A 72089-nucleotide genomic window follows, 5' to 3' on the forward strand; every position below is an offset into this window, starting at 1 on the left:
ATTGCAAATAAATAGGGCTACTTTGTGTTGTTTTGGAGGTCCTTTACAGGGGAGCAAGGAAGACAATAGTTTAACATTGATTTGAGAATGATAAAGACAGACAGTAGATACTTATTTCTTAGACTTTCATATACAGCACAAACATAAGTATATTTCAGTAATTTAACAGAATGCACATAATCTTTGGGTTAGTTGATATTTACAACATTATGGTAAAACACTTTGAAATACATCAGGGCATTTGTACATTGCTATAATAGATGTCACGTCGCTATATATATGATGCGCAAGTATCACAGGTGGCTGAGTAGGTTAGATCGCTGACTTTGTGTGCTGACCGATAAGTTGCCTGACTGATAGTGTTGCTTTGAATCCAAGGTGAGATTCAACCTTAAACACGTATTAGAATATATTCTTTAATGAGAAAGTGTAATCGCAAACATAACATATGTTACAAGTATCACAAAATAGTTTAATTACAAAGCCAAAAGCAAAATTACTACATACTTGCAAACAAAAGCAACGCCAAAAGTGAATAAACACAGTCATCTAGCGTGTCTCCAGGTACAGCCGCTCACAAAAGCAAAATATCAGTAACAGGTGTTTTATGATAGCAGTATTCAAAACATAGATCGTCCTGACACATGATTCATGAAGTTTGCAAAAACAAATCTTGATTATGTAAGCCAAGCTCAATTTTTTTCAATTAGTATATGCTAAAGAACCTCATTTGGAGTTATTCTAGGCTTATTGTTAATGGAGCATTTCAAATGATGCGAGAAAAGCATATGTCAGATGTTCCAGTATAAACTTTGATGGAAATATATTCATTGATATAGGGTCACGATTGAGGTACTTTCAATTAATAAAAAACATATCATCACTGAGCAGTAATGACAATCGTGTAGCATTTCAAACCATTAAGGCATGTGCCCTTTACACAGCCTTACACATATTCTGACACTTTGCACGGTTAGTGCGATACTTGGATACATACTGACACGGCATCCACAGAAGAATTGTGCACACCATAATAACGAGACAGAGAAAATGAGAAACCGTTTGAGAGAATAAGTGACATGCATACAGAAATATACACAGAGAGTCATCTTCATGGAGACACACGGATACCTCTTCCTCTCTGTCTCCTACGAAATAGCAATTTGAATCTTGAATTTCATATCCGTTATATAATTTTAGAGTCTGATCATGGGTTATTATCCCAATGACCAACTGGAAGTGGTCTATAGTGGCCTTTCCTTTAAAATACAACATGCTCTCTCCGTAATGTAATAGAAGTATAAAGAAAATTAATCAGTCTCGTTCACCTAGCGATATAGACACATTATCTTCATCAAAATACTCCATGTCGTCACTTCCTATGGTTATTGAAATGTGGTTAGTCATGTGTCAATATGCTGCTTCCAGATAACTGGATTTGAGACTTTAGCTTGTGAGGATATTTCGAACTTAATTTTCCGGTTGTGAATGCAGACTGTATTAATTGTAATTAACACAACGGGAACCTATGATACAACAGTTCTTCAACCTGTTACGTACTTGTTGCACTCATAACACATATGTATCAATATACAAATAAACAAGGTGTACATTCAAAGCAACATTGATATGCGTTCATCATAAATTGCTGGCTCATAATGTGTGTGATTATTGTCCTCTCTTGCCTATGAATTCGCATTGTGCTGATCATTAATCATTGTTTTCTTTACAAAGTGAACTTATCATACATGCAAACTACTGTTTATGTTTCAATGTCAGTGTAACAGAAATTAATTTTCCTGGATAATATACGCCGTTAAGGGATTTGTCGAGCGAGTAGTTTTCAAATATGAACTTTTTCTATTTCATTTTGTGTTTTAACTCGCATACGTTACAACTAGTTTAATACAAAAATTAATTAAATTAGCATAAAGATCGTATGATGATATATCGTCGGAGAATTACTCCTAACAAGCATGTTTAACGAATTTCATACATTTTGTTATCACTTAATTTTTTAACTGACGCACTGCTAATGACGTCCATGTCGAGCTTTGATAATGACGTGCATGTCCAGCTTTGATGGAAACCAATCATGTTCCGAAATTGATATTTGCTTTGCCACAGCCATTTGTTTCCGCAAGCAAAATATGACTATACAAATATCTTAAAACGGTGTAGTAAAATTCATATTTTGCTTTTGGCTTTAAGTATTAGGGGTTTATACTAATACCAAAATCCTATCTCTGGTTCCCTGTGGGCAGAACGTATGCAAACACTGTTGGGGGAAACACACTTTGCCCTATGGAAAGGCATTCGGTCTGATGTGCTAAAAATCACCCTATCAATGTCAACTTTGAAAATCTGATTAAAGAAGCCAAATCGAGTCTACCACGCAGTGACACTACGGTAGACACTACCCTGTTTGCTTTAGGTATATCATTGAACAAGTTTCGTGCCATCCGTATGAAGTGAGTCGGGTAAGGCAACCGAGGACAAACACAGGGAGCACCTTGTGCCTACTACACTCAAAGAAGAAAGGTCTTTCTTGGTTTCTTGTCCCTCTCCAGTTTCAAGCTAAAGGTAGGCTTTTTGTTTGCATTAAATTGACTTACTTTGTTGTCGATATATAAGACATTGTTCTTCGGTTCGTTTTCGCTCCCCAGCATGGGGGCATGTTGTTATCCTTGTGCTTTAATACTTCCCTACTACTTTATACCATATAACAACATCGTAAGCTTTTCCTTCGGACATGTCTGAAAAATATATTCACCTTACTCTAAAATTGCATATATCATCAAAGGGTTTGAGAGATGGAGTCGATAAACAAATATTGCAAACACCGTGTTGTCATTGCGGTTTGGGGCATAATCTGGGAACCTATATATGAAGAGATAAATTCAATTTGGAAATTTAAGCAGGCAGATATCTGATGACTATATGTGAGATACTTGCTGGAATTGAAAATGATCATGCGTATGAGTACAATGTACATTGCTACTTGGGTATGTAGATTTGATAAAGGAAATAGATTAACTTTAAACAACAAAAGGTTTATATATCGTTTTGAGATATTTTGTTTGAAATGGGTCTCTCTCCAAATATATATCAACTATATCGACTAGCTTGTACACATCTGTAAAATGCATTGACTCAATTACAAATAACTAACCTAGCAGTTCCCTAAAAGACAGGGAGACTAACTCTCTGAAAGGTTTCAAACGATAAATTCTTGGAAGGAAATATTAGCATTCCTGTTTGCAATTTCCTTCAGAAACTAACAATGGAAGTGATAAAACAATCACCTGCAATTATCACAATTGCACTTTTCAAAACAACAAAGTGGGTATAAACAAAGAAATTGCAGTTGAAAAAAAATGTCTACCAAACATGATAGAACTAAGTTGATGTGGATTAACATTAATAATAGTCTAACTTATCATTTTATCTCCACATTTGTCTTCACGTTGGTCTTTTGGAGTGTGTCCACTGGAAGAGTAATCACTGCCAACTGCCAAATGTCCAGCCCGGTGGTCGGCAAGGACCTGTCATATTACCACTGCTATTATCACCTAACACACTGCGATCCCCGTTTGTGAAGTAATTGTGTCTAGTTATCTGGGTGGGGAAAGCTTTTGACGAATTCCAATACAAGTGACATGATTCTCCATACACACCGACTAAACAGCTAAGTCCCTGCCTCCAAAACGCCTGTGCTTTATCCGTGCGCTTCAAGCATGCCATCCATTGTTGCAGAGAGCCAATCGCGAGAGGGCTGGCTTGTCAACGCAGGAGTATGTAATCATACAGTTTGACTTGTCGCCACCAGACGAGGCAAGTGAGAGAAGCACCAAATGGTGCTTGTTCGTCTCGCGCTCCTACTGCTCTGTGATTGGCTGGCATAGAGCTCGGGTCAAAGTGGGATTTATCTGTTCTGCGACAACTTCAACACGGAGTAGACTACGCCAAGTGATAGCACAGGAGAGTGGATTAAGATGAATCGACCCTCGGGAACTTCCAGTAAGTGTTTGGTGTATATATGTAGATAACAAGTCTTTTCTTAACACGCGTTAAACAGACACTCGAGGAGGATCACTTCCGTCTTCGTAACATTGTGTAATTGTAGCGATTTGTTACTACCGATGGAAATGTTTATTTTCATCCGTGAGTTGCCAAAGCAATAACATTCTCAAAACATAAAACGGGGACTCTTAATGAAGATTTAAGGTATTTATTATAATATCATATACAAATATATTTTGTGTCATGAATCAAAGTACTATTGTTGGTAATGTTTTTGTTTAAAATCAATGTTCATATTCTTTACTCGTTTATGGTGTATATATCATACACGGTATGATATATTTATATATATTCATATGGAAAATGTGTTCCATACTTCTATTACTATTACTACTTTTAATAATATACTATAACATACTGCAGATATAAATTTTAGGAGCACTATAAATACATGTAGTTGACACTTGAATACAATATCATATGAAATTACGGCATGATTAAATTTACCAGCCCACCATAAAGAGTGTTAGCATGTTCAAGTTAATATCTAGGAGGATACTACATTGTGTTTATAAGTGATTAGGTTCTGAAGGCAACACATTATGTCTCAAGTTATATATTCCTGTCTTTGTTTACGATATTGACTGTTGAAGATTCCTAGGTCGATGACAAGTACATGACACAACCCTTATCTCAACCTTGTCAGCTTATTTATGCTACAGAACAAATCTCGTAGCTGTAGTCTTTAAAATGACTTCTGAATAATATATTGAAGCAATTATTGACTCGCGGTTATTTGGTAAATGCACGAAGAACAAATTTCCGTTGATGTATAGGACGAGTTGACTTGTAACCGGGTGTCGCTGGGTGGGACGTGGACTTGGAGACGCTGTACTGGTGAAAAGGCGTGATAAATTAAGGGACTATCCTACTTTGTGATACACGTACTATAGCAATCCTCAAGTGTTTTAATCACGATATCGTTGGGGTAAATTAAAGTGTGATAAACTCCACGTCACTAGCCTTCATGCAGACAGTGAGAATGAGATCTGGGAACACTGTTACAGTATGTATGTATCTTAAAATATCATGTACCTTGTACACCTGTCTAAAATTGAATTTTAGAAATGTTTGTGGAGGGTAGTTTGAATACAAGCATAAATTATGTCTCATACCAAACCAATGCCTTTGAACGGGTTATTTTTATGAAAATATATATATATATATAGTCGAACAGCTTTAGGAACATTTAGAGTTTCCAAACAAAGGCCTATACAGGACGCTTTTTATATATTAGGTTCTAAAATTATCACTTTGATCATGTTGTGTAACTGTTATCTATTTCATTCAAACTCCATTCAATACAACATATATTTAATTTCAGCTGTATATGTTTAACTATTGCACTCATTTGCAAAAAATACTTGTACTGACAGAGGCATCACCATGATTGATCCCGAGCCTCTACGTTCTTGACATAAAGTCTGGTAAACCAATGAGTGATTCAATTGATTTGTGTACATGCCTGAATCAATTTAAAAAGAATTCAGTATAATCATTACCAAAATGAAAAGGTAAAATAATCAACAGCAGGTAATAACATTAATAATAACATTAACATACTCCATGGATAGCAACAATAAGAAAACATGATAAAAATCAAAATACTACATATATTAATAACTGTTTTTGATATTCCATGAATACAAATGTGTTTCCAGAATATTGGAAACATATTCACTGCACAATAAACAGTTACAGTTCGATTATGACAGGATATCCTATATTGCATTTGTGAAAGAAATCAGTTTGGTTTGAAAACAAAAGGAAAACAGTCACACCATCTCATTTATAGTCACATCACTAAGTGTAGTATGTACTGTTGTCGGCATGTTGTCTGTTTCATTCGCTCTGTTCCAGCAGTTGCTGATATATATTTTTTTTAAAAAAGAAAAACATTTATCGCACTTGCGATTTACAATATAATTCCCAAAGAACAGGAAATACCATGCCCTCCAAGTTAATCGTGTTTAGCCTTGTATGTGATCCTTGTGAAACGGAGTGACCGACAATAAAGTCCTCTGGTTTAATCTGGACGGGCACTTGGGTCCAAATCCTTCACTGCAAGTGTTCCAAAGCTTTTGATACAAGTGCCAAATGATGTGGTATCATCTTCAGCGCCGTGGTCAGACGGTCTCTATCAGAAGCTGGCTTGATCTCCCTGTCAAATAGACCCTAACTTTACTTGTTCGAGTTCGCTCTCCTTATCCTTCCAATGTTTGAATGTTCTTTACGAGAAAAACATTGCTCATCCCTAATAGGCCTAGAATGCCAGAGGGAAAGCATCTTCCCTACACTTGTCGCGGTATGAGATGCGGATTCTGCAAACTGACTCGAGATATGACAAGGATAAACACATTCGAAGGCGCTGGGCACTGCGTCTTATACTTAAGCATACAGTTGACGTTGTAGCAGGTTCGCGGCAGAGGCTACAGGCGAACCTTAAACCCTGGACGGATTTTCTAGCATTAAACTAAGCATACCAAGCAAACATCAAGTCAGATTCGGACAGTGGATCAAATTGAAATTCATGGCAATTTTTTACAGCATAACCAGTTTGAATATGCAAAATGTCTTTCAGCAAACTGGGAAAATTATCTCCTTAGCTAAATGATCAAGATCAAATGAGATCATTTTAGTGCGTGTCGTTTTGTCGTACTTGAAATATTATGTCACTACAAACCATTTTTCAGTGAGCATGATTTTAACGATAAATTGATTTTGCTGCATTGTATTTCAGTCCATTTTGTTTTCTATAGCATACTATCCCTCGTGAAAATGTAATTTGTGTAAGTACTAAATTGCTAATTCAAATCTATTGAAAATCACTTCTTTCACAATAAATGCATTCTTCGTTATATCAACAATACAGCATAACTTACCTGTTATGATTATCGAACATAATCCCCCTTATGATTTATATCATGTAAACAAAAAATACAACATAAGGTATGCCAGACACATTATCATGTGAACTAATCAGTTACATTTTTTTTATGATGATCGAACATAATCTTCCTTATGATTTTATATCATGTAAACAAAAAATACAACATAAGGTATGTCAGACACATTATCATGTGAACTAATCAGTTACATTTTTTTCTCATAAATATTCAATTTATACCATGAAATGCTTAAACCATTGAAATATGCATGGTCTTAACTTTTTATACCTGTGTGTTATCGTATTGCATTATTTTTGGGTTGTGATTAATTTTTCGTCGAGTTACATTATGACTACATGGTGTGAGTCGTATAAGCAATGCCCGTATCACGTGCATGTATGGGAAATCAGGGTAGCTGCTAGATTACGAGATTATCCCTGCACTTGAGCCCGCTATTGATTGTTAAGTGTCACCGTGTTGCTGGGACTTACTTAATCATTTCAACATTCATCTAATCTCGTAATCAAGTCTCACCGCCTTAGGAATACACTCTCCCAATTGATTCCATTGCGAGTTAATTTCACGGGACTCCTCACTCGGCGAAACTTTTAATGACACAAGTTTATTGTATGAATGAAAGTTTATAAGGCAATGCTTTGACATACCGCGTTACTTCCTTACTACGGGGTAGCGTCACGTGTTCTTTAGATTAGCGCGGATTATCCGATAAAGGATGAGGTATTACCGAAGGATATTGCACATACACGCGTGTGGTATTGCTAGCTATATTGCCCGATACTATCTACGTGACGACTGGTTTCATAAAACTCTGTCAAAACCTCCTCATTAAAAAGTTAATAAAATATTTTTATGGAAAGCAGTATAAAGCGGATATTAGTAACATCGTCATGTATCGGGGCTACCATGAGGTGTCTTGTGTATGTGCAGTTAATGAGTCTCTGAATCATTCTGAAAGTATTCAACTGATATAAACCATCGCTTATAAAAAATGTTATCAGTGTAACAAAGTTTTCCTTTAAGGTTAGTAACAATGCTGAAATTCAAAGTTTCATTACAAATTAATGCAATAATATGATAATGTATGCTTCAAGAAACAATTATGAATCACCATGAACATATTTTGTTGGCACCTACACACTTCATTTAACTATCTATTGTAGAATGATGATAACTTTATGGATACACTATTTCTTTATTGTGTGAAACAATAGATTCTAATGTCTTTTTCAGGCATGTTGATGGTTGTGATTGATCTCTGTCTAATGTACTTTAAACACGGGGTAGAGGTTTCCTTTACCATTTCATTAAAAGTTCAAAGAAATACATTGATGAAGAAAAGATTCATTAATACCATGTAATTTTCATTTTCAAACAGTCATTTTAGAGGGACCATGTGCTATTTCAGTTATCCCAAAGCCATAATAATATCTCGCTAATGTTAGACATACCAGGACGGACAAGACAGACCACAAAATTCTATACTTTAGAAAGACCACAGAAAAATTAAAAAACAGCTGCACTTTTCCTCGCGTTTTGCATCTCCACGTTACAACAGCTACATTCATGTTGTTTTTTCAACATCACCTTCCGTTTTTAAATTATTGCACATGTACAATCCGTCAATAATAATTATTTTTGCTCAATCGGCTGAAAACTGATCTGTTTTGAACATTTTTCGATAGATATACAGAGCTGAAGCATGGATATATTTTTGTATTGGTTCAAAGCTCTACACGACATCTCTCTCTCTGGAACCAGATAATGAGTGCCTTCTAGCGCGTTATTGTGAGTGCACTGTTTATATTTGCTGTAATTTCTAAACTCTGGACGGTCGCTACTCTGTTCTAATCGTTTTCACTGTACAACTTTCCACTTTCGTTTACCAATATAACAAACTGTTCAATTATCCCCATAACAAGATGACGGAGCATGCAGGGACATAATGGCTATAATATTGACATTCCTAGCTAAATGAAACGAAGTCGGAACCCGTGTTTGCAGTATTCATTTGCCTGGCTAAAACTTTCATTATAATCTTCATCATACTCCCTTTATGACTAAGTCATTCTGCTTTTCCCATGTACTGTTGTAACAAAGGAATATGGCAGATACTGTTCTGGAAAGTCGGACATTAAATGATTCCTCTACAATAATCATTTGTGTGTTTAAGATATCAATGGATGCAGTACTATCTCATATCTGCCAATCTTCGGCATTTTTTTCCATCAGGGAAGACAAGTCGGAGAGATAATTGCTACCGTTGGGTGTGAATGAGCTCGGTGTGTTTGTCTGAATATTGATTTTTAATTGGAAGCCTGTTGACTTGGATGCGACAAGTTAACATTCGAATCTGCCTGATGGTTTGCAAAGAACGGGCTTCTTTGATTTAGTTGTTTGTACATTAGCGTACCATGCGGCGGGCACAATGCGCCTTTTATTACGAATCGGATGCTCACGACTCTCTCGGCGATTGTTCTAGACAGTCAATATGCAGACACTGTTGGGAAATCAAGCTTGTTGTTTCTGGGGTATCGATTTGGAACATTCATCTGGAGTCCACCGGCAAACACTGATGAAAAGTCGGGACAGGGGAACACATACGCATACCTGTGTTGTCTGATGGGAGGAAGATTTCTATCTGATCATTTGTCAACACCTGTAGGACTCCCGGAATCCTCTTAAGTTTATACCCTGCTTAGGTTCTCGCTTCGACAGTCCTGACTGCACAGCGGTATATCAGCTTCTCGTATCATTTCGACATAATTTGGAAAATCTGGTCGTTATTAGATAACTGGTCATTACGCTCCGATCATTATCTAACCACGAGGCTGGTGTAACAGTGGACACTTCATACTGACCACCTATTGTCTGGCCACAAGGCTGACTGTTTAGGGTTGAAATGCGACCACGAGAAGGTAACCCAACGTTTCACGCTTTGGTGGACACCTTACGCTTTCTTTGCTTGTCAACATAAGTGAGGGCTTCATTATTCTGTTATGTGACGCCATGGCTTCTATTGGAGATACGCGGTTTCGTAATCTTCACTTCACTTTCACTGAACTGTTCCAAATTGCTGGTCGCTTTTTGTTCCCCGTACTGAGCAAGCAGTGGGAAAACCCGCATCTCTCTCACTGACCGTGGGGAGATAGACAGTACATCTCACCCGGGGGCACTAATCATGGAACGCTACTCTCATACCCGTAATTACATATATGCTACCTGTAGAGACTTATCTGTGTCGCTATTGGAAAGCAACAGGCTGAAAAAACAGCTACCTTTCCAAGGCTACAAGACTCCAAGTATATATCAAGCCTAATTATATTCATGTTAAAATGACAACAGTTTAACTTACACTCGACCTTTTATGATATACCTCAAACTTCTATGATCACGAAAAATGCTATAACTGGAAATATCAGTTGGAAGTTTATTTGAATTATTATGATGACATGTGTTTTGTTTCAATTCAGGTCGTATTCTTGTGGACATACCTTGTAAGGTCTGTCAAGATCACTCGTCAGGAAAGCACTACGGAATCTATGCTTGTGATGGGTAAGGATGAATGAATATTCATACATTACACGTAAAAGTTACTTCTTTTCATTTATTTATTTATTTATTTATTTATTTATTTATTTATTTATTTATTTATTTATTTATTTATTTATTTAACAGAAAAAGACGGAGTGATGCATATCACTCATGGTTATATATCTGATATCGAAAGACAGTCGAATGAGATTCTCCATTTATCTTACTAATGATCAAATCATTAATTGTAGTACAAATAGTGTCCAAATGTTTCTCCTTTAAAGCATCTCAAAGTTGAAAGCGAATATTACATGACATCAAAAAGCGAGTCACAATACAGATTTATCTATTTATCCAATACACTGTCAGTCCAATAATCCTTCACTGCGGCCGAAATAATGACGGTGTATGTCAAATGGTTCCATATGTTGTACCTAGTTATGTTAGCAGTACACGGTGGAATATTGGATGTATTGGCTGGCTTCCACGTAAACTATCGTTGCAGTCAGGCCCCGTACCAGCTTGCACAGGTATCGGTGTTTAGTTGCATTAAATTAGCCCAGCCAGGCTAATATAGGTCTTCGATATTGTTCGCGAGCTGACATTGTCAGTTGATCACAGCTCTTAATTATTGTTCTAGGATGGCTCCTACATCTGATTATATTTTGAAATGCAAGGATAAATCATAGCTGTCTAAGGTTATTTTAATTCATTTTTCCTCTGAAACAGAATACCTAAAGCGTATCTAAAATCATTTTCAAATTTTGATTTATGGAAAGTAATTTTGTTCTCATTCACTAATTGGCTTTGTTGATATTGAAATTCTAGCCTTTTCCCCACTTATGATTATCTTTCAACGTATTTGCTTTCGACAAATATTGGCATAAATCATGACCTTTTTGTTTGTGTTAATGGTATTAGCTTTCAAGTTTAATCGTCGGTACAAAGTATCAGTGAAATAAACACAGATTACAGTGAAATAGTACAACAACGCCACCCGTCAAAATGGAGATTATGAACAATATCTGAGAGTAAAAAGCATCTGCTGCATAATTCAATATTCCGATTAATACATTATAAAGAAACATTGCCACCAGATGTAAAGTTTAACTGACAATGTAATTCCTTCTTGTGATAGTAGTAACATAAACGTTACTCTTTATTCTGCTTTTAATATATAATATTTTCTAATACATGTACTTCTTTGACATGTAAAATGCATGCAAGTTCGCATAAAGTTATACTAATTCTTTCAATCTTAATATGCCTGACACAGGAAAAAAACAACGAAATAATGCACACTTGTCGTCCACACACATTACAACTCAACAATTCTTCTCCAATGAAAAGTTGTCAATGTTAAATGCCGTTGGGCATCGTCAATAATTTCATGTTTAATTAATCAAATTGTAAGGTAATCAACATCCTTCGTGTTACATTACTTCATCAACATTTGATAAAAAAAGGCCCATATTTTCAACCATTACTTACAAAAGTTTCTAAATATATAATATTTTATCATGTTCTATGTAGACAAACCTCACTAATGCTTTTTAAATCTTCCTTTCCAGCTGTGCAGGGTTCTTTAAGGTGAGTTTCAAATGTCTTCGTTACTTAGACCGCCCTTTTAACATACATATTTGTCCGCCTTTGAGTCAAAGTTAAAAGGGACGCAACTTTTCTCCAGGCAAAGTAACCCGTATAGTTTCCGCTTGCATCCCACAAAGACAATCAATTCCCATCATCCTCCTCCCCTCCCCCACTTGTCACCCCATTCCGCCACCCCAGCCGTGATGACAGTCATATGAGGGGGGCATTTGTTGACGAGCACATCGCACGGTCCGCAAGCTGAAGTCGTCCCCCAGTGCTACGTGTTCTTTGACTCCAGCTTCAGCGTTGGCAACCTGTCTATCCGGATCAAGTATTAACCCCCGTGTTTACTAGAACAAAAGTCTTCCGATTAGAAAGTTTAACATTTTCTTACCCAAACCCACCCGTAGCGGCTCGGCACGCTAACATCAAAGGACAAGGTTTACGTCCTCGTAGCTACCGATGTTTCGAACAATATTTAGTTTATACGACAGTCCCCTATAGGGCTGGCACGGGATTTCCTGATATCCCCGGCTCGCAAAATTAAACCAAAAGGTAAAAACTTAACGCAAACCTTGTAAAAATTTGTCGATAAAGCGTAGAAGTGGAGGACTTGAATGTCAATAGCACAACTACGGTGGGGCACGTTGGATTGCGGAGGACGGGGGGACACTACATAGCATAGATTGCCAATACTGAGATAAAGTGAGAGCCGCAAAAGTCAGGTTTGCTTATGGCTTGTGATTCTGTTGAAGTTACAGAGACAAACCAACGGCAAAAACTCGCAACATTTCTGAAACAGCTCTCACAGCTCTTCTCAGGAAGATTACGATGATTTGCAAACTTGAGTATTTACCCAAAGCCCCTAAGATCAAAACTTGTCAAAGATTTGTTGATCAAAAGCTTTAGAAGTTGTGACTTTAGCGATTGCTTTGAAATGATTGATTTGACCACACGGCACGAGATCACGGCGTGACCCTGCGAGATCTCACTTCACAGGGCTGAGTTGCGTCATTGGAGAGTGGACAGCCTCAAATAAACTGCAAATTTCTGGATCTTGCGGTTTACCCTTTCCGACCTTAGTATTCAAACAAAACATGCATGTTCGAGTCTCGCGAGGTCCTCTACGTCTCGTACAGAACGTGATTTCCTACATCCGGGTAATGACAAATGAAACGTACGTGTATTTGCTAACCCCTTTCATTGACAAATATCAACTTTCCATTTTCCTGAGATCGGACAAAGACACATATACTTTTAAGTATGTTATTCACTTTAGATTACTTAGATTACTAAGTTAGATTACTATTACGGTACCTGTTGTCTTGACGTTAAGACGTTAATAATAGCTTTACATTCATTTTCGACATAATACATGTTGTTTATGGGCACTTTCTGCAAAAGCGTACGTGGCAATTTCGCAAATTATTTAAAATGATTAAATGTCCTCTTCCTAAATAAATTTAAACATGTGGAAAGCGAAAAGAGGCTTTTTATCGTAGATTTGTTACATGACCATGTCATCATGGTTACAGGTCTGTTTCCCAGTATGGTAAATAACCTGGTGGCGGTCAATACTGTTCTGCTGACGCTGTGCTATAAATAGCCATCCAATGAGAACTACACTGCTGAACAAAATAAACTACGTGCTCAGTTATATTTAAATGGGATTTGGGTGGTGACGTCACTTCCGAAGACTATCATTGCGAATGGGCCACTGGTATTTGTCATGGCCGAGGATGGACATGTACAAAGAAAGGTCCTAACAAAATGGAAAACAAATGGCGAATTATCCTGTTAGTAAATATTAACAATGATACACAGAGCCAAATTAAACGTTAAGCGCTTTGTCAACAAATGGGCAATTTCGTAGGTATTAATCGTTAGTAACACGAGTGAAGTCTTCTAAGACTTGGGGCGGAGTGTTTAAAGCGTTCACTCGTCATGCTAAAGACCCAGGTTCGATTCCCTACATGGTTAAAATTATGTGAAGCCCATTCCTTGTGTTCCCGCCATGACATTGCTGGAATATTGCAAAAAGCGGCGCAAAAGCATACCCAATCACCCTGTCAAGACTTCATTGGGACAGCTGGTGGGTGCATTAAATTGCATACAACAAGTTGCACTGAGTGAAATCATCTTTAGCCTATTAAAGTAATTGTGCATGAAGATCATTGTATGGGTCATTCCGAGGTAGGGCACACATAGTACAATTATGTTATTAGAACACATGATTGCGAATGCCGAGCGAACGCTTACCATCAGGTTAATATTTACCACAGTAACACATACAGATGTCCTCAGTCAGTGGGACGTTTAAATGTAACCGTTTCAGTTCTGTCTTACATCGAAGCGGGATGGCTTGTGTCCGTCTCACAGCGGGTGATCAATACCTTGACTGGCATTGTCTATCTGTTACGTAGGCGTCATAGTTTCCGTCGATAACACGAACACTTCTCCATACAAAAGTCTACAGCGACGACTGCTCATAATAGACAGAAACGTATATACCGTATACAAGCTGTTTGTTTGATCTCCTGTTGATATCATTGACGGAAAGTTCCTAATTTCACGACTGGTTGAGATAACGGAAAAACATATTTTTAATTCACTAGAGAAAATAAATACCTAAAGACGAAACCGCTTAAATTAGCCAAGTGTATCTGTGTTTTCGTAATTACTTTTTGTACAAATATTTATTTATTTTTGTGTATTTAATTTTTGTGACTCGCTGGCGTGAAACTAGTTTTTATGACATGGTAGATCATGTAAACCATGTTTACACACATGGCAGGTCCTGTAAACCAGCTCTTATTACATAGTAAATCCTGTAAACCACCTTCTATATCTTGGTAGATCCTGTAAACCTGGTTTTATTACATTGTAGATCATGTAAACCAGGTTTACATACATAGAAGGTCCTTTAAACAGGCTGTTATTACATGGTATATCATGTAAACCAGCATTTATTTCATGGTAGATCCTGTAAACCTGGTTTTATTACATGGTAGGTAAAATATTTATGATCGATGACTGTTTTCTGAAATGATTGTAACAAGACGTCTATTTGTACATGGAAATATCAGTTTTGTGGCGGCGGGACAGAATAACTTTAACTAGGTGTTGATTATGAGATACGTGTCAGAAGTTAAAAGCCAACATGAATTCGTTTTCAGCAATATTTTTGTAACAGGTGAGAATCGGGTAGTTTATAGTCGATATATTGTTAAGTACGGCGATAAACAACAAACATACCAGAACGTGCGACGAATGCCTGCCGCGTCACGTGACGTGGGTGTCATATATATTCGACTTTCTTGGTCTAAGTGACTACTGTGCAAACTCCTATGGTCTTTGGTGTGTCTAGCAAACTCTTTCAAAGTCTAGACTTCGTTACCACCCCTCTCATTATACAATATTTTGTCCTCATTCAACTTTGTCATATATGTCCGTCAAGGCCCGTTGTCGTATTCAATTTCAGTTAGGTTACATGGACTAAGATTAGACGTTTCGTATATGTTGTAGTAAGTGAGTACGCGAGTCTGGTTTTTCATTGTATTTGAAATGTCATGGCTGGGACAGGTAAAAAATAGCGTTACAAATTGTGACCATGTTAATGAATTGCCAGTATTTGATTTTTTTGTTCGAAAAACATCCAAACACGGTGTATTCTGTTATAACCCATAAAAATCGAACTGTGGATATTATATAAGGTGGCCCTTATATTCCAGACTTTCAACTACGGTTATATCGAACTCAAAACGAACACGAGGTCTATTACATTTCACTGCTACCATAGTCCGTCTGAAGTAAGTCCCCATGGTCTCTAGTATGGTGATCTATCATCAGCCCGTGTTTTATATGGTATTGTCTGATTCAGTTACTAGAATGTTTTACTTTTCCATACTAGTTTTATATCCATATCTCTAATACCCTAGTATTTTACTGTCCATCGTGACAGGTTTTATTCTTCAAAATGTTTTCATTTTTCTTATAAAAATTGTTTTCGTCACGATATGGCGGAGATATTGCCGATGTGGCGTTAAAATATTACCTCACTCACTCGCATCTGAAGTACCGTTACAAGCGTTGTTATTAACGCTGTTTACATTTGGAAATGCACAGTCATACTCGTTTGCTAAACAGCTGGGTTCGATTCTCAGTTTGGTTTAGGAGCTCATTCTTTCATCATTCGTCGTAATGGTGGGCATAAGCTTAGAGTTGGCTAAACACCATAAAGTAATTTATATAAGGTGGCCTAATGGTTAAGGCGCCCGTTTATCACGCTGAAGGTCCGAGATTTCGTATGCACATGTGTGCAATGTGAAACCTGTTTCTGTGATATTGGTGAAATATGGCTAAAACTAGCATTAAACCACTAAACTCACTCACTCCTTTCGTGTACAATTCGGCATCAAAACACGTTTACCAATCGTGTGTTTTGTTTTTCACACTGACAAAGTGAATTTGTGTTTTCCTCCAGCGTTCAATTCGTCGGAACCGCCAATACATTTGCAAATCGAGAGGACAAGGGAATTGTCCCGTGGATAAAACTCACCGCAATCAGTGTCGGGCGTGTCGTCTTAAGAAGTGCATTGAGGCCGGCATGAACAAAGATGGTAAGTAAACTTTGTGGCGTTGTCTTCTCCACAAGCTGTCACTTAAACACGAATAATGTGTTTTATTTCTTCAGAAAACTATCATTGGTTTTTACTGAGAGCGAGCATGTTGCAGATGAGTATGATGGTGGCTTGGAAAGGAGGGGGCGTGGTTTGTTTACTTTCTCTAGTGGAGTTCCCTCCCTATAAAGACCACTGATGAATGTGCCCCTCTTTTCTTCTTGCATATGACTCGGGGCTTCTACTTTCAAATGATGCTTTTTGCAGCTTTACACATTCTATGACCTTTTATTTGACATCAATCGTGGTTTTGTTCTGGAGTTTGTTTGATTTTCAGCTTATAATAACCCCCTTTTGCCTTTGGAAATATTTCAATAAATAGTCATTGTCTGGTTTGGACTCTGTATTTTTCGGCATTGAAGCAATCAATTTTCGTAATTGTGGTACGTTGACGCGTTCCGTCTTTTCATATCTCCCAACAGTCGTTAGTTCACACAGACAAATAGTTCAAATAGCCAAGAACAATCCAGCCAGTTGGTAACTGTTTGATTGTCTTAGTGTAGCATAAATAATATGACTGACCGAAATAATAACTTAAAACTAAAAAAATTGACCCCATTCACATTGTATCGAAAGGGGCCATTAGTGGTTCCCTCTCGACCAATCCGTATTGTTAATGTTTGGATTGGCTGAGAATGCCAAAAACGAAAAACAGCAACTAAATCAATACCTATTGACAATGGGGAATCATTTCTTTCCTTACAAATGTCACGTTTGTGATGATTTCTAATTATGGGAACATAACAATTGTCATGCTTGACAAATTTCGTTTTAACCTTACCTATAATTATAAGTGGCTATCAAGTACAGTACTACTACTGCTGCATTTATAACTATGGAAAAAAATAAGGTGATATTTCAGTTTCAAACATTTGCAACAGCTTGCAAAGCTTTTGGGAGTCAATGTATATTAGCAACAATCCCTCAGTTCCAGTTCCGTTACTGAACAATACGCATGAACAGCGGCGTCAGCTTAAGGTTCGGGTTTTAGAGGACGTCATTAATTTGCACGCGCGTGGGTTTTCTACAATCACCCTTTGTGTTTTCACCCTGTCACCTCTGGCCGAGCTTATATGAATATATTATGGTAAAAAGTGTTGTTTTTTTAAGTTTCCATATTTTAATGTTCCTTTGAGGACAGCGACATTGCATTGTTTAATACGTCCAAACAAGGGTTGATAAAAATAGCACTTTCTCCAAATAGAATAGAAATATACACAAATCAAAATTCTACCGAATTAAGTTCCTTGGTTACTTTTATTCTTTAACGTAACATTTTTTGTTACTTGAAAATAAATACATATGATTACATATTAATATATGTACAGACTGAAATTATCTGTGGTTATCTTCAATAAAAATATATGTTGTTTGGACCTACATAACAAAGTCGAGCATCCCTAAATATTTCCTTGTTGATATCACGATAAATGTTTTAAAATAATGTATCAAGATGTATGGATGTTTCGAGACTATGCTACGCTTGGTGAGGTGAGCCTGAATAATGGAAAGAAAACAGAAATCAAAGCTATATAATTTTAGGAAAGTTTTTTGAACTTACAATAGAACCCCTATTAAGAAACTCCACTGATGAAAGAGTACACAGTGACATGTTGATGATATTTTCAAAATAAAATAACCACAACCCCGATCCCCACCTCAATCAAAACACACACACACAGCATACTTCAGTTGCAAGGCAGAATATAATGCAGTCAAATTCTTCATTACAACGGTTTACAATTTTCCATCGCAATACGTATCACACCCTGCGTTAACATTTGTTTAAAACATCAAAATCAAACGTGAGCAATTAAAATCATAAATCAAGAAAATATGTCAAAAGATTTAATAATGAAAGCCTAATCGCTTTCAGCAATTCAAACACAGGCATTAAATCTAAATTAAACGTCAGTTAATATCTGCAGATTAACCATTTCGACACAAAACGAGAGGTCCCCACTCGAGACATCCACTCCCGTGAGATCGAGTTTCCCATGAGCACGGACGCTGTGGTTTGTCTAGCCGAAAAGCGGGGTGTTCCTCATAATTTAGTGATAATACGGCGATCAGCGAGTAACAACTTTTAATGAGCCACTCGAATTTGATGAGTCGATCGTCAACACTGAGACGCAAGGCGAGAAAACTCGCCATGAGCAGCCGCTGAGAGACACGCCTGTACGTGGACGAATAATTGACTCGGAAAGCACACGTACAAATAGAGTCGAGGCAACCAAACACGGAGGACTGGGCGAAACACTCCGATTGTAACCCGATGAGAAATGCGCTCAACGATTTGATTAGGCAATTACCGGCGTCATTGTATGACGCGGAACCTCTGAATAGCTGGTCACGTACCTAAGCTGTCCTTGTGTAATTATACTCAGGGGGCAGGGGCTCATAATCCGGGGGGTGGGGCCCTCATGGCCAAAAATCTGTCAGTTTTATGAAACATTTGTTTTGATCTTAGAAACATTTGTTACGTTCAACGAGGGTCGGACATAGTTGGGCATTGTAATGCGTTGTATTAACGCGTCTGAAATACCTGACATGTTCACAGACACTGCTGTCAATCCTGCCTAAGATAACACTGACTCTAGCGTATGTTTAGAGCTTTGTTAATTAAGTTCGCGAACATCTCCCAAAATGTCACCGTTTAAGGTGTTTGGAGCCAGGAACTATTTCTTTTCAAAAGAACCATTTCTGAAATTCCTGAAACTGATTAAATTCCGCTCATGGTGTTGGACTATCCTTTTCAGCATCTTTCTGGTTACTTCACAAATGATAACTTTACATTCCATCGTCTTACAGTGAAAATCTGTCTGTATTTCGTTGTTTTTTTTACGTCTTGGGCTCTCCTGCGTAGACTGATTGGCACAGCGAATTTCCCATGTTTGGACGCGACGACTGAAATTAATCAAGAGTTGCGCCGATCATATTCGCAAATTCATATTCTTTTCCATGTTACTTATTTAATTCCAAAGAGTTTCATGACAAGTTGTTATTGAATTCCAAGATAGGTGACACCTCAGTGTGTCTTTAATGTTTCATGACATCGTTCTTTGGCCTGAAATTTGTAAAGTAAATACTTTATTCACATTATAAAATATCAATTAAGCTCTGAAAATGACAAATATTTGTTTAACACCAAATATAGGCACGTCAAGTTTTAAACAATACATAATAGAAAGGATTTAACACGTTTAACACTTTGTGTGGAATTAAATAAATGAGCCATTCTGATCAAATATTCGTATGTACCAGCAAGGAAACAGATTCATTCTGAGAAAAAAACCCAGTTCAGCTGTGTTCTGATAGACCAGCAAAACCCGAGAAGAAAATCAATTTAAGAGAGACATTTTGTCAAGGACATTTTACAGCCTCAATAGAATAGGCTCAAGCCTTGCGATAGAAAGACAGCTAGGTAGGGTGAGGGTCCTGAGAGAAAGTATTGTGATTGCTTTGTCACTGTGGCTTCGTTCTCTCCCACCTGTCTAAATACGCGGCATAAACCCAATAGTCCAGAATATCTCTCAATTTCCAGGTTTGCAAGTAATGTACACATGACGTTCTCAGTTGGTCCTCTTCTTACTCCAAAGCTAAAATAGTCCTATCATCCGGCCAGACCAACACAGAGGACTTTTGTTCGGTAGTCTATTGAAAAGTTATACTTTGTGAAGGCGGGTATGCGATGGGTTTGACCTCCACGGATGTGTGTTTAACCAGCTCGTGAACACGTAGCGAGGTGGTCTTCTCACACAGAAAGACCCACAGAAGAACTTTTGATTTTCCTGAATACGATATATGCTATGATTTGTTTAAAGCCCACTCGCGTTAGCACCTCTTTGGGGATTTGTGGCCGATGAAAAGGACAAGGTGAGGCACTCTTCAGAAGCCACGAAGGCAAACATGGATTTCAACCACATATCTGCCAGACAACAAATCCGTGCCTGCGTTCAGAACCCTTCCCACCTGACTCAAAGACTTAGTAAAAGTCTTCTGCTTGACACCTGTAGGAGTCAATATTTTTTTGTCAGGTCGTGAGGTGCTGGCATATTTGCTGATGATGACAAGTGTCTTTGCCTTCATCCATTTAATTGCCTGTTGCACACCTACATCTGTGACACCGATAGAACCCACAGAAAGTCGAGTTTTCTCGATACACTGAACAAGAAGCCACCCCCGACTTGTCTAACCTTCCCCTCAAGCTCTACCCGTCTGTGATCAAATACGAAAGTTGTTTTGATAATGACACATTCAGACGCCTTGTGCGGCGAACCCTTCAAAATAATGTCATTCTCAGCATACCATCGTGCTCTTGATAAATATTAAGACGCTAAAGATATATTCAGATTTGAGAAAAGGACTTTCCTGAAGTCTAACGAGTATTTGACTTCTATTCACTTACGCACGGGGAAAGGTGTGTGCAGCATCCCTCTAGAAGAGCCTCATCCTACAGGGTTTGGTACTTAAGCAAGAGGGAGGTGAAACAGAACGACAACTTGACTATAATGTGTTTATTCAATCCTGTCTTATACGCTATTCGCGTTAAGTGGCATCACGCTAACAATACTCGTGGGATTGTGCAAGGGATTTCATGGAATTTGCAATGTCTTTGAAGTGTTCGAATATTTATAAACATTTAACTGATTGTCTGGTGGAATGCGGCACATATGGTATAGCCAATCGAACGACTAATTTGTACATAATGATAAGTCTATGAAATAATTATATTCTTTGCATATTTACGTTTCGAAAGGTGTTGAAATTCGTGTCGACATGTTCATTATCCTTTTACCTTCTTTACTCATGAATGCAGTCATGTCAAAGGTATCAGTAGAACACTATCTAGCAGAATACGAGACTGTGTTACTATTTCATCGCTATATTAGAAATCATGGATTTGCATAGCGTGAAGCAAATTTGATTGGGCTTTCACTGCCAAATCACTAAAGGCTTTAATCTCTGGTTAACTGGATGTCCGAGCTAACAACATTCCAGTCCCTTTGTTGTCTCACACAATCATGATGTCTATCAGTTAAAAAATACGTAGAATACACAATACAAAGTCACATTTTTACATGATCCGGGTTTGATTCCCTACTTCTGAACAATGCGTTGATCATGCTGTCAAATGTATATGACTGCTCACTCACTTTGTAATTTAGTTTCCTAATATATTTCGATTAGCATCACAGACATTACCTCGCATTATTCTGTTTTCTTTATATTGAGATATTTTTTTGCTCAGTATAAAGCTTTTATCGTGTTTTCATTTCGCATTTCCTTAGTTTTATATCTGTAAATGTTGTTTTCTTTCTCTACAGCCGTTCAGCACGAGCGAGGTCCTCGTAACTCTACCATCCGCCGCCAGGTTGCAATGTATTTGAAAGAAACCAATGAGTTGGGGACGGTACTAGCTGCTAATCCCTACCGCTCCCCGTTCCTTCCCGCCTACGTTGGCTACGAACACGTCAACGACGGTATCACTGTGTCAGCCGTCGACCCACCCCCCACCACTACCCCCGGGGTGATAATGCAACCTGTGCCAAAGGTGGGTACAGATGTATCTACCATCAAACCCAATCAGGTGCGACATTGTATACTGACTATTTTCCTTTTCTGTTAAACATGTTTTAAGACAATAAAGTCAAACGGGTGGAAACTGCAATTGATTAGGACTAATCGTAGTGTTATACAAATAAGTAAGCATTCATTAATTAATATTATCATTGCTATGCAACATAAAGTGAATATTATGAGATTACATACAAAGTTATTTTTTCGCTAATAGTAACAACATTTTGATGTAAAGATCAAAATTTGTAAAAAATCAAAATATTATATGTGACACTTCCATTGTACAAACTGATAAAACTTATTAAATCTTCCATAAGCCTCTTGGTCGCTGGTCTTGAAGGCAGTTTATGTCGTTTTATTTGTTCTGTGTGTACCATTAAAACAACTGAACGAATAGATTAGGTGACTTTGAAGATGATGATAAATCATGTCTCAAGATATCGTTTGTCAATGATCACCGACAGCCTACTTATCTTTCACACTTTTGACGTTTCCTTGACAAGAGTCAGTTCAAAGTTAAAAAAACAACAAATTGTTAATTTTGGCAAGTTTGTGAAGTATTTCTTTATATTTTTTTGCAAGGCCATATGTTCTATGGTTATATCTGCTCCGATCGTACACACAGAATCATCAGACATGAAAATGTCGTAAAGATAAGGAGATAATACTTAACTAATCCACCCGATATCTATTTCAGTATCCACACGAGATGATGCAGGCTTATTTCTCTAACCCGGAAGCTGTGTGCGAGGCGGCGGCGAGATTGTTGTTCATGGGGGTAAAGTGGGCCAAGTCGGTGCCAGCCTTCCTTAGTCTGCCCTTCAGGGACCAGGTGATTCTCCTGGAAGAGAGCTGGAGGGAACTGTTTGTACTAGGAGCTGCACAGTTCCAGATTCCTCTTGATGCAGGACCTCTTCTGTCCGCTGCAGGTTAGTCTGGTGGGACATCATTGACGGTGGACCTGTAGAGTGATGTGATATCTCTAACTTACGACTCGCCATATAGTCCGAACTATCCTTATTCATTTATTTATTTATTTATTTATTTATTTTTGGCACAACTGGATCAACTGTTTTTCTGTTTGGTGAAAATACTAGTTCTTTGAAAGCCGGCATTGGTTATATTATTTTCTTAAAACGAATTGTTTATGTAATTGTCTAAAGCATATCTATAATTTGCATGGTGAAGCCAATGTTAGGTGATAGTTTCGAATGTACATAAACCTGAACGTTGATTTTGAAACATATAAACAATGTTTTCAAATGAAGTTACTAACATTTTAAAAATGAGGTTTGATTAAATACGCTATTCTGTATATTTTCTCAACATTTGCTTGTAATTTGTAGGATAAGTCATTGTTCTGTGATGGTTTCCAAAGTACCTAGATCTGAAAAGCAAAGATATCTCTTCACACCAATATTACGTCTCTCATGTAAGAGCGACAGAACACCATGGACAAAGAAAGATTATCCAGATATGAAATTGTGTGACCAGTACACACTTGACGGACCAGTACACTATTTACAGAAACATTTCAACTCATATTACAGGTTTCACATCCGATCACACTCAACCAGACAAAGTCGTCAGCCTCATGACTGAAATCCGTGGCCTCCAAGACGTCATTGCCAAGTTCAAGGCTATACAAGTCGATCCAACAGAGTACGCATGTCTAAAAGGGATTGTCTTATTTAAATCAGGTAAGAAATCACGTGGTGTTCATGATGCATTCATTCAGCACCAGTGGCTAGCTTGCATGAGCGAGCGAGTGAGTCTAGAGTCGTTTGAGAAGCCAAGCTTCAAACCATTCTTAGGAAAATATGAATTCGATTTGAGAATTGTATGTTGAATTCACATTGTGGCAATGTGTCTGGAGTATTGATAAAACTACCATCTATTTCCTGACATGCTCCCTGATTGTTCTTTATCTTTAAGTATCATTTCTGTCCGTCATGGTAACTTGTCTGTTTGTTGCTAGACATCCAATCACTACAGACTCCACATCCTCATTAATGTCCTTTCACATTGCAGTATTTCCAAGCAATAACACCGAGATGAAGACCCTACGAGAGTTTCACACAGTAGCCACACTCCAGGATCAGGCACAGCTCACCCTTAACCATTACATACGAACAGCCTACCCAACACAGCCATTCCGTTTTGGCAAACTGTTATTGCTTCTCCCATCACTCAGGTCCGTTTCGCCTATTACAATTGAAGAGGTGTTCTTCAGGAAAACGATAGGACAAATTCCCATAGAACGACTCTTGGTCGACATGTTTAAATCAAGTGACTTTTGACTGCATGGTTGTGACTAGTATTAAAGGTGAAGGCTGGTTGATGCAAGTATCCATCCAGTCGAGCAGGTCAAGGTCGTGGCCTCGTGAACGCCTATGCTTCAGAAAATGCAGGAAACAAGACCACGAACCTGTCAAGTTCAATGTCAAGGACACGTCAGCACTCCCTAGACAATATCAACACAAAAGGTTGGGTGTTATCCATGCACCGATGAAAAGGTTGATGCGCAGACGAAACTGCATAAAAGGGAGATAACCCGTAGCCACCAAGATGCGACATGAACTACTTGAGCCGATGCTGTCCCAACAGTGCTGATCCAAGCAAACTTGGCACATCCGGACAGTTGCAAGGTATCTACATACCTACATACACATGCTGTGGGTGCCAGCATAGCGTTGAATATGCAATACCTTGTCTGGGTGCCGTTTTCTATCATCTGTGATTATTGTTGCAACAGACGTTATTAATTCTGATGCAACGTCGAAGCTACCTCTGTATTCCAATTAGTGTTGTAGTTGTTTCATGCAGAGAATTGTTAACCGTGAAAGATCTGATACACTTTGTAGATAAGCGTGAAGCAGGAATCTCCTATTTCAAATATTTCCTTTTTATAATATGTGTTGGATCTGATGTATTTTATCCTCAGCCCTCGCGGCTCTAAAGATATAGTCCATGCACCATTACACTCAGCAGCAGGTAATTCTGTCGTCTATAAAGCATGCTAGTCTTAACTTATAGTTCAATATAGTGTTACGAGTTCGTGTACACACATTTAACAGGCTTGTCACCCTTGTCGTTTGAATTTAGCGAACATTACCTCTCGGGTGATCGGTAGTTGCTCACTGTCGGATTGTGTTGCGCGAGTTTGTAAGGATTATCTTTCTTCGGCGGCGATCTCGACACCTCTGACACAATATCGCCAGGGAAAAGCTGTCGACACCTTTCACCGTTCGGTTTGGGAAGCGTCCGGTTTCATTGTCCCCTGAGTGGCTGTATGCTTTCCTGGCGTTGGACGGGTACCTGACCCCCTTGTGCGTGCCGGGAAAGGGGGGCCACGCTGGACTTGTAACACCGCTGTGAAACTCAATCTTTATCCTGAAACCAGAGACCCCCGTGACCATGACAAAAAGTCAATTTTTCCTTTGATATCCTTTTCCGACGGAACGAAGATCGTGTAGGAATCTTAATACTTACGCTGACTTGTGTAATGCAGCCTGTTCTAGAACAATTTGAACTCAAATCACAAAGAAAAGATTTCTCACAAAGCTAATACCAGGCCCTTATAGGGGGAATACAAATGAAAGGCATATATCGCATAGCCTGTAATGCCCGTTTGCTTGTTCACCTGGTGGGACACATTCTCGTGTGCAATTCTCTACGTTTACTCAACACAAGAGACATTGGCGACTGAACTGTTAACTCCTAATGCTCTGATTGTTCTCAAATACATGTTGACTGAGGCCAAGTGCATCATTTAGTGCTAGAAATAAACAAGCATTGGTCCATTTTCTCAAAACTATTAAATACATTTACACATGAAAAGTGATTAAGGGATCAACCATCATTTAATGCCGTGGGACTGGGATTTCTTTTCGATGGAGACTATTTGTCTGTCATTGTTTCCATACATACACTTTTCCTCTGAAAGAAACTGCGAAACTTTGGGTTTTTGTAAACTCGTCTTTATATTTTAACACCCAGGACGTCCAGTGAACGATTAAGAACATTTTTGTAAATCCCGAGATATTTAATCCCGAGTACTTTTACTGCAGGATGAGGAAAGTGGTATTTAAAAAAACTCGCCCCATAACTAATTTCCAAATAACATCAGTTCGTCAAACCCAGGATGTTTAGCTATGAACATTTATTCAATATCTTTATCTGCCCTACAGTCTATTATCGAATCTTTGAAGTAGTTGTTGATTTGTTGGTGCAAAGAAAAGTAAAAGTATATTAGTGCTGAGTTTTCTTTATTTTTATATTTGATTTGTGCTTCCATATCTTCAGTGTTTACCCTGTTTAGTACATTTATCTCTGTAAAACGGATTGTTATGTTTATTTATTAGCTTTATGATCACCATTACTAGGAATTCCATGTCCATTTGATAAATATAATGTCATTGGAAATTCTGTCTATATGTTTCTTGAATGAATAGCCAAATCAACTCTCGGTTTGTGTCATATTCAGCCTATTAATTAATTCCTAATCAAATTTGCATTTCCTTTTTTCATTAGGGAAGTCCTGTTTTGGAAAATCCAATTTTGCCTGTGGACTTACTACGGGACGGGACTTACATATTTTTCAATAAATTTACAATTCTTACAATTCCAGAAATGCGTTTTATGACACTAGGCTTAAAACAATATTTATCTTTGTAAGGTACTTAAACGTCGCCACATATTTGAGATTATATTTTATGGCTTCTATATAATGACAAGTGCAACGTTCAATTGGATCAAAATATTATAGAATTTTATTAAACTTTATTGAGATTGAGAGCAACTTTCATAAAATTGCTGAATAAAACAATGGCACTGTTTGCTCAGCCTTACCAACATTGCCGCTGTGACAGACCCTATGCTCTATTTCTTCTCTATCACACAATGTATGGAAATGTTTACTCCACTTCCTATTGAGTGCAATACATTTCTTCACGCACACGTCAGCATCTCTGACTCAGCACCATTGCAGATGTTTAACTATGATGTATGATGTAATAAATGATGAATATACCTTCAGTTATTATTTGTTATTTTGGGGTCTCTAGCTGAATATTCAAAAGGATGGGACGATGGGTGGCCTATTGGTGGAGGTGTTTGCTCGTCACGAAGTGCCGGTTTGATTCTATAAGTGGGTACGCGTGTGATTCTTACTGTCTCCACACTTCCTTCTGTTGGATCAGGTGCGCTGACTTCGTTAACACATGTCATCGGTTCCCAGTCGCGCAGACCGATACTCTTCCTGTTGATCACGGGATTGTCTGGACTTGATTATTTACAGACCTCCGCAACATAGCTGGAATATTGCTGAGTGTGGTGTAAAACTAAACTCATTCACGTCGTCTTACGACAGACGTATTATTAAAACCTTAATAGCGTAGCGCCGCCATATAGCTGGAATATTGCTTAGTACGGCGTAAAACTAAACTCACTCACTCACTTAATAGCGTAGTGTGGTGGATGTACGACGTAAAGTGACGTACAATACCAGTATGAGAGACTGTAAACCAAATTAGTGACTTACGCCGGACGTAGCACGGGGGAGTTACTCTAGACCAACAATGAGTGTCATACGTCGGACGTAGTATGAGAGATCTCCAACTTACGTCGCACAGGGAATTTATAACAAATGTAGTATGAGAGACTTTCTGCAATCGTAGCATGAGATACTGACGTGACATGAGTTGCTCGTCGTACTGCTGTAGTATGAGAGACATACAGCATACGTATTAAGTGGCATCAGTGAGGTAAAATTAGCGTATCATGATACGCACGCTTGGCGCAGCATGAGCTACGTACGAAAGACGTATCCTGAGTGTTCGCAACTGACATAGTATGAGTGACATAAAACAAACATAGGACGAGAGAGTTCCAACTAGCGTAGCATGGGGAACTTCTAATTTACGTATCATGTTACTTACGCAGGACGTAGCATGAGATTGTTACGTAAGACGTAGTCTGAGTGTTCGTGATTGACGTGGTATGAGAGATATAAAAGAGACGTAGCATGAATGAGTTAAACTGGCGTAGCATTGGGACGTTTAACATACGTAGCATAAGCGATCTACAACGGACGTAGAATGGGCTTGTTACGTACGACGTAACCTGAATGTTGGTGACGTACCACGAGCGAGTTACAAGTGGCTTAGCATGGGTAACTTCGTAAATACGTAGCATGAGCGACCCACAAGAGGTGTAGCATGTGCTCGTTACGTTAGACGTAGCGTGAGTGAGTTACAACTGGCGTAGCATGGGTAACTTCGTAAATACGTAGCATTAGCGACCCACAAGAGACGTAGCATGTGTTCGTTACGTTAGACGTAGTATGAGTGTTCGTGCCTGACGTAATACGAGAGCCTTCAAACAGACGTAGCATTGTGAGCTACAATGCACCTGGAACGAGAGAGTTATGCCACACGTTTATGAAGGACTTACAACTAGCGGAGTATGATGGACTGAAATGGTCACAACAGTGTGACCAACAAGTGTAGTAAGATCGCTTCATGTCTACCATGCATAAGAGACCTTTAACACCAGTTTTCGATAACCATAGCAAGAGGAACCTTTGGTATGAGGCTTACGATGCTCGTAAGGGGATATACTTCTCGTTGAGCAATAGCGTCGATATGACAAAAGGTGCGATAGCCACAGCGTGTGAAACAAGTGCATTTTAAAGAGTCCAATAGTTTATGTCTCACCAGAGTTTAAATTGTCATGATGGACGTAAATGTCAGTCACGGGGTGGTTTTAAGTGTTATTCAAGGCGAACTATTTCGACATGCACATTTCATTTCATTAACAAATTTATGATCTTACCTCACACATAAATGTCGCTGCCTGATTGGCTGAGGGCTCTTCTGTTATTTTCAATGTAACCCGTGTACAAGCGAAGTGCATTGCAATACACCCCGCTGTGAATAACCCTTTCGGTACTTCGTGGTAGTTACCTTTTCATCTCGAAAAACATTAATTCGATGCATGATGCACGGACGTTAGCGATGTTTTGCGAAAGGAAATCGATGGAAGGGAGATAACTCTGAATCTATTTTTCTTTTGTCGTCCGCAAAATCTAGCGATGGCTAGGAAAACATTTGACTCTCTTTCTATACAGAAATTTTGACAAAACGTTCAAATGTAGTCCTTGTGAATGTTAAGCAGGGAAATAACGTCGCGGCAACTTTACTAAGACAATACCTACGCAAACAGCAAGATGCAAGATTCGGATCGTTTGATTCACACATGCACATGTTGGCTGAAGTGTACTATCCGATACCCATGCTTCAAACAGTTCAAAATTAACATTTTAACAAAATTAACATTAACAAGATAAATACGTTGTTCACTGGTCCTTCGGGGACCATGAGCTGAGATAGCCTCGATGTTTGTTTATGTTCCCTGAGCTCGATACCTCAACCCATACAAATATACATATATGAATAACTGAATATGAGAGGCTTGTATCATTCGGTGTTTTCTCGAAATAGTTTCTTTCGTAAAATTAAAACTACAAAATTAACTTACAAGTAACACAGTAATTTCAGGTAAGCTCCTTTTACACTATTCAACACTGTAGTACATCTACTTATCATAACATTATTCAACACTGTAGTACATCTACTTATCATAACATTATTCAGCACTGTAGTACATCTACTTATCATAACATTATTCAGCACTGTAGTACATCTACTTATCATAACATTATTCAGCACTGTAGTACATCTACTTATCATAACATTATTCAGCACTGTAGTACATCTACTTATCATAACATTATTCAGCACTGTAGTACATCTACTTATCATAACACTATTCAACATTGTGGTACATCTACTTATCATAACATTATTCAGCACTGTAGTACATCTACTTATCATAACACTATTCAGCACTGTAGTACATCTACTTATCATAACATTATTCAACACTGTAGTACATCTACTTATCATAACACTATTCAACATTGTGGTACATCTACTTATCATAACATTATTCAACACTGTAGTACATCTACTTATCATAACATTATTCAACACTGTAGTACATCTACTTATCATAACATTATTCAACATTGTGGTACATCTACTTATCATAACACTATTCAGCACTGTAGTACATCTACTTATCATAACATTATTCAGCACTGTAGTACATCTACTTATCATAACATTATTCAGCACTGTAGTACATCTACTTATCATAACATTATTCAACATTGTGGTACATCTACTTATCATAACACTATTCAGCACTGTAGTACATCTACTTATCATAACATTATTCAACACTGTAGTACATCTACTTATCATAACATTATTCAGCACTGTAGTACATCTACTTATCATAACATTATTCAACATTGTGGTACATCTACTTATCATAACACTATTCAGCACTGTAGTACATCTACTTATCATAACATTATTCAGCACTGTAGTACATCTACTTATCATAACATTATTCAGCACTGTAGTACATCTACTTATCATAACATTATTCAACACTGTAGTACATCTTATCATAACATTATTCAGCACTGTAGTACATCTACTTATCATAACATTATTCAGCACTGTAGTACATCTACTTATCATAACATTATTCAGCACTGTAGTACATCTACTTATCATAACATTATTCAACACTGTAGTACATCTACTTATCATAACATTATTCAACACTGTAGTACATCTACTTATCATAACATTATTCAACACTGTAGTATACAATATTATACGTATAAGTAAACTATTCAGCACTGAAGTACGTCTACTTATCATAACATTATTCAACACTGTAGTGCATATACTTATAATTACACTATTCAACACGGTAGTACATATACTTATCATTACATTATTCAGAACTGTAGCACATATACTTATCATAGCATTTTTCAGCACTACAGTGCATAATATTATACTTATAACTGCACTATTCAGCACTGTAGTACATATACTTATCATAACATTATTCAGCACAGTAATACATTTACGTGTCATACATTACACATGACCTTCTTTCGAAGCTATGTTTCTTGACCCGCCATGAACTCAATGTTTTCGCGTCTGATTTCTCACCTATAATCCTGGATTAACTTGTGTGTATAACCTCTTGCAAGTCATGGCAATGCCAGGTAATTTGTCTCCTTATGAAACCGCTGTCGCTTATGATTATAATGTCGTGTTTGGTTTCATACTGACTCACCGATGCTGTCATGTTCGAACAAAAATGTTTGTACAAAAGTAATTTTCCGCGTCCAGGTATATTTGAAATCAAATATTGACACACGCTTAACCTGTCACTTGGGGTATCCATTGATGTATTGTTCAGTTTATGTTACACGTCAGTAGAATGACCTGCTTTCAAAATTCTCACCGTTGGTAAAATTAAGAAGGATTTGCTTTCTAGGGGTTGTACTACAGAAATCTATTGGCTTACTTGTAAGTATAGACAAGACACCCTTAAAATGAGTTGTCAATATCAAAATCGGAGTGATCTGGAAAATAACTTTCCTTATAAGACTTTGTGAATATCATAATTAACGTCAGAGTCAGAGGAATTAAAAGTAATATCGGGGTTGAAGGGGTTTTCGAGAGGTGATTTTACGGGAGTGCCTGTGTGCTTTCGTTTGTGCGTGTGCGTGCGTGCGTGCGTGCGTGCGTGCATGTGTGTGTGTGTGTGTATTTCTGTGCATGTGTGTACGCATTGTAAGACCCTTGGAAATCCTGATCAGGCGTAATCTTCCGCCGGTTCCTATGCTTGTCGTAAAAGGCGACCAACGGGATCGAGTCTGGGATAACATATGTCATCGTATACCAACTGCGTAAGTGGTGTCAACCGCTGAGCTTTCTGGCACAGACGCAGGTTACTACAGACCGCCGTCATGTAGCTGTAGAACGAGTGTGGATGGACGGTATTAAGTATTAAATGCCATTGAGCTAATCGCTGCTCATGCCATTAACCCGTTCATTTCATGTTGACAACAATTTTTCATCCATTTCAACTTTTCCGTCAGCTTGATACAGATACCAACATTGCAGATGTAGTCCATACATATTGCGAATTTATGGAATCTGTATATGGAAGAACCAGGGAGTAAATAATACTTCAAACTAATATTTCAGTTTTGTAGTACATGATCAAAGTTCTAAAACAACATGCTCGCACAATTATTCTTATATATAAAAAGCAAAGAAAGTATGTGAAATTATTAATATTTTATTTGCTGTATCAATATTTAAGCTTGCATTATTTTCTATATTTCTGAGTGTATTATGTCCTGTGTACATCTTACTGGATTCAAATGGCTATACCCATTCAAAAAACTGCATTTCGTGCAATGTCATTTTTTTCTTTCTCTTTTCCAAAATGTCTATACGAGGATGTCAGATCGTCCAATTCATATTTACACAGATGAGGGTTTCTTCTTCAATATAAACGCATTCCAAATTACAATTTCACGTTAGCGTTCGGCAAACATATGTTGTTTGAAATTAGTTGTGCTGCTTCTGTAATTTTAATACTGTTCCTTCGCTTGTACAACATTTATCCTGTCCTTCATTGTACAATTCACGATAAAGTCAAAGGTGCTTCTTCAGTGGGCGTGTCCTTCATATTCAGTGTAGAAAGGGTGCTTTAAAACCCACAAATGAAACATATAGCCCAGGGCCAGGAAATTCTTAACGACAGCAGATTAATTCTGCATTGTGGAGATACTACTAAGAAAGAAAGATTGAAAAGCCACCGAGGCAAAATCTTCATGACAAGCAATGTAGGACATCTAGTCATCATTCTGTATACACCTGGCCTCACACACTGGTCCAATGCTTCAACACTTTTGTCAGTGAATGATTCCACTTTACATTTCGGGGACACTGTTTGCCCTTTGCATTCTTTGGTAATAATAATTTCGACGTGGCCTAAAAAGTCAGCGTTTGACAGTATCTTCAACTTCTATCCATATGCCAATAAGGACTCGGCTTTCAATTAGTCCAGGTCTGACACTCCTTCCCTCAGGGAGAAATTTACTGAAGGGGATTCCGACTGAACACCCCCTTTGTGTATCAGATTCCAGAAGAAACACTGGCTTATGAGAGATTGGGATTCACATGTTCCCCTTTTGCTATCCCGCGCAGAGACCACGGTGCGGGATTTCTGTTGCCTGTGGCAGTTTCTACCCAATCAAAGCTAGCCAGTACATGCCACCGTTTTCTTTCCCACATCTTCCTTGCTTTGTAGTCCTTGAGGTAACAGGGTACCCCTGTTCGGATATTGTCTCCTGTCGTACCTCTTGCTCAACACTATATCTTACAATATAACGTTTATCAGCATTATTCACGATTCAATGCAAACTCTCATCAGTCTGAGTCTTCCCATGTGCAATGAGGTGATATGCATGAGACCACCACGACACATCTTCATTTGCAGGACATCAACAAAAAATATCGTCATCTGCATGACACAACCCAATATATCTTCATCTGCATGATGAGGAGACAAAATATCTTCATCTGCATGATGCCGACACAATATATCTTCATCTGCATGATGCCGACACAATATATCTTCATCTGCATGACACCGACACAATGATTCTTCATCTGCCTTGATAAGTCTTCATCTTCGTGATAAAAATATCTCACCGGCACAACATCAAATCATCTGCATGACTTTAGAACCTCTTCACGACACCAACACAAATTGTGTCCATCTGTATGACCCATTGGGTCTTCATCTGCATGACACGAATACAACACGTTTTTATCTCCATGACACCGATACAACTTGTCTTTCTATGCATAACACCAACACAATATATCATGGCCTACATAACACAATATATCCTTCATTTGCATGGCACAATATATCTTCATCTGCATGACACAATATGTCGTCATCTACATGACACAAAACCTCTTTATCTGCATAACACCAACACAACACGTCTTTATCTGCATAACACAACACGTCTTTATCTGCATAACACCAACACAACACGTCTTTATCTGCATAACACAACACGTCTTTATCTGTATAACACCAACACAACACGTCTTTATCTGCATAATACCAACACTTACGCGTCATCTGCATACAACTTTGCCCCATAAATACTAGTAATTGTATCTCAATAGCAAGAACAATAAATGAGTAAGAATAAGTATTACGCCTGCTTTGAACAACCGTACAGTTGCAGCAAATTGCATCAGCTTGATAACGTTCCATGTGACCTCCCTGTCCCAGAATCTGATGGCACGTATATTTGTTGTTTTAGACAGGAGTTTTTCATGTAGGTATGTCAGCTTATTGTCAATTGAAAGCCCGTTGTGATGCAGGTCATATGCCTGCACTACTGAAGTTAAACTCACGGGCACAGCCATGATGTTGATAAACAGGAACTTGAACTAAGCCGTTTCTTGCACGTCTATGGGAAACAACTCTGCACAGGAAATTGTTTACGTCTTTGACCACGGGACCATTCATAATTTCGACCGAATCAAGGAACTGAATCCTTCCCAACAATCCAAATCTTACCCTGCTGCAACACTTACACGAAAACATCACACAAACCCACATTACATACGATCACACTAAGTCATACTAAACCGAGGCAGTGTGGTAGACTAGTGGTTAAAGCGTTAACTCGTCACGCCGAGGACCTGGGTTCGAGTCCCCATATGGGTACACCCCATTTCAACTACACAACACCGCTTCACTGATCGGACCTTCCGACCCACTCTTCCTTTTTGCGCGATTATCCCAACTACTCACCCACGTATCCCATCCGGCCCCATCCCAGCACTCCAATCTCCAGCACTTCACCCCCCCCTCCCGACTTCACCCGCACCCATCCAAGCCTTCCATCTGAGTGAACAGGGCTGACTCGTCATCTTCTCGCCCCTATTGTCCGCCATTTCGCGGTGATTGTGAGTTCCATGTACACGTTTATCCGCCCAGTGGAGCCCTTGCAGCGTTATTTGGACTAGGAAATAAGCAGGGTAGATTCCCCGCCTTCATATCACATCAAGCGAAAAATTGCTCCGACGAGTCATTCAAAGGCGTTGTGGGCAAGTTAGAGTAGCGACAGTTTCGAGACTGTTATTAGGGTCTCAGTTCAACGGTTTCAAAGGAACAGAGTGACTTGTTCACGGGAATCATTTGACGTCGAAGACGGGAGAAAATTACGGCGCCCATCTCAAATAGAACTGAAGTGTGAGGAATAATCAGCCTATGCTGTTACTGCAAAGAGTGTGCTGGAGCGAGAAGGGAACACCTTTCATCCAGAGCCCTAGCACTTGCAACTACAAATGACACTGATGATTTTAACGCCACATCCCGCGATACGTTACTTCACACGGTCTTCGACGCCATTGTTGTCCTGAGCGTCTCTTTATGCCGTGATATAACTACCATTGCTGGAGAATTGGGTATAATTTGCTTCACTTATTAGAGCTTGGACACGGTTGATAACTCAAGCATCGCTTATTGTAATTTTATTGATCATTTGATGGTTAAAAGCCAAATCTTTTAGCATTTGCAAAACTGACATTAAATCGATTTAAACGTGGTTCTTTACATTTTTTCACATTCATTAACGCTGCGGCAGCTCTGAAAGTCGTTTGTCTTAAGTATTCAACGTTCACGTCATCTACATTTTTTTTAAAAACTCGGTTTTTTAATAAATGTCATGTATGAATAACAACGTTCTATAAATTTGTTCAGGGAAATTGAGTTTATTCCATAGAACCCACACAAATGTAAACATTAATTTTGACATATTATTTAAAAATAAACATTAGAATCACCTCTTACTGATGTGACTTTTTTCCAAATGCTTTTCACAAAAGACTGCATGTAGCAAGATATTAGCATCTTGTTGTTTCTCACAAGGTATATTTCAGTCCAATGTACACACCGTCATGTGTTTCATATATCTAATATTCCAAAAATGCCCAATATTGCATTGATGTTTTGATTATAAATGCAACAACCTAAATACACATTCATTATTTTATTACAATGTTTCACATTCGTTTGTCCAAATATACTACCCATCAAAAGTTTAGACTCACTAGTGTAAATGCAGCCACTCACTTCAGTCAACTGTTCTAAACTAGATTTTTCAAAATACTCCACACAATTTAAAGGTACTCTTTACAGATGAACTACTGTATTGTTAAACGAATTCGTAACGTTGATGTGATTATTGTCACGAGTTCAGTAAATGATGAAACTCGGTGAAAATTGGCGAATTTCTAACAAACCAGGCTAGCTATTCTCGAAACGTTCGTAGCCCTACGAACTTCTTTAACCCATTCTTCACACATACACTACGATCAAAGTTAAGAATTCTTAGGGCTACGAAAGTTTCGAGTAGAAAAGCCCTGTCCACCACAACGTAACTGTTCACATGCAAGACATTTGCACATGCTTTTCTGGAATTTCCATTATGATTACCGTGCCATTTCTTTGCGTAATGTTTGCAGTTGGTTGCCCTAAGTAAGCGAAGAAATTCATCTTCGATGAGGCCATTATATACATAACATATAGTAAACGCTTTAAGTGAGTCTAAACTTTTGATGGGTAGTACAGAAATGTTGATATTTTGTATTTACAAATGACATATAGCAAATATTTTTGAAAAATACTTTAAAAGTTTGTAATTGGAGCATAGGTAATTTTAGACCTCCTTTACTTCGTTTATCATTCAAGGATAGTGTACATAGCTTCACATGTTCGCAATGTTCACTATTTCAACGTACACGTTGTATACTGAATTAATCAGTTTGATTCTATTAAATGTGTATTTCAAGACATCAGGAGAACAGTGAATGAAGAAACTATGTATAAAACTGTGTTAAGTTTGATAATTTATGACTTGCAAAGTTTTATGAAAGGTGGTGAATCATTATTTCTCCACAAAATTATATTGGCCATGCAAATGACTGTAAATTAACTTCGTCATCTGTTTGGATATTTCTTAACATTAGTTGAAATGGTTACTTACGCGCGTATCCTTATTACAAGTTGAGCAGGGTATATCTGCTGTTGCTTTTGTATGTCATGGCGCCCTTACGATACAGACACTGCTTGTTAATCCTAAACGTAACTTGAATCGGTTCTTCCTATATAAGCATATTCCAATCGTATGCTATCACTTCGTTCCTATTTACAGCTTTTTCATGTCAAACGTCGTATATGGCGTATGAATAAAGTTAATTTAAAGAATGAGAGAAATTAACCCTCAAATGTCTACAGTCTACCTAGCCGTTCCCCCCATCCCCACTCCCCCAGCAGGGGTGAGTCAAGGTGTTGGTTGTCGACAGCCTCTCTTGGCATCCGTAGTGTCTTTGTTGATTTTAGCCACAGCGAGTTGAGCCATAGAGGGCTGCGATTGTTTCCACTGTGTGCTACAACTACAAACCTGCTTGATATGTAATCATAATTGCTTGTTGATGTCCTCCCAATAGGATTTCCCACGTTGCAAACAACACTGGCTTTGTAACGAAAATATTCCACGTGGGTTTCTCTAGGGGTTTGGACCGTCACAAAGTCTCAGGTTAGATATGTCACTGTAGGTCGTGGATTGTAGCGCTATGATAGCTACAGTGTAGAACAGCAAATGTAGCCTCATTGTCACCTCTCAGACTACATACATCCCGGAAATTAACCTGAAAATTATTCTGTGGCAATTTGAAGTATTTTGTAAGATCGGACCAACGCTAAATTTCAGAAAGTTGGAGAATTCTAAAACTCTTCAAATGCTTCCAAATGTCTCTCATGACGATGAATCTAAGCGCATTATAGGAGAGTTTAAATTAAGAATGGTGTGGAAGTCACAGACTATGCGTATTCCGGAACTCACATGCGATTTGAAGCATCTTGTGGCAAATTCCAGAAACTACTAGTAACTTATTCCTAAACTATTTAATCAGGAGAGCGTAAACTATGGATACCTGAGCATTATTTCTGACGATATAATTGGATTTTTTAATTATTCCAAGTATTTCCAACGCTAAATAACTTTCAATTTCAGACTTTCAAGCACGATTTATAATTAATGGTTATGTAAGACATTAATTATGAACAGTGGGTTTGAGTTGTTTCATTTTACCTCATATCAACAAACGAATCCAATAAATCGTTATATTAAAAGCTAGGTGGATGCATGTACACGATGTATTTGTTAAGGTTTAAATGTCCCCTTTTTTCTGGAAATATGCTACCGTTACCGAAATTGCACAATATTTCTGATATATTTTTCGAACAAACACACAACTATGAAAAGACTCAAGCTTGATACACACGGAAAACGTACTAATCGTAGACATTCCAACAAAAGCAGAAGTAGCAAATGGCATCCTGGCCAGCGATGCCACTTTCATCACAAATCTTATAGTCTGAATGTTTGATCAAGAGAAAATCTGATGACAATAAATCCATTACTGGAACGTACAATAAATTATACACAATAACTAGTGTTTATGGTAGAAGTAATATTTAGTCATATAGGCCCATTTCCACCTTCATCAACTGACAGTATGACGTTTCTGTACAAATATATTCATCTCCATCACTTTATAGCATTAAGTTTCTGTACAGATATAATCGGCTCCATCAAATTATAGTATCAAGTTTCTGTACGTATTTTGATTTTAGTCTCCACCTCTTTATAGTATCCAGTCTCTGTACTTATAATTTAGTCTCCACCAGTTTTCAGTATCTGCACAGATACATTTTATTTTAGTCAGGGCTTTATTTTACAGTATCGCGTTTCTGTACATATTCATGTATTTTAGTTTTCATTAGTTTCCAGAATCAAACTTCTGTACATATATTTTAGTCTCCATCAGTTTACAGTATCAAGTTTCTGTACATATATTTTAGTCTCCATCAGTTTACAGTATCAAGTTTCTGTACATATATCTTAGTCTCCATCAGTTTACAGTATCGTGCTTCGGTACATATATTGTAGTCTTCATCTGTTTACAGTATCAAGTTTCTGTATGTATTATTTAATCTCCATCTGTTCTCAGTATCAAGTCTCTGTAAATATATTTTAGTCTCCATCTGTTTACGGTATCAAGCTTCGGTACATATATTTTAGTCTCCATCTGTATACAGTATCAAGCTTCGGTACATATATTTTAGTCTCCATCTGTATACAGTATCAAGCTTCGGTACATATACTTTAGTGTCCATCAGGTTACAGTTTGAATTTTCTGTTCAGATATTTACGTCTCCATCAGTTTACAGTATCAAGTTTCTGTACATATATCTTAGTCTCCATCAGTTTACAGTATCGTGCTTCGGTACATATATTGTAGTCTTCATCTGTTTACAGTATCAAGTTTCTGTATGTATTATTTAATCTCCATCTGTTCTCAGTATCAAGTCTCTGTAAATATATTTTAGTCTCCATCTGTTTACGGTATCAAGCTTCGGTACATATATTTTAGTCTCCATCTGTATACAGTATCAAGCTTCGGTACATATATTTTAGTCTCCATCTGTATACAGTATCAAGCTTCGGTACATGTACTTTAGTGTCCATCAGGTTACAGTTTGAATTTTCTGTTCAGATATTTACGTCTCCATCAGTTTACAGTGTCAAGTTCCTATTCAGATATTGGATGCCAATAAATTCAGGAATAAACTATACATGGTGACTCGTATTTATAGTTTGATATTCAGTCATGTACGCAGAGCTCCAGATAAGAGACATACTTGCGTAGTTTTATCAATAAATATGATATTTACTCAATTAATTACACGTCAATGAGTATAAAAAATGCACAAGAATTACTTAAAACCCAATAGGTCTAAAATGACTTGCGTACTTCACTTAATGAACTAAATTGGCTTGTGCTTAATAATGCGTCGTAGAGCCCGAACTCTACAACTGCGTTAGCAAGCAGTTAGTCTTGCCTATATATACATATACTATTATAGCCGTAGCTACTGTCTGGAGTTGACTGCAGTAGTCACGTGAGTTCCATGTTGCCCGTTCAGAAATGGCTGCCAACTGTAAGTGTTAATTAATCAATAAAAGAAATGTCACTTTTCGTAAAGTACTCAATTCTTTAAATTAGTGGGAGTATACAAAATGCTAGTTACTCCTCAAAATATGCAATTATTTATGCATAAACAGACATGGGAGTAACTACCCAATTGCTTGAAAAATTATCTGGCGCTCTGTATACGTGTATATGCCCATTCGCGTTTTCATCAACAGACAGTACGAAGTTTTTGTACAGACATTTTTTTCGGTAGAATCTCACGGTGAGTGACTTAAAGGGCCCCGTTGTCAAAGTAGGTGACTAGGTCATTGCGAACCGTCGTACCCTGTCGTGCCGTCGTTGCTCATAATATCAATCACGTGTTTGACTGGTACAGGTTTATCTTAGCTTGTTGTCATGTATAGTAGCCGCACAAAAGTGAGTGTGGTTTTACGAAGCGTTTAGCAATATCCTAGCAACATCACATCATGGATACAAGAAATGGGCTTCACACAGTCTAACCATGTAGGGTATCGAACCCGGATGTTCGGCGTGACGAGCGAACACTTTAACCATTAGGCTACCCCACCGTGTTGAAACAAACGTTGTTTATGGCGTGCAATAACAGCAAGCAACATTTCACAGCCATGCCAGCGTCCTGTCTAGCCCCGGAAACAGCCCCTCCCCAGCTGCCCACCCCGCCAATCCTTTAGTGAACTTGTACAGTGATATATGTCTGAGAGGTTATTGGAGAGGGCTCATTCTATCGCTACCTGCATTTTCATTTTACCAGCAATATGTTGTGAAACACATATCTTAATTATCATCTCTCGCATATTCGCGTTGATATCAAGTTATGGGTATTTTGTAATTGCAACCGTCTTCAATGTTATCGGGTTGGCTGTCACGCCTTAATCCAACCTGTTGCCGTTGTTAGTTGAATAACTAAATCAGCACAGGGACTCGCGACTCCTTGTGATAAAGCAGCGGGGCTTTAAAGACAAATAAAGTTGACGTTAGGGGACGTGCTGCTCTGATTAATCACAAGGTATTTGCTTTGTTAATAAATCACAGAGCACTCGCCAAGCTACAAGGGGAGATAACTCCGTCTATTCAGTCCCCTGTAACGAAGTCCGGTCTAAGGCAGAAAATTCGATATTCAGGATAACTTGCTATTGTATGCATTACAAAGAACTTTTAATATAATGGTTAGATGTGAATGTTATATCATATTAAAACAGAAAAAAATATTGAAAACGTCACAATGAAGGGTATCGGAAATTTAACATAATGGGCCATATTGCATTTTATGTGAAATTTTCAATTTAAAATTGTGATCACATGATAGTAATACATTACATTATTTAGAGGTTAAAGGGGTATCTCGTTTTGGTATGATTTAAAAGCAATAATAACACACCTGATGTTAGTACCCAGCTATATATCACTGAATCGCCTCGCCGTCTGGCACCGATGTATTTTGTGAGTGCGCTAACAGCTGTTCTGTGCAATCATGATGATTCCTTAACACCGGATGTACTTCCTGTTTTGTTACCGTGAAACGGAACCTGTTTTGTCAAATAATATTCACTGACTTGTAAAAATTCGCTCGTGAAATTTAATTAACATCCTAATCAACGTTGTAATCAATAACACGGTGGTAAATAGTGGGTATTCGTGAAAATACACCGACTTCACATTTCACTAACACATACATTCCCTAGTTTGTGTAGAGGTTGAATAAGAGGATGACAGAGCAACTGCAACATTTAAACTCATTCTAAAAAGTGCTTAGTGACCGGAAGATTATTAATATTTTATCATATCCAGCTTCGCATGAAATCAGGCCCATCAGAAATAAAACGATTGAGTTATTTATATGAGTTTTGAAAAGTTACCGTTTGTCTTCTTCACATCAACACACGGACATGTCATTTTCACATTTGTGAAGACATATGCCGGAGCTTTTAGACGTAATTCCAAAATTCCACACGGATGTTATCAGCTGAAATATATCAACGTGACGTTAAAGTAACTATACAGTGAACATCTGAAATGAAATGATTAATTTCATAAAGCATGTGGAAAGAAATATGTTGAAGAGGAAAAGCAATCAAATGAAACAAACTGTAATCCTTAAAAAAAGTAGCGATCAAGCCGGCGACAAACAACTTTCACCGTACAGCAAAGTATACATCCATAGTGGCTAAAAATAGCGATTGCAAGAAATGGTTTTTCGACTGCGATGTATTATAAATAATGTTTCAGATTGTGTTTCGGTTACACACTTTCGATAAGTAGCGTTTTGATAATGTGTGGAATGTTTTGGCCGGTTTTAAAGTGTGTATTTTGTTTTGCCTGGTAGTTTAGGTAACATAAAGTCCAAATATGTATATGTCATACATATTGTCATATGCATATAATACATTCATTTACATACGACATAGAGTCAGTAGGAGTGACTATACTTTGGGTGATCAATTACATTACATTACATTACATTACATTACATTACATTACATTACATTACATTACATTACATTATATTTTCTTATACATAACCAGGTGTTGAGGCAGGTCATACCATACTTCGGTTGATCATGTCATGTCATGTCATGTCATGTCATGTCATGTCATGTCATGTCATGTCATGTCATGTCATGTCATGTCATATATCATATCAATATGTTTTCAGATACATAATCAGGTGTTTAAGTATGTCATCCCTTAATGATCTTTATGTCAACTGTAATCATCGATGCTTGTGATGTCACTAGACATTATACGATTATTTACAGACTCTCTATATTTATACCTCCATCATTTATGGGACTGGAAAATTGCGGCTGCGGCATTCAACAACCTACATCAAAGAAGGCAATGTAATGGAGCTCACTCAGCCGTGGGTCCGACCGATGACAACCCGGATTAGAACTGGTCTTCCGAATCTTGTGTGCGTCGCGAGAGACGGCTTACGGTATCGGTAGGACTGTTTCGCTGGCTGTGTATATAATTGAATATCAAATGTGTTGTGCTCATGACGTCAACCTATGGATTGTCAGATCCAGACCTGATTATTCACAGACTGTTATCATACGAGTAATATGTTTATGAGTGAGGCGTAACACAACAAAACAATGTCGACGACCAAAGTAACGTATTCTTGTTTCCTTGACCACGGGTCCTTTCCTATGAACGGACCTGAGAAGTAGCCTTGTGGTTAAAGCGTTCGCTCGTCCCGCCGGACATTCCACATGGGTATAATGAGTAAAGTACATTTCTGATGTTGCTGGAATATTACTAACAGCGGCGTAAAACTATACTCACTTTCCTGTTAACTCTCCACGTCAACAGCTGCACACACCTTTCTCCCATGCCCAACCCACATGGCCCTGTCCATACCATTCCAAGCTAATCAACCCCCAGCCTTATAATCAGCCCAGTTTCTGTGCCTTCCCTCCACCCTGTCCCTACCCCACGGTTGTTTGGCTGTAGCACCAATCAACTCCTTGGATGTACGACACATAATATCCCAGGATCTCCAAACCTAACACTCTGTTTTAAACACAAAGCCTGTGGGTCGGGTCTACATTGCTGGGATGTAACTCGACACAAGGTAAATAACGCAATGCTTTGCTATCTCCAAACGCTCCGGGTTAGCACTCCGCTTGACTTCACTTCCATTTCGCGCATTAATACTGTGTTGAACTGACAGGCGAGGATTAACGACTTACCTCGGTTTCATGTCAACGATTTCAACGTCGATAAGGTGCATATTTCAAAATAAATAAAAAATGGAAAAAATATCATCTTTTGAGTCAATGCAGTTATCGTTAAAATTAGCGCAGCCTGACTTCAAAAACGTTTTTTAAGAATGTCGGTGAATGAAATTGTTTAAATGGAAAACGTTCAAAGGCCTTAAACCAAACTGCTCATTTAATGCATTGGTGAGACATCTGACGTTATTTATATATTTTAGTATAGAAATACACGGACTTCGTTTGAGGACTTTGTATTATTATGAAGCAAATGAAGCGGACTCGAAAGGACTCGTATATTCTGTATTCAAACAGGTCATGAAGATGTGTTAATTTCTAAATTTGATGTTCAATATTTCTCGCTGGCCTAGACAACGTATGTGTGGATAAACCCAAAGTGTTAGTACTCTCTTGAGATAAGAAAATTTGAATGGACGGTGGGTCAGGGGAGGTAACTCTTTCGTGACTGCTCGATGTGCTTTCACCCAAAAACTATACAGCCAACCAAACTATCCAACCCGATATGCTTTTCGATATCACGCCCATATTTAATGAAAACCGGTTCGCATCTCATCCTCAAACAATTACGTTACAGAAACCTTTATGGTGTCATACCATCGCATATTTTGTCTCAATGACTATATCTATTAAACACTATCATGACAGAGGTAATCAGACATTTTGAGTTAACAAATAATAACTACTACAAATGACATTCACACCGTATGCATGATCAGGGCCAGTGTTCGCATTAACACAGAAACCTGCGTTTTTCAAGGAAAAAACAAACACTCCAAGAATATTTTTCGCGCGAGTCTTGGACGCATAGATTTTGCTCTAGTTCAGATCTACTTATGTACCTTAACACAGCAACATACCAAAAATATAAATATTAATATTTAATATCATACAAAGATATGGACTACATACTTATAATTATATTCCTGCACGGACGCGTACAAAACCTACCGCAAACACCCAGGTCCATTAAATATACAATTGTTATGTATTGAATCTTTTTCTCCTGGACCATAAAATATCACTCGCCAGTCTCGACATTTTGCAGTACACACCATGAATAGTAAATCCATGAGTGAAGTTTGACCAATACGTTGATTGATGTTTACGCAATATTTTTGTGAGGTTGATGTACAAGGATGGCAATTGTTACACATGCAGATTATTAAATATATAGCGTGGCCTGTAGCATTGCACATCACTTGCTTGATAATGGTGTTATTAGCTACGACGACACATCTCTTATATTAATGATAAAATTAATAAAGTGAGTGAGTATAGTTTTACGCCGCAGTCAGGGTTATTCCAGCTATATGGCGGTCTGTAAATAATCGAATCTGGACCACACAATCCAGTGATCAACAGTATGAGCATCGATCTGCGCAACTTTGCACCAGTGGCATGTGTCAACCAAGTCAGCGACCCTCGATCCCGCTAGTCGTCTGTTACGACAAGCATATTCGTCTTTTATGGCAAGCAGGTGTTGCTGAAGGCCTATTCTACCCCGGACCATCACGGGTCTCATATCCATAGAACTCTCCCCGTTGATCATCTCACCAACTTCTAAATGTCCCTCAAAGAAGGTAATTACTTAACAATTATTTTTCATTTCGTAAGGTAATCCTGAGAACAAACAAATCCCCTGAAAAGAAAAATAAGTTTATCAATGAAAAAGATACCTTAGAATTATTACAGAAATGTATTTTCATATTATACATATTTTAATCCTCACGACTAAATATGATGTTTGAATGATAATAAGAAGTGATACATAGGAAGGGTGAAAATTTATGGATGTCAGCTTTTGTGATATAAATATGTAAGTGCATGCCTTACAACCATAACAAGGAAGGAGGGACGTGGGTAGTCTCGTCATTAATACCCCCTGCACACCTGAGGCGGAATGAGCTGGAATGCTGTCGGAAGTTCTGGAGATTCCTAGAAATTTGAACTGAATTCTAAAACATGGCCGAATGTTTTGAACATGTTCAAAACTTTCCAGGTACATTCGAAGTGGAAACGTATCGAGAGCATGTGCATGTAAGGTGCATTCGAACTGCATTCAAAGCATTCTTACTGCATTCTAAGTATCCTTTATGCATTCGAACTGCATTTTAAGCATTCTGAACATATTCCAGGAGGAATAGAAAAGACAACCACATCCAAATCCTGTCAAAATGTCTCGAATGCGCCTCGATTGGGTCGGAATGTATCTCGATTGCTCCTGGACTTCAGGTGGAATATGCTTCAAATGCATCTGAATATTTCGACCTCGAGTACACCTGGGAATACAGTCGGAACGTCCCCAATGCTCTTCAAATGATCCCTGACATCATCAGAACGCCATCGAAGCGCACACTGTCACTGAAACGAGTGATTTGGGAGTCGCATTCTAATAAAGCTTGAAAAAATGTTATTTTCACATTCCCTTCCAAGTTTGGAAATATTTTTTCTCTGGCTGATTCTCCTTGATTCCTGTCAGTTCGAAATAAGTGTGAAGAAGCCTCAAGGGTTCGCCCGTCACGCTAAGAGCCCAGGTTCGATTCCTGACATCCATACAATATATGAACCTTTTTTCTGGTGTACTTCGCTGTGATGTTGCTGGAACATTGCTGAAACTAAACTCACACACTCGCAAAAGAGAAGTAAGCAGTTAACTGGTGATGGCAATGAGTTAGTAGAAGCTGGTAGATATTATCTGTTTCGTAGTTTGCTTCTGAATCAAATGATTCAAGAGTAAGAATGTTATCCGACATATATTACAGAAGTTGACATTCCCAAAAGTTTCAGCCTCAATAAACTTAATGATACATTATGTACCAGACTTCAACGTGATTGAGGTGCTACCACTGGGAATGTGGACATCCTTAATGTACCCTCAATGTACTTAATCAAGTCTAATGTGCATTGATTCTATGACATTATTCTTTGACACATTATATACCAGATGTCAACCAGATTGTTATGATTTTACGAGTATGTATAACTGCCCATAGTATGACATAGGACCTTGTCGTCATGCTACAAAAATATGTGATCGATGAAATGATCTAAATATTGAACTTCTAAAAGTCAAGCGAGGTCTAAGCTATCAAACTGTCAAACAATATTTCTCACGGTCCAGCGAATGATGTAGGGTCGTCTATTGCCTTACGATCTTAACCAACTTTTAAATTGATTGTATATGAGGCTTTTAATCACTAGAAAAACTGCCTTAAAATCTGGAAGTTAAAAGAAGGCAGTGAAGTTATCAAACAAAAATAGATCTATTTCAAGCTCGTGGATTTTAAGCTGAATTGTCTCGGTAATTGTTCATTTGCATTTCAAAGCTATTAAAAGCAAACAAAGATGTTGACAACGAAATAGTGCGTTTCCATGTAATCTGGTAATTTGGTCAAACTCAAGGAAATAGCATTATGAATACAATAGATTCTGGTCGTGTTAAAACGAAAGTTTTGAAACGATCACTCTCCATGCAGCAATTTTACGCATGGCGGTGCCTAATTCAGGTATCGAATTTTCTCCGCCATAAAGTCAACGGCAGGATAGTTATTGATATTGTCTATTGAATCTAGAAAACGCTATTGGAAATCTTGACAGCGTATCAAAGGGAAGCGAGCAAAGGCTTCCTTCCAACAGTGCCACAGAAGAAGCAAATTGAGCGAGCGTGTTAGCGTGAGTGGGGACCGGATGCAAGCCCTGATGAATCAAAACCCCACTTTTGTTTTCTGTTTGTTTTGATTTGACTGGAAAATGCGTGCTTTTCTTGTCGTGGAAATAACATAATGATCCTCGCTTTTAAGACAGCGTTTATTGGATCTAGTACAATCGAAAATGTGAAGGGTTTTAAATGACTAGATGAAGTGATTAGATGATGCCATGAACTGGTCGATTTTGCGTTGGATACTCAGGGTTTTACAACAAATGGTCAATGTGTTTGTTTTCTAGGGAGAGTGAAAAACTCTGTTAATGAGTCACCAAATACAAGAAACACGTGGACAGGTTGGAGTGGGAGCAAACATGAAACTTATACAGGCGTTCAATTCCGGTGGCTCTCGTGCGGATAATATTCAGTAACGTTTAGCAATTCAAGTAGAAACGCGACATGTTTGTGAAATGATGTACATTTTTAATTTGATAATAAGTGCGTGTTTTGTATTTCTTGATGCGAATAGATAAGGATCTTGATCCGATTCTCTTCGCATGATTTGTAATGAACCGATAGTGAATTGCAGCAAAATACGTTGTCCATTAGTTCTAGTTGACTTATCGCGCCTCCTTCAGAGCACGTTCAACACGTATAACACGTGTTTTATGTTTTATTCAAAGTCTCATTTACGAGCTGTTATTATGTTTACAGATTAAAACATATGAATGCAGCAAAAGCTTTGGAGGTCCTGGCATTGTTCTGTTTGGCTCCTCATCAGCTCAAATCCTTTGCTTCCTTCATACACAGTCCTGACTGCGAATGGGCATTCTCCAAGGAAAGAGTGTCACGTCGAACCCATTATATGTATTCGGATTCTACGTATTATTGTTTAGTTGTTTTGGTTGCTGTTGTTCTTCTTCTTCCATTAAACACGACAGATCCTTTCTGGCGACTAGAAAGAAACATGTATGTAGCCGTTCGCTAGGATACAGAAAGTATTCACAGAGCTTAAAACTAAGCTCATAGTGGACGTTTTCGAGATTCTTTTTCTAATTATTACATTAAACACGACAGTTATTTTCTGACAACCGATCATCCCACCGATGAACTCCCTCGCTCGTGCAACGTGTTCTGATCCTGGTGCTCCCTGACACAATAAACGTGTCCTATTCGTTCAATGTGTCTCATTCATGCCTGTAACACATGTTTTGATCCATGTGTTCCCTGTAACCTGTTGCACTCACCTGTAACGCATTCTCTGATCAATGTACTCCCTCATACGTGCACCATGTCTCATTCACACCTGTGACGGATTCTTTGATCTTGTCACGTGTTTGCCCGACTTGAAATGAAAAACAGGGAATTGTAACCAAAATAAATTAAGTTTATTAACCAAAACGCTTCATGTATTCAGATGTTAGTAATTGTCATCCCTCATCAACCTGAACACATGTACACTTGCAAACACTATTCACCTAAGCATTCACACGAGACAAAATATTTAAGACATCAAATGAATGTTTCGGTACAGTACAAAGAACAAGTACTAATGCAAGTAAAATATTTGACAGTTCATTTAAAGTTAAAGTACAAGTGACCATTCATAACGCAGACATCGATAATACAAGTCATACACTTGAATGAGTTTAGGCATTTTTAACACCAATATCTCACCATACCACGAGATACAAGTCATATACTTGTGTGAAGAGTTTAAGTCAGTGTGCACCTATTGGACTAATGCACAACCACAACGTGGGGTGATTTATTAATCTACACAAGACGATCATTTGCACAGTCAAAGCAACAACTTCAAATCTCTCGGTTACATCACAATGATGTCACTCCAAACAACTGACGACGTCCCCTGACGTTCCAAACAGCTAACGAAGTTCCACGACGTACCACACAGCTGACGACAGTGTCTCAATTCTGACGTCAAATATGAACATAATGTAAGCGTGTCATCACCTACCATGCCCTGATGTCCAACATCAACATCAACACTGGAATAAATAGACACTAATATAGTACTTACAAGATATGGCTTAATTATTAATGTATTTAGCTGCAATATCAACAGCATAATTACATTACCAAAATAAACCACCTGAATATTTTCCAAATTCAACATAAAAATATTTCACTTGTCACCTGTCACCATCAGAAAGTACCACAGAAAGTGAAAATTATTTTCAAAACACGAATGTTGCAATAATACAAAAAAACATACTCACGGCTCACAATAGCCCAATCATCATCGTGATGCAAATATATCATCTGCTCAACACTGAACTCTAAACCACTCCTTAAATACAGAATCACCCGTGTTGTCTCCAGGCATCACATGCATCAACATCCCACAGGTGGTGGGTTTGAGTGAGACACTCTTGGCTGTGTTTGAGCTAACCACTCCTGATGATTATAGCTATACCCATGATAGAGCTGTTTTTGTGACAGTACTCCCTTATACCTGTAACGTGTCTCATTCACCTCTATAGCGCACCCCCCGACCGAGTGCCCCCTCATACTTGTAACGTGTCTCAGTCACCCTTGCAATCTACCCCGACAATGTTCCCCCTCATTCCATTAACGTGTCTCATTCACACATGTAACGCAATTTTTATGTATATACTCCCTCATACAAACCTGTAACGTGTCTTGTTCATACCTGCAATATAACCTCTGTTCCATGTGCTCCTTCGTACCTGTAACGTGTCTCATTCATACCTGCAACATAACCTCTGTTCCATGTGCTCCTTCGTACTTGTAAAGTGTCTCATTCATACCTGTAACATAACCTCTGTTCCATGTGCCCCTTCGTACCTCTAACGTGTCTCGTTCATACCTGCAACATAACCTCTGTTCCATGTGCTCCTTCGTACTTGTAACGTGTCTCGATCATACCTGTAACATAACCTCTGTTCCATGTGCTCCTTCGAACCTGTAACGTGTCTCTAACGCGTCTCATTCATACCTGTAACATAACCTCTGTTCCATGTGCTCCTTCGAACCTGTAACGTGTCTCATTCATACCTGCAACATAACCTCTGTTCCATGTGCTCCTTCGTACCTGTAACGTGTCTCGTTCATACCTGTACCATAACCTCTGTTCCATGTGCTCATTCGTACCTGTAACGTGTCTCATTCATACCTGTAACATAACCTCTGTTCCATGTGCTCATTCGTACCTATAGCGTGTTTCATTCATACCTACTATTTTAAGTTCAGGAGTACTTAAGCTTCGATAATGTAACCCGGCGTAATTACGTGACTGAAAAATACGGGAAGATAACTGTACAAGACAGGAGAGTAGAAAGGACAGTCAGTGGTGACTATACGATTACCATAAGTATACTGTTCCTGCTTCGTGTTTGGAACCTGTTCCCTTGTTGCTATAACGTGCTGTCAACAAACCTATAAAAGACCCTCCTAACATGTAAAGTGCTCATACCTGTAGCATGCCAGTTTTTCTGTATAGTAACTCACTGAAACTTGCACCCTTCATGCATGTCACAGATCCCGCCCTCACTCCCCGTAACTTGTTTTCACTCCCTGTAACGTGTTCTCCTTATGCAAGTCTTCTGTGCCTCCACCTTTCTGATGCGCTCCTATCATTGGTCATACTTATCCATTGACTCATAAAATGTTTTCCCTAGTGTATGTTGCCAATCTCTGATCCCATAACGTTCTCTCCTCGTGCATGTTACGTATCCCCTTCAAGCATGTTACGTATCCCCTGACCACTGTAACGTGCTCCTTCGTGCATATTACGTATCCCCTCTAAGTCACGTTACGGATCCGGTGTTCTCTGTAATGTGCTCCTTTACTTATCCCGTGATCAGTGTAACTTGCTCCATTTGTGCATGCTGCATATTAACTTCAATCACGTTACGTATAACGTGATCACCGTAACTTGCTCCCTTCGTGCATGCCACGTATCCCCGTCAATCATGTTACGTATTCTGTGATCCCTGTAATGTGCTGCCTTCAAGCATGTTACTTATACCCTGACCCTTGTAATGTGCTCCCTTCATGCATGTTACATATTCATCTCCTGACCCCCAGTAACGCATCCCCTGGCCCTTGCACCGTATCCCCTAATGGATTTTACGTATCCTGCACCATGTAACGGATCACCTTCATGTCACATCTGCACCTGGGGTGCGATCCAACAGTACAATAACGCAGTAAGGTTTTGTGTCAGTCTCCCCACGTGACGAGATGATCACAGGACAGACACACAATTTGTATGTGTTGAGTTTCTGCCCTGCCTTGCTGTGTGTTCCACCCGACCTTTCTCTGACTTATATTCTCGCATCATAATCCCCCATCCTTGCCACACCGGCAGCTCCCTCCTCCATCAATGTAACACGGAGGTCCGCATCATCTGTTGAACAAACACCACAATAGTCCTGGGGAGACCGGTTTCGCCCCTTGGAAACACGACTCAAAGTAAACACGCTGTTTTAGTCGCTCCACCAGAGAGCTCCGAACGCCAGCGGAGTACAGTTTCCGCCAATCTCTTCTCCTTCAAATATTAAACTGCCGTCTTTAATCTAACTTTAACTCGGATTAGCGGACCGCCAATTCCGTGTACCCCATGCTGAGGGTAAAGCTCTCTGGTTACGTTGAAAAAGTCTCTCTTTCCCACCCAGACTCCGTGTGGGTTTCCCGAGATGGGCATGCTTGTCCCGACACAGATATTTTCATTAATCTGGGTCCCTAGTTTGTCTGCGATGGAGAGAGTCGGCGTTATTAAACACCTTTATCAACGACCGTAACAATAGTCTGTTACATTGCTGCACAGGTCGTCGCCGTCATCATCACAATGACACACTTCTTATTTGTTGTTCATGCAACTTTACCGCTGAGCAAATATTTGTTAATGTTTAAATGAATTCAAGATTCATAACGAGTGTTTTCAAAAGACAGACATTTTATTCCAATACCGAGGGCATTGGCCGCAAAATCATATTTAGATTAACTTCCACAATCCGCGCAAAAATACACAATGGAGACCATGAATTACTCCATGCAAGGGTTGTCATGCACTTGAATTTACCTGTGTTATATACAACTATCACATACTCATTTCACGTGTAAAGGCAATTCTAAGTTTATACACCATAAGTAAGAACTGACCAATATCACAAACAACACTTCCCTTTTCTGATGTCATAATATTTATAAAAGACTGATGTGATACCAATATTACGCACAAATAATACGCGGTATTCGTCTTCTACAAAAGATAATCCATCTGTGTGTCCACAAGGAGTCGCCTTAAATATTCTGGACCATCACAACGACATGCTTCTACTGCTAGTCCATAATTGCAACATCTAAATCTCGTGATGGAAGACGTAACAGGAAAAGGAGGACCTGAGGATAAATACAATTTAACATTTAATAATATGGATTTACCTGTGATATGTACAAATATCACACACTCATTTCACGTGTATAGGAGTAATGGCAATACTCCTTCAACGGGAGAAATGGCAGTCGAAACCCAATTAATCAGCATTCGCCAATCTTTTACCATTCGGGAGACAAAATCAGATGAACAGCACGAGGATGACATACCCCCATATCAAAGAATACTCGTGATGAAATCTATTTATCATTTTCACAATATTGTTTTCCTTTCATTTTCAATTGACAGAAATCTGCAGAACCCCTTTGTTGTCCATTGAAGTGTGAATCAAAAACCACACATCCTGTCACTGTTGTTGCATTCACTCCTTGAGAGAATTTCCACGGATTACTTGTGAAAAAAATATAGTTGAATACATTCTTGCAAAATACATGAGCCTTTAATAACGGTAACATCAACGATTCTGTGACATCAGATGAAAGCTCTGGTATAGTTTCACTGATGTATCGCATCCACTCTTCCATTCATCCAATCTATATGTCATTGTGGTTTGCCGTACATGTGCGAGGTTTTGTCACAAGCTTATGTCCAAGATATAGTCTGTTTGCAGTGAAAACGTAACGATGAATTTCACTTTAAACAGAAATGTAAATCGAAGAATTAAGATTGCTAATCCTCATAATTTTACCCATCCTCGACATCTCCGGGGTATACGTTCCGATAAGTCTCCACTATACCCTGGACGCATCTACGGCTCTACCAGATAAATTTATTACCTCCCTTGACTGTCTTTTCATCCAGTCAGGTGTCTACGCTGGGAAGTTGAGCGAACCAATTACAACTCACTTTCGTTTTTTGAATTATCTAACCGATTATACTTGGCAACAGAAACCATGCAGAGGTTCTCTGGAAGAGGTAGAAGGCGTTCTTGCATATGTTGTTTTAAAGTTTCGGACCTGTCAATTTGTTTGTATGATTTCCCGAAAATCTGGGACGCACTGTGGGCAAACCTTTGCAGTTGCGACCGCTACCTTTGCAACATATGTCATATTTGGGATTTCACTTTCTTAGTAAAGTACAAATTCTAGTACTTTTTTCGGTTGAGTCCCATCCGGGATTCGAACCCGCACCCTCAGAGTCAGGCACCTAATCGCCAGCACACACCTTTGTTGACACTGGCAAGCTCTGTTATAACGGCGGCCTAGCTGATTGGCTAGTGTGAGAAGGCGGAGCCAGCAAAGGGAGGTAATAAATTTATCTGGCAGAGCCGTAGATGCGTCCAGGGTATAGTGGAGACTTATCGGAGCGTACACCCTGGAGATATCGAGGATGAATTTTACCTTGCTAATTGAACTTTTAAATCTCTAAATGTCACTGTACTCAGTGGTGCTCGGACAAAAGAGGTGGTTGTTCTCGTTATTGCAGTTACAACAGATGCGTTTTGTATGACAAGGGTGCAGATAAAACCCTAGCGACAACTCATGTACACACCATCAAGTTGCCCATAAGGATGATCTCCGGTTTCCATTCCCCGCACAGGTTGCCGCTGGCTATGTTGACTGAAGCAAACTAAAATCATCAGAATTAAATTATGTTGTGTGTCTGAGAAACAGATTTTCTGTCAATCCACATAACGTCTCCTTGAAAGAGTTGGAGTATAGGTTGCAGTAGTGTTTAAGCAACACCTTTTTAAAGAGCCAGATATAGCGATCTTCTCTTGAGGTGACGACTCTTGGCCTAACTTTTCGGGATGATTTGAGGATGATTTGATGCGGATATACCCATCCAATAACAGTGGTGGGTGATATGAAAGAGATCTTGTACTTTGAAGCTGAAGACTGGGCGTCGTGTGAAGATTTTGAGGTTGGCAGCATTCATTCTCTACTTTTTCCACCTTCCGCAAAGTCGACGAATGTATGAGAAAAGCTGAATGACGTTTAGCCTTTTAGTTTCCTGTCCTGTATCGGAAAGTCTTATTACAATTGCCGTACAAAACTACAGAAGTTGATAACGGTTGTGTCTGTACAGATAAAATAACAAAATCGCGAATAGAAAAAGATTGCGTCCGTATTGAATATTTCGTGAAAAAAAATAAATCAACACTCTCACTGTGTCATGTCTTTTTTCTTACTTTGGAAAGAATTCAGATTATCATTTAATTGATGAGAAAGTAAATTAAATTTATCCATAATCAAAAGCGAGCATCATTTGAATGTTCCAAAGACTATTGTTACTAAAATCATAAGCATTATGAATCATGATAAAATGTTCCTTAATGTGTGAGGGCATCCTGCTCAACCAGTGATAGCCACCACAAACGCATGCAAAGACACGGCAAGTCAAAGCTCGGATTTGTATCGTTCATCAACTACACGCAAATATTTATACGAAAGAAAATCTGAGTCACCAGGCTTCCACTACCGAAAAAAGACATCTGAATTTATCTCACACATAAATGTCGCTGTCTGATTGGCTCGGCGCTGTTGTTATTTTCAGTGCACCCCGAGTACAGGCGATGTGCATATGCAATATACCCCGATGCCAATAGCAACTCATTCGGTACTTCGTGGTAGTTACTTTTTTCATCTCGAATAACATTAAATGACGCTTGATGCACGGAAATTACCGATGTTTTGCAAATGAAAATCGGTTAAAGGGAGATAACTCTACATCTATTTTTCCTTTCGTCGTCCGCAAGATCAAGCGATGGCTACGAAAATATTTGACTCTTTTTCCAAAAGGCAAAACGTTCAAATGTGGTCCTTGTGAATATTAAGAAAGGGAATTACATCGCGGCGACTTTACTAGTACTGAGACAATACCTACGGGAAAAAAACAGCAGGATGCAAGATTCGAATCGTTTGATTCATACAGGTTGGCTGAGGTGTATGATCCGACACCCATGCTTCAAACATTAACATTGAGGATTAACATTGTTCAGCTAATGTTGTACTCATTGATGAGAAAAATATAAACTGAGGGAACGTATGCTAAGAAGAAGCGAGAACATTCGGTCACATGAAAGTACACAAAGACAGGCTTGTAAAACGTATGGAGACGTTATTATGTTGTTATTATCAGGTAAGATCTAAACTACTACTACTGTTATTATGCCCGTCCCAAATACGACATCACAGACGTTTCATTTTAGTTACCACCAAATGTAATTTATACAGTCTTCTCCCAGAGTTGCGTTTATGTCAAATTCGATCAGAAGGCTGTTCCACCGATATTTTTAAAATATTAGTTTGACAAGAGTTATCTACCTTACATCAAAACACGCATGTACTTTCTTTAAATTCTTTAGTTAATTTGTTGTAAAGTGCGGCAATTAGGTAATAAACTATCCTATTTTATACAGATTTGAAGAGGGTGCCCGATGTTTATGTTAAGTTTAACATCCCAGTTGGCCTTTGACAAGGATGTATCTTAAACACAATATTGTTGTTTGTTTTATCATAAATGAACAGTCTGTGTATTCAAATGTTAACAGAGGTAATGGAGATCTTGATGCTTTTTCATGTCAACCATGTGATCTCAGTGTTAGAATCTGCCACTGGACTGCAAAAACAGGTTAGCATTTTAGAATGTTACACCAAAGAGTTGAATTATCCGTTAATTACGATAACACAGGAAAGTGTCTCTGATTTAACGTCCAATGCAAAACATGGTCCTAATCATTGTAATAATTATCGTGATATGGGAGCTTTCACACAGAATATATTTGTTTGAATGAACTGACGCCAACAAATCATGTTATATAGAAAAGAAGTAACCAGTCTCTAAAGCTGCGATTGCCTCGAAAAGCTACATCTCTTAGCAAGTAAAATATCCTAAGCGTTGACCAATCCAAACCTAATAGCATGGTCTATGGCAAATATGGCCGATGTCTATTATTCATCAGCTCCCAGATGCCTGCAATTACGATTAAACATCAATGGATGCATCAACGCCGAATCCCAAAAGTAAACACGCGCATCCGCACTAAGGAACATGTTTGTTTTCTCGTTGATTTGGCTTCGTATGGTTAAATGAAACAGTTGGTGATGTGAAACTCCTTTTGAGACAATTTCATGAGGGCTCACAGAAAAACTTGTCATTTAATCTTTTATCTGATGGTTGTAAGACGTAATACGTGTGTAATATGTGTGTTTTAACATGATTGTATTGTACAGATGTGTCACACAGAATAAACTGTTCTCTACCATTCTCTTCTCTTAACACTACAAACACGAAAACAACGAAACAACGACGTTATTGGAATTTACTGCCAGAGAATGAAGTTGTCACGCTTCTCTCTATTCTTGATAGACATTGCCAGTCAAGTGACGGCACTTACAGGTAGTTTCGTTCCTGAGCTAAGTTGTTCGTAGTACAACCTGTCATAGATACATTGTGCCCCGGTGCACGTTATGAGGCTCGGAAACTCTAATCTGACTGGATTCGATTTAAAACGAGTTATTTGTTTGTCTCAAAATTACATGCATTCCGAGAATAAGCGATAGTCGGTCATGGGTGAAAGCAGGGTGGATATATAGAGAGTTATATGGCGGGTGTCTGTACATAGCCATCTGCTGGTATCATACGTCAGATACAAATCATCTGCTTTGCTCACTGCTTGCTCAAAGGTTACCTGACGCGACCTTCTACTAGGTTTTGTTGGACTCAGTGGTGGAGTGTAACGAAATACACTGAGACGAAGTGTACTGATAAGGGATAGACGAAGATTACATACACATGTGCTATTTATGTTGGATGTGTGTTCGCAGTTTACATTCTGTATTCCATCATTAGTCAGGCAAAAGTGGACACACCCACGCAAACATACCTAAATAGAAAGAGAACATAAAGCTACAAGATATATCGAACGTACCATTTGAAATCTTTAACGGCTATGTATGGAGTGTGAAAACATTAAATAATTGAGCCCACATGCTTTTCGACTTAATCCGACAATTGATTTTATGGCGCTTCGTATCTTGTCCATGTCAGTTTTAAGCCGGTTTTAGTAATATTTCAGTAATATCACGGAAATGGATATGCCTACGCCAAAATTGTATCACACATTGTACCCATGAGGGAATATGACTCTGAGTCCAACGGCTGCTTTAACCAACAGGCTACACCCACCGCCCCTGAAGGCCACCTCTACCACCCTAGTAGGCCACCCCTAGCTAAGTCAGCAGGCCACCCCCGCCACCCCAGTAGGCTACCCCCACCGCCCCTGTTGGCCACCCCAGTAGGCTACCCCCACCGCCCCTGTAGGCCACCCCCACCACCCCAGTAATCAAATCAACAAATGTGACGGATATGATTAAAAGTTATGTTTTAAACATGTGTTAGAACCATACAGGTTATATCTCCTGTGACAAAAACTCTATAACTGTTTGGAGAGAGAGAGGGGGAGAGAGAGAAAGCAAAGAAAATATGACAATTCCGATAACGTCGCTGTTTCGTTGATTTCGTGTTTGTAGTGTTAATTTGTTTAATGATTAAACTATAATTTAATTAACAATAACAGCAAAAAACTTATGTGCGGACCCAGTGTGCTATTCAAGATGACAACAAACTTTCAGTTTCGTGCTTAATGTTTGTACGGATACATTATATAGCAGTCAGTAAATTTTTTCTGTATCTGCTTTCATCATAGGATAGGAGTGAGTGACTTCAAGTCTATCTTCACATCGGGAGGTTTTCAGCCATATCGTGACGAAGTCCCGTTACTCAGTGACAGAACATGTCGCAAACAAAGGTTTTGAAAGGCGGAAGTACAAGATTGTCCACAGCAATTCGGGTCGGACAAGAAACACAGTGTATTTGTGGGGACAGGCGAAAGCATGGATGTCTGTTGGGCGTTGATGTCCATACATTTGACAGCAAAGGGGATATAGAAACTTCTGCAATGTTGGTGATGACTACTGCGCCAGAAAACAACTTTGACAGTAACAAGGATTTTAAGGTAGATAGATGTGACAATAACAGGAATAAATGTTGTGACAGTATATGTTATGAAATTTGACAATAATGGTTATATCTGTTGAGAAAGTAGAAAACTTTAACAATACTAATTATGTCTACTGAACTAGGAGACAACATTGGCAGTTACTCGAATGTCGATGAAGATAAATTTGATAATAACAGTGAAATTTGTTGTGAAAATATAAAACGTCAGCAATACTAATTATGTCTACTGAACTAGAATACAACATTGACAGTTACACGGATTTCGATGAAGATAAATTTGATGATAACAGTGATATCGGTTGTAAAAGTATAAAACTTCATCAATACTAATTATGTCTACTTAACTAGAATGCAATAACAGTGATATCTGTCGTGAAAGTGTAAATTTTCCGCAATACCTACTGTGTCTTCGGAGACGGAAAATAATCTTGAAAGTAACACGAATGTCGAGGAAGGCACATTTGACAATAAAAGCAAAAGCTAAGGCCTTATACAAAGCAGTTGGATACATCTGACAATAAGATGGCTTTCTAAGGTTGAGGTAGGGCCTACAATAACAGCTATTGTCGTTTTTAGACCGTTCTGTTTACTGTTGATGTATGCCAGGTGATCAGGCTCATAGCAAATGCTGTGATTCTGTTATGCAAAAGGTATCACACCTAACATGCCAAGCTATGAAGTATATCCACAGTTGGATTTTTCGTGAGTCTAGAAGACTTAGGAAGAACGTCTTGAAATTATTACGAAATAATATCTGAATTAATATGTGGAAAATGACAAGCATTTGTGAGATGTTAAAATAGATGAAAATGCGTATTCATGTGTAAATGTATGTTTACTGCCACATTCTTTACACTGATCATTTTACATTGGTCAGTGTATTATTTAGAATAAATGCATACAATTATAAAGAAATATGATACCGAGAGCTATAGATAGAGTGAGTGAGTTAAAATCTAAAGTCACTTTGGCAATATTTCAGCTATATCGTGACTAGCTATAGATAAATCCATCATCCTTAATTGAGAAAACAGAAAACAGATGCCAATAACCCATCATCGTGTATTTTGTGAAAGTTTTGCTATGTCCTTAATTGAGAAAACAGATGCCAATAACCCATAATCGTGTATTTTGTTAAAGTTTTGCCATGTCCTTAATTTAGAAAACAGAATACAGATGCCAATAACCCATCATCGTGTAATTTGTGAAAGTCTTGCCATGTCCTTAATTGAGAAAACAGAAAATAATCGTAATCACGAAAGCTTGAACCGCCTTATATTTTGAAAGTAAACAACCATTTATATCAGGTAGGGATGTGACAGGATGTTTTATCTTTCATCAAAATGTAACATGGGTTGTATGTCCGTTATGCTGTGACAGTACTGTCCATGGAGACACTGATCCACTGGTCTGTCAAAGAATGTCGGAGTTGGCTGGACTTGGTACACTATACGCATTATACATGTATGCATTATGTATGTATCATGACAATAAGCCTAAAAAGACAATATTTGTAATTCATCACGCATGCTGGGTGATCTTAGTCTGCCATGCTGGATACGTCTCGACGTGTTCTTGAACATCCTTAGATCGATTATTTAACACTTTCATTTTCGACAGCTGTTCCCCAAATCAATAAAGCTGGGAAAGTGTGTCTAATATCAGATGAAAAGGATGGCGAAGTAGATATTGTTAAACACAGATGGCGTTCATCCCAAGGTTGAAATTCCTATAATCTATAAACAGTCGCATCAGTATTGTTCCATGTCCATATATTTGTTCATGCTTCACCTTCTATGCGTATATAATAGTCATCATGTCTGCGTCTTGGTAGTATTAAAACTCATGTATGTCACATAATACCATGGAATATTACATCATATACTGGCTACTCTAGGACAGTGGAGGAGAGAGCGACAAATTATTATGACAACCAGTCTCACCAAACGCTGCATAACCTGCTTTTATAACACAAAGGCATCAGGCATGGACACACGATAATACTGACTTAAAGAGTTGGGTGTAGAGGTGATATTTTTGAAGGTGTCAGTTATGAAAGGCCCAACAACGTTAGTAATATGTGAAAGCCTTTGATTTGGCGTAACCGTGCTCATTGATGTAGGTGACGTCGAGTTTCTCATTTTAACATATTTTGATCATTGAGGATTTATGGCATCATATTGCTTACAGTAAACCTGTTGTTTGATTTCACAATGCACAGGTCAGTTTTCAGGTTCTGAGGCAAAATGATGATGGAACGTATATGTGATTAGTTGAATGGTAGCGTGTGATTGATATCAGAACTTGGTGTTGCCACCCTTACATGAGCAATATCTGCTCCTCTCGTGTCCATATTGTCAATCAAGTGTCGGATTCTCAGCATCGGAATAATGTGCCATTCACAGGGCGATGCCTAGCTCGGCGTCCAAGATATGACCCACACAGGAGGCTCCTTACTGGTCATGATAAAGTTGTCACGCATGAATATCGGACGACTCACAAGGGGAAGGTCATTATGAAATGTGACTCGATGCCTGTATCCAGTACTTCCTGAAGATAGTGCTAATGACATCTATATGTCGCAGTCATTCGAAACCCCAAACCGCCACAGATCAATCACTAAAGGGTTCATCTCTTGGGGCCACGAAACGACGACAACGACCGTCGGTAAACGTATTGCGACAATTATCAGAATCAGAACCCTCTGTCATCTTCCCAAGCTGATCACACGTCACAGACAGAGATTCGGACTCCGTGAGATGAAGTCCTGCCACACGAATTAGAACTTCGTTGTCTTTTCATTGGTCCTCCTCGGTCTTTCATGTCCTGGAAGGTCCTTACGTCACCGGGGGTCACATGTGTCTTCACGAGTCGTGCAGAACCATATGGATATTGTTAAAATTTGCACCGACACTACGACAGGACATGCTTGCGTCATGCATGCCAATAACCCATCATCGTGTATTTTGTGAAAGTCTTGCCATGTCAAGAAAAGGAATCTTTAATATTGTCTTTCAAATGAGTGCGGAAAACAATATGCACATCCTCCATAAACGAAATGTATATTCCAATGTGTTTGGTCAATTTGCAGCACGAGGACATGTCACCCGCTGTTATAGATACATGTACTAGCTTTACACCTGCTTTATATGTGCAATACAAGTATGGAAGGGTATGATCGCATGTCTAAGATATTAGTAATTACCCTTGGATCCAGGCGGTATTTAATCAATGCTTAGGTGTGTGTATATAGATCACGTGATTATCTCCACGATCTAATTCAAAGTCAAGTCTGTAGCAATAAACACTGGATATAGATCTAACATCCACAGGTGCGAAACTCCGTTCCTTCCGTTCTTTCTTTCTTTCTTTCTTTCTTTCTCTCTCCCTTTCTCTCATTCTCGTCCTTAATCGTTAATCTGAACATAATCTGAATATATCCTAGAATCAGAATAGTTTTGTTCTTAATTCCACCTAACAGTCTAATGCAGCGTCAGGCACGGCTGTAGTCACTTAAACATTAATACGTTTAGGCCCTATGTCTCCGACATTCCAAATGCTATGACGCGACAAACTGTGCGCGTGTGCAGACATTCAGTGTAGTTTGCTGGTAATAATACAATATCAGAAAGTGCGTACGTACGTGCGTGTTTGCTCTGCGTGCGCGTGTGTGTAACTCTGAAGGTAATCCTATAAAATACAGACACACAATGAATTGTAAGATACATGCTTTGTTCACTGGTCACCTCCTATCTTCTAGTCAGAACTTTCAGGGTGGTAAAATACTGCAAAGAAAACAATGGATGATCGCGTACGTGTCTAACTATTCATATTACGTCTTCCCGAACAATCCTCTTCAGATACTGTTATTGTATTGTGTTTTGTTTAGCGCGTCATTTTCCGAAGCCAGATGGCGCGCCCGGTGATGAATTGACTGAACAACTGACACTCTTAAAGTCCTTGTTTTAACAGTACTTACTGCTGTAGACATATACATCATCCTTTGAGGTAGGTGAAGATATTTGTTGTAAATTTATTATGTGTTTTCATTATAACGAAAATTCAATTTATTGTTGTTAATTGCAGTTTAACCATGACCAGATTTATTTACAAAAATGGAAACATTAAAGCAGTTGATTTCTTTATACTTACACATAACAAGTGTTGTTGTGTGTACCTTAAGAGCGTTTAAATTAATCCGGACATGTTTCCATTTATCATTGTGATGAATTGTGTACAAAACAATATTCAAGTCATTTTGAAGTGTGAAGTATGTGAATACCTCACCTTTGTAACGATTACATATTGTTACATTCTTTACTTAATCACGTTTTACAGCTTCTTTTTGTCCATTAATTAGGTGTTAGTTCACTTTCTGGATAAATTGGATGTTCTGAATACATAACGCGACTTCAAGAACAACACACAAGCACAAATTCTAGTATTTGGCTAGTACTTGACTAGTCGCGGTGGCTGAGCGGGCTAGGCGACTGACTTCGTGTGCTGGCGATTAGGTGCCTGACTCTGAGGGTGCGGGTTCGAATCCCGGATGGGACTCTACCAAAAAAAGTACTAGAATTTGTACTTTACTAAGAAAGTGAAATGCCAAATATGACATGTGTTGCATTTGACCACTTTCTAAATGGCATCGTGTAATCACGACTTCAGGAAGTTCATAAGTTTATAGAATCTCTACAGATGGTGAGAAATGCCTTTCGAACAAAATATGTAAATATATAAATTAGAAGATATGCTCAAGATACTTTAATGTTCATAGAGTGGCACTTTAAAAGTTTGGAAGTACAATATAGACAGACTTTATTGGTAAGAACGAGTGAGACGTTTTGATACAGATTATTGTCATTTTCTTCATGTGAAAAGAATAGTTTGTACATATTGTCTTTTAATTTAATTGCTGGATTCATATTTTTCATAGTTATTTTGTTTAATTAGCTTATGCATTTAGACGGTTTTGCATAATAGTATATTCAGGAGAATAGAGCATGGCAGTTTGACCAAACATTATCGAAGTAGTCTCTATTACAATTTATAGCAGAGGTATACTTTGTTAACTTACACAATTTCGTGAGCTCCTTATATAAACTGGAACGCTGGTGGGTAGTTAGCATTTCTAATGTTGAAATTGTTATTTTTCCATAAATGGCCAAAAAGAACATTTTCTTTGGATATTGTTACAGACATTTTCAATCTGTGCGATATCCAACCTTCCAGGGCTGGCCGGATGAAACTCACTTTGTTGCATTCCCAGAATATATGTATGAAACATCCTTTTCTTTGGAACAATAACTCAGTTTGGTACTGTATGCGTAATCCATGTTAGTGAGCAGACGGGATTAATTCCACACCATATGTCATATTTGGGATTTCACTTTCTCAGTAAAGTACAAATTCTAGTACTTTTTAGGTTGAGTCCCATCCGGGATTCGAACCCGCACCCTCAGAGTCAGGCACCTAATCGCCAGCACACAAAAGTCAACCGCCTAGCCCGCTCAGCCACCGCGACTTCCCGAATGGGACTCAAACAAAAAAGTACTGGAATTTGTACTTTACTGAGAAAGTGAAATCCCAAATATGACATATGTAACATTTGACCACTTTCCAAATGGCATCGTGTAATCAGGATTGATACTGGTTAGACATGTAATATATGCCAATCACTATTGGATTTGGGCGTCCGGATCAAACAACGACACAACTACAATAGGCAAGGCGGATAGTGGAATGCAGTTGGAAGTGGTTATACACACAGAGACACGTCAGTGTCGTTGCGTTTAATTAAATGTTTCTATGGACCAGGTTTGATTGTTAGCGGGCAAAAGAAATTTATACATTTTACCAAGCATTTTGAAACGGCGACAAACCGCTATTAGTCTTACGAAAATAACTATTTCCAACTAGTTTACGTTTGTTTTATGGTTGTGGGACAGCCTAATGGTTAAAGAGTTCGATTCCCGCCTGGGTACAATGTGAGACGCCCATTTCCTGTGTACACCACCGTGATATTTCGGAAATATTGCTAAAAGCGGCGTAAACCCCAACTCACTCACTCACTCTTGCATGCTTTCTTTTTCCATCAGCTTGTTAGAATTATGCAAGTTAGCATTCACTCAAAATACTCTTGAAGTAATTCGATAATAAGCTACGAGCTACAGGAACGTACTAGGAATGAAAGATTATCTGTGTCGAGTACCTTTAGATTTGTGCAGCCTTTGAGAGACAGATGGTCAGTTAAAAATGTAAAAATGTCAATTTCAAACTCAGGGATTATTGCAGTTTTGTTGGAAAGATGCACTATTTGATGAATTGCCGTGAATAACAATTTGCGACAATGCATTCCTATGACGTCACGTTGTTCTTCGCAACAGCAGTCAAACTCGTTGGAATAATTAGAATGATCCAAGTGATAAGAATGACAAAATAAAAGTGTTCGCTTCTAATTACGAACCAGGAATCTTATCAGAGGAAAATTATTCGGTATAGAGAAAATCGCACTAGGGAGTTTTTTCAGGTATGCGTGAACCTAACAGAAGGCGTGTCAGCCTAATTCTGAACAAAACATAAGCCCATGTTGCATTTCCTCGTTAACTACACAAGACAAAGACGTGCCGACTTGTAACACGTGCTTGTCATACATTAAGCAGATCCTCTTTGCTAACGTAGCAACTGAGGATATTTTGTTGTGGATAATTGTAGGCATCTGTTTGTAGGACATGGTTTTGACGTCCTCTACAAATATGCATTAGGTGAAATACGTATACTACCAGGTTCTTGACAGGCATTTAGGCGTTGGTATTCGGGTAAAAGGCAAATATTACGGATGGCAAATTTTTCATTGTACATCACAGCGTTTCTAGGCTATTCCTTGTCCTGTGGTCAGGTATAATGTGACCTGACGAATTCACCTGATGAAGGGGCAAGGAACAGCCAAGAAACATTGTGACATTCAATAAGGAAGAAGTTGTCATAGATAATATTTTCCTTTTATTTGTTGCCGGGATTCTCCTGACAACATTCTGTCTGTAACAAACATCAATAGCAGTGATCCAACGACATGAAAACGAAATGAAATGCTTGTCATTTGATCGTAATTCCTCTACAAGACTAAGGTTTTGTCATTAGATGAAGCAACCGTAATGGATGATGAACATAGGTTAGTATATTTAGAACAAAAAATCATGGCGTATTAACGATCTGTCGATAAATGTAACTATGTTTCCGTTAATTCTTTAGATCACATGTTTTGTTCTTTGGAAAGACCCTCATATGCACGCACGCACACACTTACATCCATCTTTCTGTCTACGTACATACACAAACACATACACACGCGCGCACGCACTCACGCACACACACACACATACATACATACTACTTAAAATTTCTCGAAGCCAAGGGGAGATAATCAGAGGACTCTAAACACTCTGAACTAATTTGATTCATGGATTGATTTGAGCGTCCAAACACAGTTAATCGACTACCGCTGTGTACTAGTTGCTTTCAATATTGTTCTCTGAACGGCAAAGGTCATTAAACGTCGGTCGTGACGTAGTCAGTGACGCACGTTACTTTCAAACTATTGAACCTGACCCGGCAGACTCGTTATGGACAATGTGCCGTGATGCCTGTGCTATTGGGGGGAAACCGCCAGTGCTATGTGGACACTGCCAGTGTAAAACAGAGTAGGGCCGTTCACGTAACTAGACACTGCCAGTGCAAAACAGAGCAGGGCCGTTCACGTAACTGGACACGGCACCATCTGTTGTCTTCTTAATTACTGGCAGTGACGTTAATCTCACCCCTACCATGATTGTATTTGACTACTGGACTAAATCGCGTAGCATGACTTAGAATATAGATTTATTATTGGAGCTCCATGAAGATCACGATTAGAGCTGTCTTCAGAAACGATGCTAGTCGTAAGAGGTGACTTTCGGGATCGGGTGGTCAGTCTCGCTGACTTGGTTAACGAACGTCATCGTTTCCCAAATGCGTAGATCGATGCTACTGATGCTATACTGATCACTGCATTGTCTGGACTCGATTATTTATACACCGTCGTCATATAGTTGGAATAATGCTGAGTGCGGTGTTAAACAATAACCAAATCTGGTACACACTCGATTATTTATACACCGTCGTCATATAGTTGGAATAATGCTGAGTGCGGTGTTAAACAATAACCATATCTGGTCCACACTCGGTTATTTATACACCGTCGTCATATAGTTGGAATAATGCTGAGTGCGGTGTTAAACAATAACCATATCTGGTCCATACTGGATTATTTACAGACCGTCGTCATATAGTTGGAATAATGCTGAGTGCGGTGTTAAACAATAACCAAATCTGCTACACACTCGATTATTTATACACCGTCGTCATATAGTTGGAATAATGCTGAGTGCGGTGTTAAACAATAACCATATCTGGTCCATACTCGATTATTTACAGACCGTCGTCATATAGTTGGAATAATGCTGAGTGCGGTGTTAAACAATAACCATATCTGGTCCATACTCGATTATTTATAGACCGTCGTCATATAGTTGGAATAATGCTGAGTGCGGTGTTAAACAATAACCATATCTGGTCCATACTCGATTATTTACAGACTGCTTCCACTTAACTGGAATTATGTTTAACAACAAACAAATTATCTGAGCATTATGATTACAGAAACATTTTCACAGTAAATTCTGTGGCCACTCTAAGTGAGTGAGTGCGTGCGTGATTATTGCTTACACCTGCATCAGCTGTTGTGCAGCTACTCCTACCAGGAGAACGTCATCGAATCCATCACGGTACCAGGACAAATCGTTGTTTGTTTCTTCTATGCACACACATGATACTCATTCAAATACTGTAAATTTACATTTGATCGCCAAAATAAAAACCATTTCACATACGCTATGTCAACTCAAGGCGAGAGAAACTCCGGTCATGCGCGTTTGCAATTTACACCAAACGTACAGCCATTGATTGTATGATGGTCGATCAAGAACAGTAACTTGGTGAAGTACGAGAATATTTGGTATGATTAGCTCTATATATAACAAAAGGGATAAATTCAACTTTCCCAAAACATGCTCACTCACTGTAATAGGATTTGCACACCTTTGCAGTTGATTTATCGATAAAATTTATTTTTAAAATCCATTTTAACTTGTTTATAATCGAATTGCTGTCAGTAAAGGCTCCATCTGAGCCTGCTGTCGCAAAGGTCGGCAAACATACTGATCAATCTACCAGATCGTGTGTCGTTTGGCCACTTCCGTCTGACTCGTTGCAAACGCAATTGCTCAAATGTCTGCTTAACCCAGGATTGATTATATACATAGTGAGTTATATAGTTGGAATAATGCTGACTACCCGGCACAATACCACTGCATCCATACCTCTCAAACCTCATCATCACCACCCACCCTGGCCTGGGTAAGGGAACGAGTGTAGTTAACCGATTCTATACAATAAAATAGCTTCCCCCTATACCCACAGGAGGCGGAGTTCGAAGGTTTGAGTCACAGATTATCAAAGATTTTGCCTGTATACATTCAACACCTGACTCGTGTCAAATGGATTCTTTCAGGAAATAAATATTCCATACCTTCGTGACCTCATCACCTCTAGGTGGTGTGGGGTAGCACAATAGTTAAAGCGTTCGCCTGTCACGCCGAAGGTCCAGGTTCGTACTCCACTTTGGTTTAATGTGTGAAGCCCATTTCTGGTGTCCCCTGCCATGATATTGCTGTAATATTGCTAAAAGCGTCTCCCAGCCGTGATATTGCTGGAATATCGCTAAAAGCGACGTAAAACCACTCTCAGTCTGTCATCACTTCTAATATCAAGATGGCTTTCCGTGATTAAACTGAAATAGTGTTACAAGCGACTTGGAATCAAACGCTGCCAAGTGAGCCTGGGTCAAAATGAACGAGTTAATAGCTATGTTGCCTGGACACACTGTTAGCGAGGTCAACGAGTCCGTTTGCTTTTGAACGTTGGGCGAATGACAGCCTCCTGACGTTTGACGTCCTTGTGTACACCGTGTCTATTGACTTCAGAGTAGCTGTTTAGTCTCGTTACTTCACAACAGCCTATGATATGTTCACATCTTCCTTCCTTCAACACATCGGATTTATCAACCATAACATTGAACTACAATGGTTGACCATAAATGTGTCATCATATCATTACTGAAATTCCCATAGTTTTGCAAGCTAATTAACTATCACAAGAAAAAGTTTTAAAAATTAGTTTCGGTCGAATTGCTTTCAGTGCTTATCTACCTGCTGGGCAATTATCTCAGGAACATTGACATACTTTGTCTATGGGAAAGATTAACATGAGAGAAAATGATGTGCACGTAGCTGAAGATGACAAGATGTTTGCAAAACAGAATAACTTATGCTTAATTTATGAAAATTATTCTTGCAGTAGTTAATTATCATGTAAGCCTATTCCACTCATGATGACTAACCTTTGTCCATTCATGATGACTGTTCCCTCTCCAAGCTAAAATGTCTTCAGCGTTGTCCAGAGCGGCGAACACATCACGTGTCTGTCATGCCCATCCCTACATGTACACATGTCTTGTAGTGAGTGAGTTTGGTTCGTCGCCGCCTTTTTTATCTCAACAAAATCACTATGTAGCCATATTGGGACTCACATCCGTGTCTACGGTATGACGAAGCAAAACTTTAACCACTATGCCTCACGTTTCTATTTTTCATCAGTAACGTTAACTGTAGTGCACGTCTTGGCACCTCTTGAGCTTTTTACTTGTATGATCCTTTGACTCATAAACAACGACAAAATGATTGGCATCGTAATATGATAATGGCTCTTGCAAACCATGTATGTACAAGTATGGCCCTGGAATGTTTCATGTTGAATTCATTGGTGAATGTGAACATTCAAAATGTGATTTTTCGTGTCTAACACGGTTCAAGGTTAATACTGGGTGTAACGGCCATGTGACTGTATGACAGCTAAAACTCTCCTCCTCATACCCCCGTCAGTTCTCTGGCCCTCTGAAGTGGCAGTCTACGCCATTCCTCATAGCTCTCAAAAAGGCCAGGTTCTGTTCAGAATGATCCCTTCGTTTCACACGAACAATCATGTCCCAGATATGCCCTAAAGGCTTAAGATCATTCAATCTTGAGATATGTCAGGGTGTGTGAAACCACGTTCTTTGTGTATATAAATTATGGTGAGACATATTCATGTCATTCATTCATTCAGCAGCATTCGTTGTGCAGAGTTACGTCCCTTAGAAGAGTCAGGAGGCTGGTTCAAGACCTATGTTGGTCAGAGCCTTGTGTGCTGGGTTTTACAAGGTACTAAAGACCGGGATTACTTCGATCTTCCTAACATATTTGGCCGACATCTGCGACAATTGTTTGGATGAAGACTGGTTATGCGTACTGACGCGTCCTCTGTAATCAGCTGTTACGTTCGATTATCGGCAAACATATTCAGTCTGTTGTTCAGATTAATTATGAATCATTTTCTTTTGCGCATCATTTCCCAGCGTTTAAGTGAAATTTGCAATCATAGGAGCAACATTAACGACAACTTGTCAATATTACACTCCCGAGATTACATACATGCGGGCCCACCAATGTAATATAAACCCACCCACAGTTAGATATCAAACGTCCATTTGGGACCATATCTATAGTACCACACCAATAATGAAGCCGTACACAATCCTGTTTTAGAATGTACAGTGTGACATGTGGAAAACGCTGACTGGGCTTTTGTGTAGAGTGAGTGAGGTTTTTCGCTGCATTTAACCTTATTCTAGCACAAACTACGGGGTCCGGTGGAACTCTGTGCGTAGTGACACCGTCACCCGACCCCAAGGCAACATAACAATTCGGCATGTCTTTGGTGGCGCCGAGAAATTAGCAAAATGACGAGCTTCCTACACATTTTCTATACAACTAACTGAAAATCGTTCCTTCTATGACGTCACTGCAGGGCTCGGACGACAGAGTTTCGTAACCAGTCTGCGGTTTCGTTTGCGAGCGAGAAAGCTTTTTAGCAACTTTTGAGAGCTTTTTATTAATTACGTTACTAATTAAAGTTCCTAGACCATACATGTAGACAATATATATATGTAAAGTTACTAAACCATACGCGAAGACAATCTATACATGTAAAGTTCCTAGACAATACATGTAGACAATCTATACATGTAAAGTTACTAGACCATATATGTAGACAATCTATACATTTAAAGTTACTAGACAACACATGTAGACAATCTATACATGTAAAGTTACTAGACCATACGCGTAGACAATCTATACATGTAAAGTTACTAGACCATACATGTAGACAATCTATACTTGTAAAGTTACTAGACCATACATGCAGACAATCTATACATTTAAAGTTACTAGACCACACATGTAGACAATCTATACATGTAAAGTTACTAGACCATATGCGTAGACAATCTATACATGTAAAGTTACTAGACAACACATGTAGACAATCTATACATGTAAAGTTACTAGACCATACATGTAGACAATCTATACATTTAAAGTTACTAGACCATACATGTAGACAATCTATACATGTAAAGTTACTAGACCGCACATGTAGACAATCTATACATGTAAAGTTACTAGACCATATGCGTAGACAATCTATACATGTAAAGTTACTAGACAACACATGTAGACAATCTATACATGTAAAGTTACTAGACCACACATGTAGACAATCTATACATTTAAAGTTACTAGACCATACATGTAGACAATCTATACATGTAAAGTTACTAGACCGCACATGTAGACAATCTATACATGTAAAGTTACTAGACCATATGCGTAGACAATCTATACATGTAAAGTTACTAGACAACACATGTAGACAATCTATACATGTAAAGTTA

General features: G+C 38.6%; 1 protein-coding gene across 2 annotated transcripts; it reads left to right on the forward strand.

Annotated features, from left to right (window-relative positions):
• The first annotated feature begins 3827 nt into the window (after positions 1-3827).
• Positions 3828-27407, forward strand: LOC137286535 (nuclear receptor subfamily 2 group E member 1-like). 2 transcript variants are annotated; one of them, XM_067818454.1, is made up of 8 exons: positions 3828-4020; positions 10463-10544; positions 12095-12113; positions 16597-16732; positions 22120-22382; positions 23070-23301; positions 23923-24072; positions 24404-27407. In XM_067818454.1, the coding sequence occupies exons 1-8, from the start codon at positions 3996-3998 to the stop codon at positions 24670-24672; spliced, it is 1176 nt and encodes a 391-aa protein (XP_067674555.1). In that variant the 5' UTR covers positions 3828-3995; the 3' UTR covers positions 24673-27407. The 2 variants fall into 2 exon arrangements, with proteins under 2 accessions (XP_067674555.1, XP_067674556.1); XM_067818455.1 differs by having other exon boundaries at positions 3830-4020; positions 22120-22346.
• The last annotated feature ends 44682 nt before the right edge of the window (positions 27408-72089 follow it).

This window comes from Haliotis asinina, chromosome 6, assembly GCF_037392515.1.
Source record: "Haliotis asinina isolate JCU_RB_2024 chromosome 6, JCU_Hal_asi_v2, whole genome shotgun sequence".
NCBI lineage: Eukaryota > Metazoa > Mollusca > Gastropoda > Lepetellida > Haliotidae > Haliotis > Haliotis asinina.

Bases quoted from the DNA above. Each gene is read 5' to 3' on its own strand.
- LOC137286535 (XM_067818454.1), top strand. From the start codon at position 3,996: ATGAATCGACCCTCGGGAACTTCCA. The intron at 4,021-10,462 runs GTAAGTGTTTGG...GTTTCAATTCAG, and splicing joins TCGACCCTCGGGAACTTCCA to GTCGTATTCTTGTGGACATA. The intron at 16,733-22,119 runs GTAAGTAAACTT...CTTTCTCTACAG, and splicing joins GGCCGGCATGAACAAAGATG to CCGTTCAGCACGAGCGAGGT.